Genomic DNA, 72,089 nt, shown 5'->3' with positions numbered 1-72,089 from the left:
GAACTGAGGTATCACCTCTGTGGATGAAGGAGTCATTTCAGATGTCCTGCCCATGCAGGACTCCTGTCCAGAGCATTGGCAGACCTAACTACTAACTGACTGTAACTGCAAGTGAGATTCCAAGCAAAACCAGCAGAAGAACCACTCATCTGAGCTCAATCAGTGCACAGAATTATGAGATAAGAATACACTTTTTTTTTAAGCCAGTAAGTTTGACTGATTTATTACACAGCAATTGGCAACTTGAAATATCCCATTCAAAAATATTTCAGGAAACAAAATTTTCCACCCTCTAATGCTGAGGGTGGAAAAAATAGTGCCTCTGTTTATCATGACACTGTTGAACCTGTCCTGGACTTAATTTACACTTGGCAACCACGTGACCAGACTGAACTGTGTGTGTGTCATGGACTGGCACAGGAACTGGCGCGTGTCACAGGACGGTTGTTTGGTAGCTTCTCTCCAGTGTCTTCCTAAGTGGTATTATAGACCTAAAAAAAGGACTTTACATTTTTTCTTGCTGATCTTCTTCGTCTTGTCTGTTTTGATTCATCATTCCATCCTGATGAGATTTTTTAGAACAAATTTTATTTATTTACTTTTTCAATTAATTTATATTGATTGGAGGGTAATTACTTTACAATATTGTGATGGTTTTTGCCATACATCAACATGAATCGACCGCAGGTATACATGTATCCCCCCATCCTGAAGCCCCCTGCCACCTCCCTTTCCACCCTATTCCTCTGGTTTGTCCCAGAGCACCAGGTTTGGGTTCCCTGCTTCATATTTGAACTCACCCTGGTCATCTATTTTATACATGGTAATGTACATGTTTCAATACTGTTCTCTCAAATCATACCACGCCTTCTCCCACAGTCCAAAAGTCTGTTCTTTACATCTGAGTCTCCTTTGCTGCCCTGCATGTAAGCTCATTGGTACCATCTTTCTAAATTTCGTATATATGTGTTAATATACAGTATTTGTCTTTCTCTTTCTGACTTATTTTACTCTGTATGATAGGCTCCAGGTTCATCCACCTCTTTAGAACTGACTCAAATGTGTTCCTTTTCATAGCTGAGAAACAGTCCATTGTGTGTATGTACTGCAACTTTCTTATCCATTCATCTGGACATCTAGGTTTTTCCATGTCCTAGCTGTTGTAAACAGTGTTGCAATGAACATTGGGGTACATGTGTCTCTTTCAATTCTGGTTTCCTGGGGGTGTATGCCCAGCAGTGGGATTGCTGGGTCATATGGCAGTTCTATTCCCAGTTTTTTTAAAGAATCTCCATACTGTTCTCCATGGTGGCTGTACCAGTTTGCATGCCCACCAACAGTGTAAGAGGTTTCCCTTTTCCCCACACCCTCTCCAGCCTCTATTGTTTGTGGACTTTTTGATGATGGCCAGTCTGACCAGCATGAGATGATAGCTCATTGTGGTTTTGATTTGCATTTCTCTAATAATGAGTGAAGTTGAGCATCTTTTCATGTGTTTATTAGCCATCTGTACGTTTTCTTTAGGGAAATGTCAGTTTGGGTCTTTTGTCTACTTTTTGAGTCTTTTGCCCACTTTTTGATTGGATTGTAGAACAAATATTAGTTCTATTATCTATTACAATAATTATCCCTTGTATCCTCTGCAATTTGACAAACACGTCATACATATTTTATCAAAATTATTGAGAAATCAATGAATAGGACCAGGCAATATCAATCAATTTTCAAGGCACCAAAGATCTTCTGAGCAGATTCATGTACATTAATTGAAAACACTTTTAGGAAATGGACATTTCAGCTAAAAAATCTCTTCAAATCAGTCATCCAGTGTAATAATTATCCCTAGTGTCCTCTGCAAGTTAACACATGCCATACATATTTTAGGCAAGTCATTGATAAAATGGTTGGCTAGGACGGGGCAAACTCAGGGTCTCTTGGCAGGGCGTGAATGTCCTCCTGCTCAGTACGTTTGTTCTGTTGATTGAGGAGCACTTTTAGGAAATGATCAATCCAGCTACAGGTCTGTCTAATCTGTTGTCCACCAAGCTGCTTTTCTTTCAATTCACAATGACATTGCAGACCCTGTGCCTCATTAAGTCAAGAGATATCTGGCTTCTAGCCTTTTCCTGAATTTTCTGGGTAAAACTTTCTGATTTAGTCTAGCATTACTGGCTGCTGTTAATCAACTCATGTGGGCTCCTAATGGACACCACTTTATTTCCTCCATGTCATGAGCAATCTGTTTTAGAATTTGAAGAGCACAAGTTTTGTTGTCAAACACCTGGTTTGAAATCCTTGCCGGGGTCCAGCCCCGGTGGATCCAGGGAATTCGAAGGGTGGACGGAGTCGGCGAGGAAAACTTATTTATTTATTAATATAAGATTAGATTAGGAAGAAATAGTGCAGTAGGAAGATTAAGTGGAGAGAAGAGGCTGATTAACTTGGGTTACGTGGAAAACCAATAAAGTTCCAGACAAGGAGCTTGCATCATCTACGTTAGGCCGCCAGCGCCCGTTTGAATATCGGAGAGTGCCCCGCCTTGGGCTCTCTCTCTTACAGATCTTAGAAGCCGGGACAAGTAAGTAGACACAGTGAGCCTCCACGCCCCAGATGGGAATTCAGCCTGAAATTAGAGTAAAGAGGAGATACGGGAGAAACCAGTCCAGCGACTGGCTCTCCTTCTATTGTCCTTCAAGGCCTTTTATACTTTTGATTATACATAGAGATCAATGGGTAATACAAAATTATGTAGTGTTAGCAGCCCAGACTCTTTCTGTATATCTTGTTGTATACAAAAAGTCTCAGGTGATTTACATTACCTTCTGGCCAAGAGGCTTGTTAACACTTTTTGGCTCTCTTCCTTAATGAATGTTAATTTCATTTCCCCTAAGTGTTTTTCTTTAATCTGCGTCTCCTTAAAGCGCTAAAGTTACATCTCTATAGAACAAAGGCGCAGTGGTTTATAACAAAGAAGGTACTTAACTCAAAGATCTAATGTTGCTAATACTAGGTCTACTACTTGTTTTTCTATATACCAACTAATCTAAAAATAAAGGATATGAAAATTTGGCAGCAAGTATTGGCTCAACAAATGAAACCTTTAATCAGTCCTATTCTAATGATTTTGACTCCTCGGAAGCCCCTACATGCCTAGGATGTTTCAAGCTTCCTGTGCCTCCTGCAGTCAGGAGGCCTCAAACAATCACATGCGCAGCTGTATGAGTCCTGCAGGCAGGCTAAAAAGCCATCAGAGGGGTTTTTGGATTGAAACACTCTTTCAAATGCAGAAAACTAAAGCCCTGAATTGACTTTTTCCAGAGAATATCAGAAGAGTGGAAAAGCAGGCAGATTCTTATTTTTGGGGGGTGGATGCTCAGGAAATTCCAGGGGGAAAACCTGAGGTCTGATTAGCCTTGCCATCAGAGCTCTGCCGCATGACCTTGTCACGGGTGGAATTCCTCACTCTGGCTCCCGGCAAATCGTGGCTCTTTTCGCTGTGAACTAAGGCAAGTTAGGACTTCCCTGATGGCTCAGTGGGTAAGGAACCTGCCTGCAATGCAGGAGTCACCAGAGACTTGGGTTCGATCCATGGGTTGGGAAGATCCCCTGGAGGAGAAAATGGCGACCCCGTTCAGTACGCTCGCCTGAAAAATACCCCATGGATAGAGGAGCCTGGCAAGTTACAGTCCACAGGGTCAAAAGAGTCAGACACAGCTGAGTGACTCAGCACAAGCACACACAAGCGAAGCAAGTGACTCACTTTCTCTGAGCCTCAGTTTCCTCATCTGAGAAGAAGAATACTTTCTTCATGGTTTTGGTGTGATTATTTCATTAAAATGAAATAGTATGTCAAAAGCAGACAACATTATGCCTGGCATGTACTGAGTCAACACATGTTGAGTTTCATGATTGTTAGTTGTTTTTTTTTTTTAATTGTAATGATAAGTGACTCAATCTGTAGTTTCTAAAACTGACCTCTTTCTGTTTTCTGAAAAGTTGAATAACACATGCTTATCCCTAGTCTTATGGCACTGTGTTGAAGAATATAATAAAAATAAAGATAGTGCTGCTTTCTGTCTGCCATCTGTTAACTTAAACCATCTGCCCAAAGCTGTGGGCCTATCCCTTTCTTTGTTCTTCTTGCTCAAAACATTGATTAAAATGTCGCCCCATCCCTTTGCCCAACTTGAACCCTTTTCAGCCTCAACATGCTTCTCAAGGCTTAACTCTTGTGGGGCTCCGTCTGCTGTCACACAGACCCGCTGGGTCCATTCTTTGTCCCTGCCTTCTTTCAGAGGTCTGTCATCACCTCTAAGACCAGAACTTGAGATCATTTAGGTCTTCCAGAATGGAGTAGAAAACCAGTCAACAGCAAGAAATCATGTGATCTAGGGTTAGGGAGCAGGACTTGGAGAAATTGGGGAGCATCCTAGTCATGGGGAAACTAGAGCACCCAGAAGGGAAATGAAACAGGATAATAGTAACAAGGATCTGGTTACCAAGTAGTGGAACCAGGCACCAGGCCAACACAGTGAGACACTAGGGAGTACAAACCCACCTCTAATTCTGTGGTACCAGATCTTGGGTTTGAGTTGATTCTATAATCAGGTGGCTCAGCAGTGGTGGGTTACTGGGCTACCCCAGCAGAGAGCCAGGCAACGTACTAAGATACCCTGCAAGAGAATTTCCAAGATTCCTGATGCTTGCCCACCCCATTTGGTTCTCCCAGCTGGTCCTTCTTCTTACACATTTCTGAGTCTTTTGTGAGATGAGCTTATTGCAAGGTCAGTCAGAAATCTATCAGATGCCTTTCTTTCAGCAGAATGACAGTATTTAACTATAACTGGGTGGGATCCAGGTCACTGATGATTCTCTGAGTGCTCAAAATATCAATTCAAGGCTAGGACAGATCTGATAAGAATGGACAGTGATAGGTTACACTTCACAGGGCAGTCATTTTTAATCCACTTTAATAACCCAAGGGAATAGTACTGGTTGTAATTCTGTGGTTGTCTGTACCATCAAGGTGCCCTTAAATGTCACTCAAACGCCATCTAAGACTTCTGCCATTTTTAAATCTTTTACTTATTTTTTAAGGTCAGAATTTTAATTTAATTTTTAATATAACTTTATTTATTTTAATTGGAGGCTAATTACTTTACAATATTGTATTGGTTTTATCATACATTGACATGAATCCGCCATGGGTATACATGTGTTCCCCATCCTGAACCCCACCTCCCACCTCCCTCCCCATCCCAGTGCACTTTTAAAACTAAAAATATTTTAAAAAATTTAAGAAAATAACCCCATCACAATCCCACCTTTTGGAGAAAATCTGTTAGAATTTGGAGGGCATCTGATCTAGTTTTTTTCTGCCCTCCTGTGCCCCTCATCCACCCCCTTTCTTATCGTCCTCTTTCTCTCTTTGGACCTCAAGGGCAGAGAGTCGAGTCATTTATACTTTTCAGTCATGGCACATTGTCAACACTAGCATGTCCTTGGCTTTGCTTCTGTTTTATTATTTTACCCATTTCTCCTGAATTGTTACTCTCACTGCCCCCTCCTACCACTAGTGGCCATTCTAAAAATGCTTTATTCTTATATTTGCATGCATCTTTGAAGAATATATTGTATTTATGTATTTTCAATTTACATAGATGGTGCTTGCTATAGGTCTTGTTCTGTTTCTTTTTATCATTCACTGTTTGTATGATCTATTTATAGTGCAAATGTCCATCTGGCTCATTGCTGCTTACAGCTGCATGATGTTTGATAGTATACATTCACCCCGTTTTATTTATCTATTTCTCTAGTGATGGACCTTCAACTTGTTTCTAACATCCTGCTGCCAAAAACAATACAATAAACATCTCCATGTATATACCCCTATGCATCTGATTATCAGAAATATTTAGACAGGAGAGAGATTGCTGAATCATAGGGATACACATATTTAGTATCACTAAGTACTTTCAGATTGTTCTTCAAATGGTCATAACATTCTGTTTTGTTGAGAAATGATTTGCATTCCATAAAATTCACTCTTTTATGGGGTATAATTCAGTGGGTTTTAGATTATTCAGAGTGGTACATCTAATTCTAAAACAGTTTCAGTTCCTCCACGAGAGACCTGGTAACTATTAGCAGTCACTCCCCATTTCCCCTCTTCCCAGCCCCTGTCAGCTGTGGGCTGAAAAATCTACTTCCTGCCTTGATAGATTTGCCTCCTCTGGACATTGCACACAAATGGAATCATTCTATATGTGGCCTTCTGTGTCTAGTTTCTCTCACTTAGCAAATTGTTTCCAATGTGTATCCATGTTGTGACATGTATCAGTATTTCATTCCTTTTGCATTGCTGAATAATATTATATTGTATGGAGATAGCACATTTAATTTGTCTATTCATCAGATGATGGACATTTGGGTTGCTTTCTGGCCATTAAGGATTATGCTTCCTTTGAATATGTGTTTATAAGTTTTTGTGTGGCCATACATTTTCAATTCTCTTGAATATGGACTTGGGAGTGAATTCCTGGGTCTTTTATTAACTTTGCTTAGTTACTGAGGACTGTCCCAAAGCAGCTGTACCATTCCATGTTTCTACTAGCATTATATGAAGGGTCTATTTTATGTACATCCTCACCAATACTTGTTATTATCAGCCCTTTTTTACTAAGCCAGCAAAGTGGGTGGCTTATCATTGTGGTTTTGATTTGCGTCTCCTAGTGGCTAATTATTTTGAACATCTTTCTATGTGCTTATAGGTCATTTATGTGTCTTCTTTGGACGAATGTCTGTTTAAACTTTTTGCCCTTATAATTTGCTTATTTGTCCTTTTATTGTTGAATTGAAATAGTTTTTTTAAATACTATGTATAAAAGTTCCTTATAAGATATATGGTGGCAAGTGTTTTTATCCATTCTGTAGATTGTCCTTCCACTTTACTGCATCCTTGAAGCACAGAAATTAATTTGATGAAGTCTAATTTGTCATTTTTTGCTGTTGATTATGTTTTTGACATAAACCACTGTCAAATCCAAAGTCACAAAGTTTTATGCCTATGTTTTCTTTCAAGATTTTTATAGTTTTAGCTCTTACATTTAGAGACTTTGATCCATTGTGAATTAATTTTTGTATATCTTATAAGGTGTGCTGTGCTGTGCTTAGTCGCTCAGTCATGTCTGACCCTCTGCTATCCCATGGACTGTAGCCTGCCAGGCTTCTTTGTCAATGGGGATTATCTGGGAAAGAATACTGGAGAGGGTTCCCATATCCTTCTCCAGGGATCTTCCAGGGATTGAACCCACGTCTCCTGCATTGCGGGCAGATTCTTTACCATCTGAGCTACCAGGGAAGCCCAAGAGTACTGGAGTGGGTAGCTTATTCCTTCTCCAGGGGATCTTCTGACCCAGGAATCGAACCGGGGTCTCCTGCATTGCAGGTGAATTCTTTACCAGCTGAGCTACCAGGGAAGCCCATCTTATAAGCAAGCTATTGATCCACATATATCTTTTGCATGTGGATGTCCAGGATATCCAGTTGTTCCAGCACCACTTGTTGAGAAGACCATTCTTTTCCCCATTGAATTATCTAGGTACCCTGGCTGAAAATCAGTTGACTGTGAATGTGAAGGTTTATTTCTGGACTCTCAGTTTGAGTCCAATATTTTATGTCTGTCTTTATCCACACTTTGATTCCTGCAGCTTTGTACTCCGTTGTAAAACTGGGAATTGTGAGTTCTCCAACTTTGTTCCTTTTCAAGATTGCCTTGGGAGTGTTTGAGAATGTTAACCATCTGTATTAATTTTCTATGGCTACTGTTATATATTAGCACCAACTTAATGACTTTAAACAATAGAATTTTTTTATCTTACAGTTCTGTAGGTCACAAATCCCACATGGATTCACCAAAATCAAGGTGTTGAAAACTTTGTGTTCCTCCCTGGATGCTTCAAAGGAGAATCTTATTTTTTTGTCTTTTCTAGCTTCTAGCGACCATCTTCTTTCCTTGGCTCACGATATGGTTCTCTGTCTTCAAAGCCAGTGGTGGCAGGCTAGTCCTTCTCTGTTCTCTCACACATACTCTCTTCAGGGGGAGGTGTACCTCCCTCCCACAGTGATGTTTTCTTGTTTTCAGAATACAAGGCTTGTGCTTCTTTTGTTACATTTATTTTGGGTACTATTGTAAATGGAATTGTTTTTATAGTTTTGTTCTCAGATGGTTTGTTGCTAGTGCATAGAAATTAATTTTTGTTTTCTTGATCTATCCTGCAACCTGGCTGAACTCTCTTATTATATCTAATGACATTTTTGTGAAATCTTTAGAATATCCTACATGAAATATCATATCATCTTGAAATAGAAGTGGTTTTACTTTGTGTTTAACAGTCTACATGTCTTTTATTGCTTTTTCTTGCCTAAATGCTATGACCCCCAATAAAATGTTGAATAGATATACCAGAGTGGACATCCTTGTCTTGTTCCTGATCTTTGGGTGGGGCGTGGGGGTGGGGAGACTGTAGTCTTTCACCATCAAATGTCATGCTGCTTTGTGGTTTTGGTTTTTTTTTTCTTATAGATGCCCTTTATCCCACTAAAGAAGTTCCCTTCTATTACTACTTTGTTGAGTGTTTTTCTAATAAAAGTGTTTTGAATTTTTGTCAAATGATTTTTCTACTTTTATTAAGATGACAATATATCCTCCCATGTTTTTCTCTAGAAGCTTTATAGTTTTAGCTTTTATTTTGAAGCCTGTGATCCATCTTGAATTATTTTTTTATGCATTGGGTTACCTTGATGTAGGAATCAAGGTTTCCTTTTTTTCCTAGTTGTTCAGTACCATTTGCTGAAAACAGTTTCCTTTTTCTATTGGACTGCATGTTCTTTATTGAAAATCAATTTACTGCATAAGCGTGGGTCAAAGTCTGAATTCTCTGTTCTGTTCCATTTTTCTACTTGTCCCTCCTTATGCCAATAGCATGCTCTCTTTATAGAAAGCTTTATAGAAAGTCTTCAAATGATCTAGTATAAGTCCTCTAACTTTGTTCCTTTTTTTTCAAGTTTGCTTTGGCTCTTTTAGTTCCTTGTGAAAGTGAAGTCGCTCAGTCATGTCCAACTCTTTGTGACCCCATGGACTGTAGCCTACCAGGCTCCTCCCTCCATGGGATTCTCCAGGCAAGAATTCTGGAGTGGGTTGCCCTTCGCTTCTCCAGGGGATCTTCCCGACCCAGGGATTGAACTCAGGTCTCCAGCATTGCAGGCAGACACTTTAACCTCTGCACCACCAGGGAAGCCCTAGTTCCTTTACTTGATAGTTCCTTTACTTTTGCATATATCTTTTAGAACCAGCTTGTCAATTTCTACCAAAAAACATGCTGAAACTTTGATGGGAATCACATTACATATGTAAATCATTTTTATTTTGATGGATTTTCTTATAAATTTGGTAGCTCTATTAGGCAACTAAGTGATTTGGTTAGTTCTTAATTGAATCTAGACTCTGTAATTCCTGAACTAAGCATGGCCCTGTGCAAGTGGCTTGCACCCAAGTGCATGAAAAGAATTGTCATATCTAAGTTAGTCACATGACTTGGATTATTTGTCAGCAAATTTATACTCCTGGAGATTTTTCTTCGTCAGCTTTTTAGATGGGACTTCCTAGGTGGCACTAGTGGTAAAAATCCTGCCTGCCAATGCAGGAGACATAAGAGATGTAGGTTGGATCCCTGGGTCGGGAAGATCCCCTGGAGGCAGACATGGCAACCCACTCCAGTGTTCTTGCCTGGAGAATCCCATGGACAGAGGAGCCTGGCGGGCTATACTCCATAGGGTTGCAAAGAGTTGGACACAACTGAAGCAACTTAAGAAAGCAGATATACAGCTGAATCTGTAAATGTGAAATGATAATAGAATTAGCTGACACTTATGAAGAAGAAAGTAAATTCTAGGCTCTGTGTTAAAATGTTTCACAGGCATTTTCTTAATACTTTCAACAATACATAGAAAGCAAGTGCTAGTATCACTCCTATTTTATGGACAGAGAGGCTGAGCTTTAGAGGGTCACATAGCCATTCTGCAGTGGAATTCAGTCTGGTTGTCTGTAGAGCCTGGCCTCTTGAGAACTAGTCACCAGCCTGTGATTGCAGACTCCCTTTGTGGCATTGTTCCAAAGGCCAGTGGCTCAGCCACAGAACCTCTACTCCCTGTGCTTGACTCCAGGCCAAGAACAGGCTCCTAGGTGGTCTTGTACGTGCATGGTCCTCTTTTCTCCTTGATCCACAGAGGTCTTTTTGGCTATAATTTTATCATCTATTAAGTGAGTGAAAGTTGCTTGGTCTGACTCTTTGTGACCCCATGGACTATACAGACTGTGGAGTTCTCCAGGCCAGAATACTAGAGTGGGTAGCTGTTCCCTTCTCCAGGGGATCTTCCCAAGCCAGGGATCGAACCCAGGTCTCCCACATTGCAGGTGGATTCTTTACCAGCTGAGCCACAAGAGAAGCCCGCTATCTATTAAGATAGAATCCAGTTCTCAGTATATCACCAGATGAGATCTGCTAGCTAAGGGCCATGAAAATCTCCTTTGGTACAGGTAATTTCATTTACGCAAAAGTTGGGAAGTATTGTACCACTTTTTTTTTTATTAGCTTTTATCTTCCAAGGTCTGAAGTCATTGGGCAAAAAGTATAAACAAATAAACAATAAATAGGAAGCATCAAGCGCCACTACTCCAAGTGAAGCAGCTTAGGAATTTTTAGGTTTTCACTTACCTTAGTCTGTTATGGTGATTTCCTCGCATAGGACTGCATAGATGTTAAATATTTGGATGTCTTTTCACACTGTGTTTCAGCTTTTAAAGTGTAAGCATTCTATGGAGTATGTATTTTTTGGTGTAACAGTAGTCACTAAAGATCTTTTCTAAAATCCAGGTAAATTCAAGACTTCCTGTCTTTCTAAAAATGATTTCACTCCTGGAGATGGCAACTTTTAATAATAGTAGGCAAATGCATTTTCCTTTTGGTATAAAAATGTAAATATTTTGTGAAAAGCTTAAAGAAGGCTCTGATACAAGGGTACAGAACTGAGATAAACTTGTTCTACAAAATCCCCATGTCTCTCTGAGATATCAGAGTAAATCCCTTGTTTTCAGTCTTCACAGATTCCACATTGATATTAACTGGAGTTGAAGGACAGTCTCACTAGAAATGTGAAATATGAATGGATATTTGATGATATTAATAAATTATTGATAATTATTCTTGTGTGATAATGGTATTCTGTTTTTTTTTAAAAAAGAATCCTTATCTTTTATATATTTATATTAAATATCCATGAATACCATTATATTTCATGTCTGGGATTTGCTTCAAAAAATAACATTATCCAGGCAAAAAAATTTGCCTGGTGGGCCATGGTCCATGGAGCCTCAGAGAATTGGACATGACTAAACACATTTTAAGTGCTTCCCATGTGGCGCTAGTAGTAAAGAAATCACCAGCCAGTGCAGGAGACATGAGAGATGTGGGTTCAGTCTCTGGGTCAGGAAGATCCCCTGGAGCAGAAAATGGCAACCCACTCCATTATTCTTGCTTGGAGAATTCCAAGGACAAAGGAGCCTGGCGGGCTATAGTCCATGGGGTTGCAAAGAAATGAAGAGGACTGAAGTGACTTAGCACCTACGCAGGAGGAAGAGGCTGCAGTATGTCCAGGCTCTGAGGCACCAGGGGGTGTGCTAGAGCCCAGGATGGTTTTAGTAACCCAGGAAAATGTTTTAGTGTCTTCTAACAGGGCTTAAAGCTCAACAATCAGAAAACGAAGATCATGGCATCTGGTCCCATCACTTCATGGGAAATAGATGGAAACAGTGTCAGATTATATTTTGGGGGGCTCCAAAATCACTGCAGATGGTGACTGCAGCCATGAAATTAAAAGACGCTTACTCCTTGGAAGAAAAATTATGACCAACCTAGACAGCATATTCAAAAGCAGAGACATTACTTTGCCAACAAAGGTCCATCTAGTCAAGGCTATGGTTTTTCCAGTGGTCATGTATGGATGTGAGAGTTGGACTGTGAAGAAAGCTGAGTGCTGAAGAATTGATGCTTTTTCACTGTGGTATTGGAGAAGACTCTTGAGAGTCCCTTGGACTGCAAGGAGATCCAACCAGTCCATTCTGAAGGTGATCAGCCCTGGGATTTCTTTGGAAGGAATGATGCTGAAGCTGAAACTCCAGTACTTTGGCCACCTCATGCGAAGAGTTGACTCATTGGAAAAGACTCTGCTGCTGGGAGGGATTGGGGGCAGGAGAAGAAGGGAACAACAGAGGATGAGATGGCTGGATGGCATCACTGACTCGATGGACGTGAGTCTGAGTGAACTCCGGGAGTTGGTGATGGACAGGGAGGCCTGGCGTGCTGCGATTCATGGGGTTGCAAAGAGTCGGACATGACTGAGCGATGGAACTGAACTGAACTGAACTGAACAGGACTGGAAAAGGTCAGTTTTCATTCCAATCCCAAAGAAAGGCAATGCCAAAGAATGCTCAAACTACCACACAATTGCAGTCATCTCATACGCTAGTAAAGTAATGCTCAAAATTCTCCAAGCCAGGCTTCAGCAATACATGAACTGTGAACTTCCAGATGTTCAAGCTGGTTTTAGAAAAGGCAGAGGAACCAGAGATCAAATTGCTAACATCCACTGGATCATCGAAAAAGCAAGAGAGTTCCATAAAAACTTCTATTTCTGCTTTATTGACTATGCCAAAGCCTTTGACTGTGTGGATCACAATAAACTGTGGAAAATTCTGAGAGAGATGGGAATACCAGACCACCTGACCTGCCTCTTGAGAAACCTGTATGCAGGTCAGGAAGCAACAGTTAGAACTGGACATGGAACAACAGACTGGATCCAAATAGGAAAAGGAGTACGTCAAGGCTGTATATTGTCACCCTGGTTATTTAACTTATATGCAGAGTACATCATGAGAAACACTGGACTGGAAGAAACACAAGCTGGAATCAAGATTTCCGGGAATAATATCAATAACCTCAGATGTGCAGATGTCACCACTCATGTGGCAGAAAGTGAAGAAGAACTAAAGTGCCTCTTGATGAAAATGAAAGAGGAGAGTGAAAAAGTTGGCTTAAAGCTCAACATTCAGAAAACGAAGATCATGGCATCTGGTCCCATCACTTCATGGGAAATAGATGGGGAAACAGTGGAAACAATGGCTGACTTTATTTTTGGGGGCTCCAGAATCACTGCAGATGGTGATTGCAGCCATGAAATTAAAAGACGCTTACTCCTTGGAAGAAAAGTTATGGCCAACCAAGATAGCATATTGAAAAGCAGAGATATTACTTTGCCAACAAAGGTCCGTCTAGTCAAGGTTATGGTTTTTCCAGTGGTCATGTAGAGATGTGAGAGTTGGACAGTGAAGAAAGCTGAGCGCCGAAGAATTGATGCTTTTGATTTGTGGTGTTGGAGAAGACTCTTGAGAGTCCCTTGGACTGCAAGGAGATCCAACCAGTCCATCATGAAAGAGACCAGGCCTGGATGTTCATTGGATGGACCACTGCTGAAGCTGAAACTCCAATACTTTGGCCACCTCATGCGAAGAGTTGACTCACTGGAAAAGAACCTGATGCTGGGAGGGATTGGGGACAGGAGCAGAAGGGGACAACAGAGAATGAGATGCCTGGATGGCATCACCGACTCGATGGACATGAGTTTGAGTGAACTCCGGGAGTTGGTGATGGACAGGGAGGCCTGGCATGCTGCATGGGGTTGCAAAGAGTCAGACATGACTGAGCAACTGAACCAGTGCTATCATATAACATTATTTAAGAAAATAAATTTCTTCCCACGAAGGCAAACATTCCTAAAGTCCTCAAAAGACATAATGTATCTATGGGGTGTCAGACTCTGCTTGGACACCATGTGTATCCTCACAGAATTCCGTGATTTTTTTCATCTAATTCAGTTCATTTAATCATGTTCAGTTTTATGGGGGCCTTCTTTTATTAGCCTCAAGACTACCTCTCTTAATAAGAGCTACTGTGTTTCCAGCAAGAAGAAAGAGATTGGGGCTTGATGGATCAGTCTATCTACTTACCTATCTACTTGTCTTCCTATCTATCTATCTATCTATCTATCTATCTATCTATCATTTATCTATCATCAATTATGTACTATTTATTTTTATAGAGACTTAGAGAGCCAGGAAGCCTGATCAGGACTACCATGGTTTTTCTCCACACACTGTGATAAATAAACATGTTATCTCAGAAAACTTAAATTCTCAGTTTGAGAAATTATATACAACTTGACCTACAACATCTTTTTGTGGGTGATGTTTAGTAGGTTAATTCCATTTAACTTCATTTATTAAGACGTCTTTGACAAATTGCCTGAGATTGAATTAACACGGACTTTGCTAGGTTCTATACTGGAAACTTTTATAAAAATGTTTAGCAACAACTTGTCCCAAACCCTTATCAGTGATTTTCAACTTGTGTTCTGAAGATCCCCCGCCGCATAGACAGGGTTTCTTTCCAGACACCCCTCAGTGGCTGCACTAGGGGAGTAAGATGATATCACAGGCAGGATCAAACTTACTTCCTCTTCCCGGACCTCTTTCTATTTATAGCGCCTGGTTGACTTTTGGATACCACATTAAGATTTTATTTGAACAATAGGTTCTGAGGCTAAATAAAACTTGTAAACCATTCTCTATAACAGGAAGCTGTAATTCTTTATCCATGACCACATTTTTGAGCACTGACATACTTTTAAAAAAGGCACGTGTGTGTGTGTAAGCAATTTAAAAGTAATAATACTTAAAGATTGGGTTTTTAAATGTGATGCTTTTGCTCCAGTTTTTCCTTTCAACAGCTGAGTATTAACTCTGGCTGTTGATGGTTAGAAAAGTCCTATAACCTTTGGCATTCTGAGACCTCAACTAGTTAGGGACTCGTAGAGAAATTCTACCTTTGATAATAAACATGTCTACTAAGTTTTGCGATCGACAAGAAAGAGAGAAGGGGAAATGTTGCCATTCTAGTTCCTTAAATAATTACTTTTTTAAAAGATTTTTTTGATGTGGATTATTTTTAAAGTCTTTATTGAATTTGTCACAATATTGTTTCTGGTTTATGTTTTCATGGGTGGGTTTTTTTTTTTTTTTTTGGCCAAGAGGCATGTGGGATCTTAGGTCTCCAATTAGGGATGGAACCCCTACATTGGAGGGCAAAGTCTTATCCACTGGACAGCCAATGAAGTCCCAAGAATCTGTTTTTTAAAGATAAGTATTTGGCTCTTACTGACTTCTGAAACATGGATGTTCTCTTGGATAAGAACCTGACCTGGGCAAACTGGGAAAGACAGACGATTTGAGATTTGAGTGCACGCACCTGGAACAAGAGAGCTTCTTTTTTCCATAAAGAAAAAAAATCTTTCTGTGGTTGATTTCCATAAGCGCACATTTCCTCTTCATAATTCCAGTCATTAATCACCAAGCAGTGTTTAATGAGCACCTGTGGGGATCATAGATTCCACTGTCCAACCTGAAAACTCAAATTTGAGGTCACCTCTTGATTTGGGGTAAGAAGTACAATGTACCCACGGGGTCTGGTCCTGACTCATCTGGCATCTCTGTTTTTGACAGAACTGGGATCAAGGCACATGACTTCAGTGTCTTCTCTTACGTGTCTGTCTGTTCTTGAATCTAGGGTCTCTAACCTTCGCACTGAAGACATCTGGGTATGAATGGGTACTGCAGGGGAGAGCTATCCTGTGCATGGTAGGAAGTTCAGCAGCATCTCTAACTTCTACCCACTAGATGCCAATAACACTCCTACTCCAGCTGTGACAACCAGAACTGTCCCCAGACATGGCCAAATGTCCCTTTGCAGGGGTGATAGGTGAGAGTGAGGAGTAAACTGTCCCTTTCTGAGAGCCACTTCCCTCTAACCCCTGAGGACCCCAAGTCTGAGAATCCTACCAGGAATTACTTGGACACCACTAGACATGTTTCTCAAGGAAACCCATGTACTTTAACCAAGCCAATGTTCTCCACACTGGCTACACCCATTCATAATCACCAAGATGTTTACCAAGTTGTTTTTTTAGAAGTTCCCCAGAGACCTTTGTTTGTAGATAGGTCAGACAACCTCTGAACTAACTGGGCTTCACAATCTTATTACTCATAAAAACTCCAAACAAACATGTCACTCTAAATTTATTTCAAATAGGAAATACCAGTAGTTTCAGAGCAAGAAGAAGTTCCATATGTCGGTCTATTACTGTCTATTAAAGCCCCCTGGAGACATTTCACATACGCTTTTTGTTGTTCTGTTATCATTACAAAACAGTTGAGAAACTGGATAGTCTGGGAATTCTGAGCTTTATAACAGTTTGACTGAAGTGTATCACTTGCTGTAGAAGAATTTCTCATGCTTGTAATTCACAGACACTTTTTTTTACACTTTTAATTTTATATTGGAGTATGGTCGATTGACAGTGCAGTGACGGTTTCATTTCAGATGGACAGAAAAGGGACTCAGCCATACATGCACATGGATCCATTCTCCCCCAAACTCCCCTCTCATTCAGACTGCCTCATAACATTGAGCAGAGTTCCCTAATTCACCGACTCTTGACTACAGTGACAGGGAGGAGCCTGACCAAGAGGAAATTCCTAGAATGTACAATGCTGGGATGGTCAGGAAGATCAAGACTTGGCAAGACTAAGGGTGGCCTAGGAAGGGTCACCCTTAGTCACCTCTGATAATGTTCTTCAGCAGATGAAAAATCTGGGGCTACCTCTTCCCTTTGTAGTGTTTTTGGGATTAAAATCAAACCGTGGCAGTCTTTATAACTTAGGATCCAGAAGAATGTTGCCCAGGCTGTGTGCAAATTCTGGCAGCTGCCAATCCTGCTTCTGGCAAGCCAGGAGGAGCTGGTCAAACTTTCTGTGCAGTTATTAATCTGATATGTATAGGATGCATTCAATGATGTTCAACTTTCCATGGGACCTTAGGCGACTCAGCTTCCCTAAGATTTTGTTTTCTTATTTGAAAGATGAGCAGCTTGATATTTACCCCAGATGGTCACTAGGAGGATTCAATTAGATAATGTGTGTGAAGATGCTTTGTGAAAGGTAAAGCCCAGTAGGTAGCCAACTGTAGACCCAGACCTGAGCACGCTATTACATGATTGCATTCAGTTCGTATTTCTCTGGTTTTTCCTCTGGCTGCTCTGCCTCCAAGTCTGGGTTCAAATCTGGGTGGTGGATTTCAATGAGAAGAAAATAGACGAGGCCTCCAGCAGCAGCACCAACCAAGGGGCCCACTACAGGGATCCACCAGAAGTTATTCCCAGCTCTGAAAGCAAACAAAGAAATAAGTGACACATCACTTGGCCTTCCTTCTAGGATCACTGCCAGTTACTCACTAACCAGCTAGTTGTTCTCCTTCCCATGGCTCTTTTTCAATCAGCAAGAGCTAAGTAGGATGGCACTCATGGTAGCTTGGTAACCAGTATCCTTTCACTGGCCTGACCCTCTTGAGTTGGATGTGCCGGGCTTAAAGGGAGGAGCAGGTTCCCTGCCTGGCCTTACTGGTAAGCAAGGTCATTTGCATCCTATGATTGAGGGGATGCCAGAAAAATGTCTGTGTTAATTGCTTAAAGGTACTATTTAGTAGGATACTGATTTCAGTTGACCAATTCCATTGTTCTATTAATACCTGTGAGAGAAATGTCCCATTTATTTCCCTTTCAGAAAACATAGCCCCTGAACCCGTGGCAACAGTTGAGGGCATCTAGGGCAAGTTCAGGTCAATTATTCAGGAGTGGCCTTTCCTTCATACTGAAGTGGCGAGTCCTGGGGATTGTGAATGGAAGGGGGATGTGGAGAGATTCCTGGACGTGATTGGTGGATGAGGGCAATCACAAGATAAACAGTCAGGATACATTTGTCAATGAATGAATTAAAAACTCAAAGGTAGATATATGAATTAAATACTAAATATAATTTAATTCCATACTTATATTTTGAGGTCACAGCTTACTCAGATGTATTTTCTGATAAGAATTCCCTCTCCCCTCCAGAAGTTCTCAGTGTCAGTACACTCTATTGGAGGTCTAGTTCTGGGAGAAATCAGGTGTCTCTGTGAATTGTCACCCATCTCTTTCGGGGACAGAAAATCCATTCAGATAATTCAGTAGAAAGGACCATGAGTGCTCTGAAGCAAGTAAAACTATATAGTATAGTTGTGTAGTTGCTTAAGGATATGTGCATTTGAGATAAAACTTTTTAAAAGGAGGATAATTATGAACAAAAAGTTCAGGGTAATGCAGAGGAGGTGGAGGAAACAAGAGGAGCACAACTCTGCATAGGAATTTCACAGTGTTTTATTTGGGGGGCATATTCATGGCTGCTATTTACAATTTTATTTTTAATAACTGTATGTATTTCCGTGGAACTGTTTGCTTCTAACTTTTATTAGAATAATAAAGGAAATATTATATTATTTAATATAATATCTTTAATAAAACTATTTAAAAATAATAAAGAGGGGCCTATTCTAGAATCCATGAGACCTAGTTCTAATCTCAGGAGTGTCCTGGGTTTAGAGCACTTAGCACATTGCTCTGTGTGTGTGTGTGTGTGTGTGTGTGTGTGTGTGTGTGTGTGTGCGCGCGCGCGCGCGTGTGTGCCCAGTTGTGTCCGACTCTTTATGACTCTACAGACTGTAGTCGCCAGGCTCCTCTGTCCATGGGATTCTCTGCTCCAGTGGAGTGGGCTACCGTTTTCTCCTCCAGAGGATCTTTCCAACCCAAGCATCAAAACCAAGTCTCCCATGTTTCCTGCACTGGCAGACAGGTTCTTTACCACTGAGCCACCTGGGATCTCAGGATTACAGAAGGCCTTTGAGCAAGCCTCGCCATCTCTGAGCTTCATACTTCCATCTATACCGCGGTCCTGTCCTAATCCGTATCGTGCAAGCACTCTCTTAGTTCCTGAATCTTAGATCATAAATGCAGGCTCCAGGGAAGAGCGCTGAGACTGAGCACAGTGGCCACCAGATGGCACTCTTGCTGTGCAGGAAAGAGGACGTTGCACTCACTCTTCTCACAGACCCTTATCCTGTGCCTCCACATTTTCTATGAAAAGAATTTGCTGTGAGAGGCACCTTCTCTTCAGCACATGCTGCTGTTTAATCAGTCGTGTCCGACTCTGCGAGGCCCCTGGGATGTAGCCCACCAGCCTCCTCTGTCCATGGGATTTCCCAGGCAAGAATACTGGAGTGGGTTGCAGTTACCTTCTCCAGGGGATCTTCCTGACCCAGGGATCGAACTCATATCTCCTGCTTGGCAGGCGGATTCTTTACCACTGAGCCACTGGGGAAGCTCTCTTCAGCACATGGAGTGAGTTTAACCACCTTATTTGGTCCATCACTTCCTTTTTTTCCAGCACTGATTTGTGGTGAATCTCTCACTGTCATTTAACAGATTAGGGGCCAAGATACCTGCCAGCATGCATGTCCTTCTTTCACTGTCTGGACCCTCTTGAACTGGATATTTTGTGCTAAGGTCACAAGGCTTAAATGGAGGAGATTTGATGTGGCTTCCTGCCTGGCCTTACAGGTAAACAAGGTCATTGGGGTGCTATGATTTGAGGGGATACCATAAAACTGTCTCAGTTGCATAAGGTACTATCATCAAGGATTCATTTCTTTGGCTAAGTTATTTTTAAAATTAACAATACCCCTGAGATCCTTCACCTATTAAGCTATTAACACTTTAATGTGAATTAGTGAAGACCACGTGCTTACATCCTAATGTGTGTGTGTGTGTGTGTGTGTGTGTGAGTTGCTCAGTCTTGTCTGACTCTTTGCAACCCCATGGACTGTAGCCCACTAGGCTCCTCTGTCCATGGGATTCTCCAGACAAGAATACCAGAGAGTGTTCCCATTTTCTTCTCCAGAGTATCCTTTTGACCCAGGGATCAGACCCAGGTCTCCTGCATTGCAGGCAGTTTCTTTACCATCTAAGCCACCAAGGAAGCCCAAGAATACTGGAGTGGGTAGCCATTCCTTTCTCCAGGGGATCTTCCTGACCCAGGGATGGAACCCCGGTCTCCCTCATTGCAGGCAGATTCTTTACCATCAGAGCCATCAGAGAAGCCCTTTTACATCCTAGTACTTAAGGGAAAGCAAGAGTAAGCTGGGATCTGTCTTACCCTTGTCAGACCCTGGGGAACCTCCTCCCCTCTCATCCTCACTTCTTGCCATACAGGGGCAAATGAGGGTCTGAGAATAAGGCAGTCTAGGTTTCATCTGAGATCCTGGATGTGGATTCAAACTAGGAAATCTCCTGAGATGCTTGTCTTGGGTGGAAAACCCTGAAAGGACGGAACTCTAGGGACCCTTCAGAGTCCTGTTACCGCTCAAAGATTTTCTTTTGAACTTTTGGTAGAGGATTATCAGCCAGCCTAGCTATCTCATAACTGGTATCTGCCCCTTCTACTCCTTTTTGATTTCTTTTATATAATGATGTCAGATTAATTTTTGGTAAATTGAAGTTCTAAACACATCAAACTTTTGCCCTAAATCCTTTGCTTCTCCCTATAATCTATAGAAAAGAGAGGAACAAAAATCCCAGAGTCTTGTTCTAGAAATCTAGTCCTCTATGATCTGAAACGATTGCCCTTCCAAGTTTCTTCATACAGCCTTCCAACTAGACTAGATCATGTGTCATTTTGATATGCTGTCTTTAGATACAAATGCCTCTCTGCTTGAAATAGCCTCTCTGTCCCTGGCTGAACATGTCCAAATACTATAAAATGCCCCTACTTCTACTCCCATAGTTCCTAAATCTGAAGCTGCAAATCTTCTCTCAACTCCTGGCGTTAGTCATTTGACAGCTTCAACCTGTGTAAGAGGCTATGCTCACCCTCTGAAACAGAACATAAACGAAGCAGTGAAGGGCAGCAACAGTAAAGGGCATCTTTAGCACTGGGCCTTGAATAAGGAATTAGGAAGCTGCATGGATGAATGAATGCATGCATGAGGGGGAAAGTCCTGATCCTAAGGGATGCGGTGCTCAGAGTTTGGCATTAGGTGATTTCAGCATCACAGATGTGGGCTCCTAGCTATTTGGCTGATAATCCTCTACCAAAAGTTCAACAAAGCAAAGAGAACAAGCAAGACCTGTTTTAGAACCACCATCACGCTTAGAGTTTTGGGTGAATCACCAAGCACGGCTCAAAGCGAGGCCAGATCACTCTGGCACATCTTTGTTTTAGGGGTCTATGTGAAGCTCACAGAGATGTCTTGGTGGTGAGGTGAGGACAGTAGTCTCCTGGAGTGAACCTCAGGCAATTGGAATTAAAGGAAACTCATGGGTTAATTCTGGGCTTTGGAAATAAGGAGACCTTTAACATGTTCTCAGTGGTCCATTGAAAGAATACGAAGGATCCCTCCTAGCTGTGAACATTTTTTTCCACCTTTTCATGCTCTAGTATGGTCATTCTGGAACAGAGCTCCTCAACTGTGGCACTCAGCATTTTTGTTTGTGGGGATCTGTCCTACGTACTGTAAGATGCTTAGCAGTATCCTCCGTTGGACTCTACCCACTAGATACTGGTGACAAGTTCTGCCCCCACCATGCCCAGCTGTGACAACCCAAAGTGTCAACATGCATTGCCAAACATCCTTGGGGGCAAAATTGCCACTGGCTGAGAACCACTACTCTAGAAAATTCATTGTATTGTTTGTTCCTTAAAGATAGGGTATGTTGGGGACTTTCCTGATAGTCCAGTGGTTAACAATCTGCCTGGTAATGCAGGGGACATGTGTTCAATCCCTGGTCAGGGAACTAAGATCCCAAATGCCACGGAGCAACTACGCCTGCATACCACAATGGGAGAGTCTGTGCACCGCAACAAAGTATTCTGCATGACGTGGTGAAAATCCCATGTGCCGCAACTGAGACCCGACACCACAAAAGAAACAAAAAAGACAGGGAATGCTGCTTGATTCTTGTTGTCTCCTTCATCTCCTAGAACATATGTGGCACAGAACATTTACCCATCCTTTTGTTCAGTGGCGCTCACTGAGGTTTCTATGTGCTGGACCCTATTTCAGTCACTGCAGACAAAGCGGTGAACACGCGGTTAAGGCCCCTGTCCTCACAACGCTTCCTCTGTAGTGGCTCCAGTGCTGCCAGTGGTGGTGATTAGAATAGGGCCCATGATTGCTCTCTGTCTGTCTCTGTCTCCCTCCCCCTTCTCTCTCTCTGATTTGCACACACACACATATCATAAATCACCAGTGATACGTTCCACTTAGGACGAGGGTGCTCTTACCCTCACCCTCCCATCTGCGCTCTCTTGGATCTCCAGGTCGAAGCCCAGTCCTCCCCATTGAGGCGCAGCATGAATCTTCCTTCCTCTTCCCCGACCATTTTGTTACTTACGTGAACACCTCAAACCCCCAGCCTGCCAAAGCGGTGAAAAGTCTGGGACTCAGGTCTCGAGCTGGATTCATGGCACAGCCACTGTTCATTCCCAGAGAGGAGGCGATGGTGACAATCAGGAAGCCAATGACAACAGGCTCTAGGCCTCTGGGGACTGCCAAGTTTCTCGAGTCAAAAAAGGCAAAGATGACAATGAGGAGGAACATGGTGGCTGCTACCTGGGTAAGGAGAAAATGTACGAGGGGTTCAGCTTATGTTCTTCCCACTGGCCCACCTCAAAATGCACCCCCTACTGTTAAAAACCAAACCTAGTAATAAGCAACATAACACTGGCTGAGCACTGTGTCAGAGCCTTTTCTTCTTATTGGCAGTCCTAGACATGAGTGCTAATATCTCTCTCCTTTACAGACTAGTTACCTGCCTGAGGTGACACAGTCAGTGGCAATCAGGTGTGGATGCAGAGAGTTTAACTCTAGAGACTGTATCTCAACTGCACTGACCTGTTAAGCTACTACCAGGTAAATAGAGGGCAAGCTGCAGGCTGGAGAAATGAACAAAGGGGCTCATTCAAATTGGTGAGAAAAACGATATGAGACGTCAGTAGATACATGGGCAAAGGAAATGCAAAGACAGTTCATAAAAGAAAAAGAGATTTGAAAAACAAATAAGTGGGGAAAACTGATTTGTAATGAAAAAAATGCAAGCAATACCAAATATTAGGGAAATGATATCAGTTCTCTCAGGCTTTCCTGGTTGAACTAATCATGTTTTATACTTTTGAAAGGCAATTTAACAATGATTTAGCAATATGTATTTTAAAAAGCCCATAAATGTGTGCACTCAATTGGACCCAGTTGCATATTTGAGAACTACACCTTGGAAATAATCTAAAAGATGGAAAAATCATAAAATGAATATGCAAATACATATTTAAGCATTATTTATAGTACTGGAAAACTGGATTCCACATCAACAGGGCAAAAGCAATTGTGTAGTGCCCATTCTATAGTCTATTATACAGCCACTAAAAACAATAAATATGAAATCTGTATGTACAATGTGATGATTAATATTTACCTCAGTTAACATGAAATATTGTTCTAGGTTAACATGAAAATGAACAGGTATGTTTTCAGAAAAAAAAATTAGAAAACAAAAACTATGTGGTAACATTTAAAAAAAAAATGGAGGCTTCCCTCGTGGCTCAGTTGGTAAAGAATCTGCCTGCAATGCAGGAGACTCGGGTTTGATTTCTGGGTCATGAAGATCCACTGGAGAAGGAAATGACAACCCACTCCAGTATCCTTGCCTGGAGAATCCCCGTGGACAGAGGAGCCTGGCGGGCTACAGTCTATGGGATCACAAAAGTCAGACACGACTGAGCAACTAAGCACACACATGTGGTAAAATTTAAAAATACTTACATTAGGTAAAAAATTATATGTGTATTATGTTTTATACTTGAAAATAACATAAAAGACAAGTTGTAAGGGATTACACAGTGATAGCAGGTATCTTGAAGTGGTGTGGTATAGTGGGTGTTTCTCCCAGACTCTACTTTAAAATTTCTAAACTATTATTTGGAAATTGTATTACTATTTTACTTTAACAACTAAATGACAGCCACTATTTACCAGATACTTATTATGTGCCAGGTACTTCATTGCTTTGTCTCATTAGAACCTCACACTAATCTGTGAGATAAATCCTATTTATTCACAATTTACAGTTGAGGAAAGGAGGATGGAAAGAGGTTAAGAAACTTGCCCAGGGGCATAGAGCTTCTAAGCAGAAGAATCAGGATGAGACTCAGACAACTGATTTAAGACCAGAATAGTTGTGCTATTGGCCACAGGACAAATGCTCGGATGCCCCTTGTTTAACTGTCAAAAAGGAGAGACACTTCTAGCTGCCTAGAGAGTCTAGATAACCCTATACATATAGGGAGACACCGAGGACCCTCAGCCCGCCTACCACACTCCACAGTTCTTGAACTGATAACAAAACGCCTTTTCTCCAGATCTGTGCATTTACGGGGTTGCAAATAGTCAGACACGACTGAGTCACTGAACTGAACTGAACTGATACGTTTACATGATGCGGGCAAATGAGACAGTTTCGCAAAGCAAACCCCATTTGCCCATACAGGGTTGAAATGTCCACTCCTCCACTTTTCTCTGAACTTCAACTGATGTGAAACAAGGGTACTTTTTAAAGAGGAAGCAGGAAACTCAGTGGTTCAACTTTGGCAAGCACAAGAATTTGTCAGCAAAGCTAGGGTTATGCTTAGGGACCTCCAACTTTAGAAACACAGACTTTCCTTTCTGATAGGCCTGTAATGTTCCTATGCATCCTCCTTATTAGATTATGTCTTTTCACTGAAGTTGGGTCTTGTTGCATATACACTTACTTGTTCTGCAAATGCATTCACCAGAGACAGATACGGAGCTGGGTATGTCGCGAAAATGTGTGCTGTTGCGTTTTCTCCCACGATGAGCAGTTTTCCACCAGCAAAAGACATAAATGCATCTATGGGAGACAGAGCTCTGGCACGTTAGTGTCCTCTGGGCAGAAGAGAGGGAGACTTATGCCAGGTCTTGTGCTGAGCAAGTACAGACAAATAGCCAGCTTCAGTTTGGCAGATCCATATCATTTGCCTCTTTTCGTCTCATAGTATGGTAGTTTTAGAGATGCCCAGAGAGCTCCCGCGGAGAAGGCGATGGCACCCCACTCCAGTACTCTTGCCTGGAAAATCCCATGGATGGAGGAGCCTTGTAGGCTGAAGTCCTTGGGATCGCTAAGAGTCGGACACGACTGAGCAACTTCACTTTCACTTTTCACTTTCATGCATTGGAGAAGGAAATGGCAACCCACTCCAGTGTTCTTGCCTGGGGATTGCCAGGGACAGGGGAGCCTGGTGGTCTGCCGTCTATGGGGTCGCACAGAGTCGGGACATGACTGAAGCGACTTAGCAGCAGCAGAGAGCTCCCAGGGTGATGGGTCAGAGAAAGAGAGCCCTGGCTGCCCTGGATGGTTCTCTCCACACTTGAGCCAAATCCTTATTCAGTGGGTCTCGGGAATCAGTTTTCTCTGAGGGGAATTGTTGGAATTTGCAAGATTGACTAAAAGCCAAAGTGAAGCTTAGACCTGCTCTAGGCAGAATCCATGATTCCCAGAGGGTTCTCAGTAACCCCTAATAGCAGTCCAGCATTTGAGGCATCAAGTACAGTGAAGACGCCCTTAGAGCAAGAGACACAGCAGACCCTGACATAGCCAGTGTGGTCTAGGTTGTCCCAGACCCCCAGGCCTCTCCTGACCCAGCCGCTGACTCTCCAGTTTCTGGTCTCATCGTGAGTTTCTCCTTTAGTTTTCTTACACTCGAATTCTTAGGATAGTCTGCAGGAAGAGGTGCCTTTCCACAGGCACCTCTATTAGGCTTGGCTCATAAATTCTACTTTCCTAATTGTTCCAGTTTGAGAGTTATAAGGTATTGAGATTTACTTTGGGTTAGATAGGAGGAACTACCGTAACGGTTGATTTTATGGAACCCCAGGATTTTTTAGCTTGAAGGGGTTCTGAGGTCATCTAGTTCATTCTCTCATTTTCCAGAGGAGGAAACTGAGACCAATAAGGTCAGATGACTTATTGAAGCGACTCAGCTACTTAATTCATATGGAACTAAAGTCTGGGTCTTCCATTGTCAGAACTTTGATTCCCCCAGGACTGCTGCCAAATGGAAGCCCTGGCTATTGGACAAAAGGGAGATGGGGGGTTCCCTACCCACCCTGTTTCTCTGCTGTTCCTTCCCTCAAAGGCTTTGCTCCAAATTCCTTCTCTAAATATTTACTCATCATTCCCTTTGAGAGAAGTCAATGGTTTCTCTCCCAGCCAATTCAGAAAAAGCTATGGAGAAGCCAGTGGCCTGTTGCTTGCTTTGGCATTGTTTACATTGTAGTACTGGTTGGCTCTAAAGACAGAATTCCTTTATGTTCTCCCCTTCATTGAAGTTGTGATCATTTTCATTAAGAGGCTTCATGAATGTGCCTGAGAATAATGTTGGCCCCATTAACTAGAACTTAGGACCCTTAGAAGGGCTTCCCTGCTGGCTCAGATGGCAAAGAATCCACCTGCAATACAGGAAACCCGGATTCAGTCCCTGGGCTGGGAAGATCCCCTGGAGAAAGGAATGGCAGCCCACTCCAGTATTCTTGCCTGGAGAATCCCATGGACAGAGGAGCCTGGCAGGTTACAGTCCATGGAGTCGCAAAGAGTTGGACACGACTGAGCAGCCAACACTTTCACTTTCATTCAGGACACTTAGAACTGCCTGTCAAGTGTATGACAGACTGTGTCCTGTTCTATCTCACCTCTTCCTTCCAAGTAATCCTGAATTTCAGCTTACACTCAGATCTCCATAATCTCTGGACTGAGGGCCCCTACTCACCATAGTAAACGCCGAAGAGGGTTGCAGCCCCTGCAAAGGCTCCCAAGAACTGGGCCCCCACATAAAAGGGGAATTTGAACCACTTCATCCGTCCAAAAAGACACATTGCAAAAGAAACAGCTGGGTTGATGTGGCCACCTGCAAAGAAGACAAGGTGATTAAGAAAGTCAGAGGGCAGGCCAGGGAGAACTGTTGTGAAGAAAAGCTTGTCTAGGGACTGCAGGCAGAACTCAGTCTTCTAGGTAAGGAACCATATGTGAGGACACTGAGGGGTGTGTGTGTGAGAGTGGGGAGGAAGAGAGGACTGTTAATCCTCATGGCATCATTAGATGCTTTTCAGGAAGTTTAGCTTTCTCAAATTTATAAAGAAACTTGTACTCAAGTGGCTTATTTTCCGTCTCTGTCTATTTATATGTCTATCATTCTATCTATCTATCATCTCTCTCTACTGGGCTTTTAGTTCGGTTTAGTCGCTCAGTCATGTCTGACTCTTTGCAACCCCATGGACTGCAGCACACCAGGCCTCCCTGTCCATCACCAACTCCCAGAGCTTGCTCAAACTCGTATCCATCGAGTCAGTGATGCCATCCAACCATTTCATCCTCTGTCGTCTCCTTCTCCTGCTGCCTTCAATCTTTCCCAGCATCAGGATCTTTTCAAATGATTCAGTTCTTCCCATCAGGTGGCCAAAGTATTGGAGTTTCAGCTTCAGCATCAGTCCTTCCAATGAATATTCAGGACTGATTTCCTTTAGGATGCACTGGTTGGATCTCCTGGCTGTCACTCTCAAGAGTCTTCTCCAGCACCACAGCTCAAAAGCATCAGTTCTTCAGTGCTTAGCTTTCTTTATAGTCCAACTCTCACATCCATACATGACTACTGGAAAAAACATACCCTTGACTAGATGGACCTTTGTTGTCAAAGTAATGTCTCTGCTTTTTAATAAATGTCTAGGTTAGTCATAGCTTTTCTTCCCAGCGTCTTTTAATTTCATGGCTGCAGTCACCATCTGCAGTGATTTTGGAGCCCAAGAAAATGAAGTCTGTCATTGTTTCCCCATCTATTGCCATGAAGTGATGGGACCGGATGCCATAATCTTAGTTTTCTGAATGTTGAGGTTTAAGCCAACTTTTTCATTCTCCTCTTTCACTTTCATCAAGAGGCTCTTTAGTTCTTCTTTGCTTTCTGCCATAAGGGTGGTGTGTCATCTGCATATCTGAGGTTATTGATATTTCTCCCAGCAATCTTGATTCCAGCTGTGCTTCTTCCAGCCCAGCGTTTCTCATGATGTACTCTGTATAGAAGTTAAATAAGCAGGGTAACAATATACAGCCTTGACGTACTCCTTTTCCTATTTGGAACCAGTCTGCTTTTCCATGTTTGGTTCTAACTGTCACTTCTTGACCTGCATACAGATTTCTCAGGAGGCAGGTAAGGGGGTCTGGTACTCCCATCTCTTTCAGAACGTTCCACAGTTTGTTCTACTGGGCTTTGCCTATCCATAAATCAATAACCCCAAAGAGATTGATATAAACTGTTAGCTTCAGTATATTTTAAAGTCAATGTGTTTATATAATATACTTAGCAGATTTAATTCTATATCTAGTAATTCCTAAGTCCATGTCCAGAGGATATAGCAATAATATTAGGACTGAAAAAGAGACATATCTTTAATGGCCCTCCCTTGGTGGGCTGTGCCTCTCACTGAGGTAAGGGGCTCAGTTTATTTTGAAGTGGTCACAACATCTGAATGGATTCTCTGTAGTTTCTCTGCATAGACAATGTATATCTCACACACAGAAATGGAATAACATTTCCTTTGCTCCAACCTAAACTCTGACTGAAGAAATCATCCTTTTTGATTCTTATCCATTTGCAAGTTCAGGCAGAGGGCTTGTTCTGGGGGTAGGCTACTGCTATCCCCGGCTAACTTTGCTGTAGCAGCAACAACCACACATATTGAACACTTGCCAGATGCTGTCATATGGGTAATTACATGCACGTGATCCTCCTAAGAAACCAGTGAGATGGGTCCTACTCCAGTTCACTGGTGGGGAAACTGAGAGGTAACAGTTTATGGTCACATGGCTAATAAGTGGTAGGTCTCAGATTCAAATCCAAGCTTATTTGAACTCCAGGGCCTGTGTTCTATGTTTTGACTTTTCTAGGTTTTCTTTACCAAGTTCATAAAGGTTTTTTCTGCCTTAGAAGGCAGGTGAAAAAATTTCAAAAGTCGTCTTTGAACATATGGGCTTGATTCCTAGGGATGAAGGAAACACATGTGGAGAGTACAGAAGACATTTAGTGTGTGTGTTGGGGGGATTAGAGTGACTGTCCGTGTAACCACACTGAAATGTGGCCCTCTGGGTTATGGAAATAGCTGTAAACAAAGCAGTGATAGTGATGATGATGATGACACGTTGCCATTTGACTCCACACAGAACCTATGGATAAGCTTGTTTTTGGAAGCCTCCCTCCTCTCATTGCCTCCAGGAAGAAAGTTGTACTTTTCCTGAATCTCTAAGCCAAGGTGGGCTTGGGAGGGATTCTGACTGCTGGCTAAACTATGAGGGCCCTGTCTTCACCTGACTGCCCCTCAGGGGCTCATATGAACAAGAAAATGTCAATACATCAAAGCGCAGGTGACTTCCTGAAGACTTACACACGCATCACCTGTTTTGTTTTGCTTTTAAATCTAAGACAGTCATAATTCTGGAGACTGGCAAGAGTACAGCTTACTAGGAAGCTGGAAACAGGGCTTAAAGGAGGGGACCACACAGGGCAGGGGAAAAGTTCCTGGAGCCAGCCCTGTTTCTCTTTTCCAGAGGCTAGTTGGAGGGTAACCGCCACCCAGACAGCCTGGAGGGAGCCAGTGTGAAAGGACCCGGGGACATAAGAAATCACCTCCACTCAAAAATATCTCCCCTCAGATGAGTCCGCCAATGGGAGAGTTATTATTTAGCAAGCTCCTTTTCCAAAATAAAACTTGCTGTAGGTTTAAAGCATAAAAGATTTGTGCTTTTAGTCTCTCAAAAGCACTCTGAGGCCAGAACTATTATTCACCTTGACCTTCACATACCAAAAGGCACTTAGTAGGTGTTCAAGATATGAAAGTTGGAGATATAAATATCCATAGGTCTTTATTGAGATAGCTCAGGCTATAAACATCGACAGAGGGAAAGCTGTTTGAGGGTCAGAGAGGGTGTGTCTGGGAAGGCACTTTGCAAAGCAATGAGAGTTTCTCTTTGCAGAGATGCGTGATCACTCGGCTCACCCTTACCTGAAGGACAAAACAGAGCAGCACTGTGGAAGAAACAGGAGTGTTAGAGTTGGAGAGGGCCATGGGTGGGTGGAGCTGAAGCCCAGGAGGAGGCCTGAGATGAAAGTCTTACATGAGCAAGGTGATCTGGTTCAGGGTTCTGTCCTAGACGAGTCCCCTTTTCCCTGCCACCCACAGACAACTCTATGATGGAGATAATCCTACTATTTGAGCTCTCATTAAGCAATCTTGCTTTTTTCTGGAGATTTTTATTGCCTATAAAATGCTGCATCAGAAACAGCTGCCCTAGTCTAGGCACAAGTCAGCAGAGCAATTGCTGAGTGTGGGGTGGTGCATAATCAAGGCATTGCAAGTTCTGATTGGCCAGACTGGATTGCCAGACTCCTGGCAAGCTCACAACGGAGCAGGGTAGGTGACTCCTGTGCAGAGAAGTAACGCTTTATGTTCCAAAACCAGAGGTCAGCTGACCTTCCCAGTCTGGACCACAAAGTGGGCTCCCCTTTATGTTTATGCCTAATATACATTGGTTATTTTTGGAATTCCCAAAGAGGGCCTCACAAGTGTCCACAAACCAGTATGTTGGTTGCAGCCACTATGAGAGAATCACTCCCCCACCCCCAATCTTCCTCTCCTATTCCCGGGCTGTTAAAGCCAATACTGAGTCTGCACTGATGTCATCAATGGGCCAGGGTGTGATCTGTGCCTGTTTCCCCATTTCCCTGGGAGCCTGAATAGCGCTTAGTTCCAAACAGAGATGGGAAATAAGCTCCCTTTCTCCAGCTCAATACTGCCATCCCAGGTGGCTCAGGGGCAAAGAATCCACCTGCCCATGCAGAAGACATGGGTTCAATCCCTGGATCAGGAAGATCCTGTGGAGAAGGAAATGGCAACCCACTCCATATTCTTGCTTGGAGAATTCCATGGACAGAGGAGCCTGGCGGGCTATAGCCCATCGAGTTGCAAAGAGTTGGGCACGATCTAGCGACTAAACAACAGCAATGGCTGCCTTCTATTAGCCAGGCTCAGAAACTGGTCTCCTTGGATTTGGGGATCTCACGATCTCTCTGAAACAATTTGGACAGCTCCCAAGCCTTGCTCAGAAACAGCGCTTCGTGAAAACCGTCCCCTTACTCCTCTGAGCATAGGGGCTTGACCAACCCCAGACTAAAGGCCAGATAGGAAGACCTCACACCATCTTTCACCCCCTCCTCTCCTTCCTGCTGGTCTCTGCCCCTTTTCCTCCCATGATAACTCCAAATATATCAATATATGCAAACAGACATTGACTGCGGTGGTGGTGAAGTGTCAGCTACATTGGTAAGGTCTGGGACCAATTTATCCAAGTAAATATTTGATTATATTCAATTCAGGGAGTTATGTAGGTGAAATACTGCAAAACCACATCTCCACCTTTAAAAAGTAGCTGAGAATATGCCTACATTTATATTGCATGGTTTGTGGAAACCATACTTGTCTGAATGTAGTTGGAAGGGTATGGGGGGAGGCAATAGAGCATTCTGCATGCTTGTTTGAAGCCAAGAAGGTATTCTGTCTCTGTTATCAATGCCTGTACTGTCATCAAGCCTTGGCCCATTCGGGATGGCCCCTTGGTTATTTTTGCATCTCGGGTAGGCAGTAGAGTGCAGGGATCACAGCAAAGGCTCGGCGTGAGTTTGAACAGAAACACTGCTCCTACCTAACAAACCACATACATGGGAATCTGTAACCTGGACTGCCTCAGGATCTGAATGCCCATATGATATGGAAAGGCTGCTGCTGCTGCTGCTGCTGCTAAGTCGCTTCAGTCATGTCCTACTCTGTGTGACGCTATAGACGGCAGCCCACCAGCAAATGACTGTTCTGTGTACCTAGTCCCCTTAGGCTCTGAGTGGGTCTGGGGAGTCATTCTTCAGTGCTACAATGGCAGTGCTTGTCACCAGTCCAGCCAACTCACCTGAAGGATCCTCCCCTGGGCCGTCCTGCCCTGTACTGGACCTGTACAGCCCTGTCTAAACTGCCTTTCCCATGATAGATCATTGGAAGTGTTGTTTAGCAATGGGGACCTGTGCTTTGCTGTCTCAGGGACCTGGGCCAAATCTTTGATTTGCCTTTTTACCGGCTGTGAGATGTCTGGCAATTAATTTAACCCCTTGGGGACTTCCCAGATGACACAGTGGTAAAGAATCCACCGCCATTGCAGGACACACAGAGACACAGGTTCGATCCCTGGGTCGAGAAGATCCCCTGGAGTAGGAAATGGCAACCCATTCCAGTATTCTTGTCTGGGGAATCCCATGGACAGAGGAGCCTGGTGGGCTATATATAGTCCATGGGGTCGCAAAGACATGACTGAGCGCAAACCCAAAGGAAAAAGCAAAAATCTTCAGGCCTCCAGTTTTCTCTGTAGAATGGACAATAATACCTGCCTCAGAGTGCTGCTGTAGAAGAGAGAGGAGATGATACAGAGGAGAGAGGAGATAAATTGTATACAGCACCCCATACAGTGCCCAGCACACTGGGGTCCCCATCTTCCCTTATCCCCAGCAGTCTTACCTTAGTGTTCTGAGTCCCCAAGACAAGGCTGCTAAGGATTCCGCAACCCTTTGGGAAGTGGGTAGTTTTCACAGTTCCTTCTTAAGGTCCCAGGCTGCATTAAATCTCATTTCATTTTGCTTCTCAGAACCTCGAGAATTGCTTTTAATTAGTCTACCACTCGCGGCAGGGTTGGACCAAGACCTCCTGATCAGCCCTGCACCTCCATGAAAGCACCAGCTACTTTGCAAATGGCCCAGGGCTCTCTGTGATTGCTCTGATAAAGGTCTAGGGAATTGCCTCTGTTGGAGTGATCTTCACGGGCCATTCGCAGAATATATGGGAAGTGGTTTTCAAGTGTAAGATGGAGCTTATAAAAGAATGTATTGACAAGTGCAGAATACAATTCAGTGGCCAGATTTAGGAATCAGTTCTGAGTTCCAACCCTCATCTCTGTCTCTTGCTACAGGTTGCCAAAGCGGCAAGTCACTTAGCATTTATTTACTGGCCATTTAAAATTGGTCATTTATATAAAAAATAGAATCAAAGACATATTCTTGCAGGACTGCTGAGGTCTAAAACAGTTAAGGTATGTAAAGCACCTGGAACAGTGGTAGTACACTGGGATGGCTGAGTTAGTAGTCGTCGTCATAGTTTCTGGTACTTACCAGAGACACCTGCACTCACATAAATGGCCATTCCAACTGCCATTGAAAATCCAGTATTGATAGTGATGATTCCTCCAAAGTGTCCTCGACTGAGAACGGCTTGGGCAACAGAACCACATCCAAGGACCTGGAATGAGAGGAAACTCAGTAAGTGAGTGAAGATGGCCACCATCAAAGACAATGGGAAGTCACAGTAACAGGAAGCATTTTTCTTTTTTTTTTTAACCATTTATTATTATTTTTTACTTTACAATATTTGTATTTTTGTACTTTACAATATTGTATTTTTACAATATTTGTATTTTTCAAGCACATTCGCAAACCAGGCTGCAGCAGGCCTCGTATAAATCAGCTTATAATCTTCCAACTGTGCACAGATAGCAAAATGCTGGTCCCGAGGCTACATCTGGATGATGGATGAGTTTTGTTAGGCCGTCACAGTGTTAAAATTTGTAATGAATCTATAAATTGGGTAATTTGGTAATCATTTCATTATATATAAATATCTAATCATTATGTTATAAAACTAAAACTATGGACTTCATTGGTGGCTCAGACAGTAAAGCGTCTGCCTACAATGCAGGAGACCCTGGTTCAATCTCTGGGTCGGGAAGATCTCCTGGAGAAAGAAATGGTAACCCACTCCAGTATTCTTGCCTGGAAAATCCCATGGACCGAGAAGCCTGGTGGGCTACAGGCCATGGGGTCGCAAAGAGTCGGACACGACTGAGTGGCTTCACTTTCACTTTCTTTCACTTTTCTTTGTCAATTATACTTCAAAAAGAAAGGGCGAGAGGAAGGGAGGGTAGAAGGTGGGGAAAGAAAGGAACATTTGGTGAGGGAGGGTTATTGGGAAAGATGAAACAGTTGCATAAATTTCAACAGGACAACACACGACCATTGGCCATCCTCATGCTGTGGTTTAAAGAGCCAGTGTTGTCCTGAAGTTATGTCTGGGGCTGGAGGATCATTAGATCATTGCTCCTAGATGTCAAGTAGCCAAATTTTTTCTAGAATACAGATCCCAGTTTGGGTTTCTTAACTAAAGAAGAGCACCAACTGGAGGGAGGACTCAGCATCAAGTAATGGATATGATTTGAGGGTTTGTGAAGCAAGTTTTCAGAAACAAATGTATTCAAGGAACAAGAGACAAAGAATAGGAAGGCTTCTTATCAGGATGAGAATAACCAACTACGGTGTCTCTTCACCAAAGGATGAGAAGGGAAGTCTGAACCTGAAATGAGAGAGGATGCACTTCAACCATTTCCTGATTGTGATGAATTAATTCTAAATAGCTCCCTTGGGGCTCATTTGTGAAGTCCTTTAAAGAAATATGATTTACAAACAAGGGATGTTTAACACATATAGAATGGTTTTGTTTTACTCCTCCCTGAAGGCAGAGAAATTACCTAGATGATCTTTTAATATCCCCTCCAGTCCCTGATTCTAAGATATATCGACTTAGCTCTAACTGTTAGACAGTAGGGAGAAGGACCTGACATCTGGAGGGATGCACCAGGGCTGCACATCACAGGCATGGGGCTATCTTTGATGTTAATCACAGATCTGGCTCCAGACCCTATGCTGAGAGCCAAGTTAAGCTGTAGCAGGAACATGGTTCCCATTCCCTTTTTAAGAAACGAAATATTCCCGAGTCCATCTCACAGCCTAACAATTCCACCTAGACTTGACATTATTTTTTCTAGAATCCTTATCTGTTATAATAAATATCAGAATTAAAACCACACTGCTGTCTTTCTTTTCAATTTAAGATCAATTAAATGCCCCAAGTACAACTTCCAAGCTAACTGTCATTTAGGCAGCCTCTTCTCAAAAGAGGAAAAAAACAAAACATTCCTGACAGCTTAGAAGACCTGATTTAGACAACCAGGGGTAAGGAGAGACACACTCAAACACGGGCCAGTCCTGAGCTATTACCTTTTTCCAAGTAAACGTCTTCCCTCTTTCATGGTGTGATGTTCATGGACTTGTGATATTCTACAGGGGGTGTAAAGCTTTAAAAGGTCTGAGTGGACCTGGGGAGGCTTCTGTTCTGTCAGACTTCATTGTGATTAGTACTGTCCTCTTCCACCCTAGATGCTGAAATTGCTTTTTTGTTCTTTTCTAGGGAGGATAACTGATGGCATCACTGACTCAATGGCCATGAGTTTGAGCACGCTCCAGGAGTTGGTGATGGACAGGGAAGCCTGGCATGCTGCAGCCCATGGGGGTCACAAAGAGTCAGACACGACTGAGCAACTGAACAAAACTGACCTGATGCTGTGCACTGCAGGAAATGAGCACAAGGAGAAATAAGCAAGGTAAGCACTTCAGTTTGCCTAGTCAGAAATTGCTGTTCAGAAGATTTCAGCCCATGTTGACATCATTTCTTCCTGGTTTTATAGCCTGAAAATTAATGAGGCAGACAAGTAATTGCCTGCTAGGATCTTTTCTTGCCTGCTTCCTCTGTCCTGCATTCAGAGCAGCAGGGAAGTAGACCTTGGATATCCTGACGTTATCATACTCTGATCACGAGGGAATTGGTCACTTACCCTTGTTTGCTTCTTCTGTAACTTTCTTCTTTAAAAAAATGAGAGAACTGTCATTTATAGTATTGCTGATAGAATTTCCAACATGATTCCAAGCTCTCACCATTAAGAACTGCCTTATTGTTCCCCTTCTTAGACACAGAAAGAGCCATGCTGTCTCAATTTTTTTGGTCTTCACTATCAAGTAATCTTTTTTGCACTCATCACTCTTTCATAGTCTTCTCACTAAACCTAATCTTTTCTCTCTGTAATTCATTTGTACTGTCCCTACTGAACAATTTGTGTTCAGTTGTTTTCCAAGTGCCTGATCCTGATTTCCTTATCTAGAAAACAATCTCTTAGATTCCTTTGCATACCAACAGGCAATAGTATGCTCAGTTCAGTTCAGTTGCTCAGTCGTGTTTGACTGTTTGTGACCCCATGAATCACGGCACACCAGGCCTCCCTGTCCATCACCAACTCGTTGAGTTTACCCAAACCCACGTCCATCAAGTCGGTGATGCCATCCAGGCATTTCATCCTCTGTCGTCCCCTTCTCCTCCTTCCCTCAATCCCTCCCAGCATCAGGGTCTTTTCCAGTGAGTCAACTCTTCGCATGAGGTGGCCAAAGTATGGGAGTTTCAGCTTTGGCATCAGTCCTTCCAGTGAATACCCAGGACTGATCTCATTCAGAATGGACTGATTGGATCTCCTTGCAGCCCAAGGGACTCTCAAGAGTCTTCTCCAACACCACAGTGCAAAAACATCAATTCTTTGGGACTCAGCCTTCTTCATAGTCCAACTCTCACATCCATACATGACCACTGGAAAAACCATAGCCCTAACTAGATGGACCTTTGTTGGCAAAGTAATGTCTCTGCTTTTGAATATGCTACCTAGGTTGGTCATAACTTTCCTTCCAAGGAGTAAGCGTCTTTTAATTTCATGGCTGCAGCCACCATCTGCAGTGATTTTGGAGCCCAAAAAAATAAAGTGTGACACTGTTTCCACTGTTTCCCCATCTATTTCCCATGAAGTGATGGGACCAGATGCCATGATCTTCGTTTTCTGAATGTTGAGCTTTAAGCTAACTTTTTCACTCTCCTCTTTCACTTTCATCAAGAGGCTCTTTAGCTCCTCTTCACTTTCTGCCATAAGGGTGGTGTCATCTGCATATCTGAGGTTATTGATATTTCTCCCGGCAATCTTGATTCCAGCTTGTGCTTCTTCCAGCCCAGCATTTCTCATGATGTATTCTGCATAGAAGTTAAATAAGCAGGGTGATAATATACAGCCTTGACGTACTCCTTTTCCTATTTGGAACCAATCTGTTCCATGTCCAGTTCTAACTGTTGCTTCCTGACCTGCATATAGGTTTCTTAAGAGGCAGGTCAGGTGGTCTGGTATTCCTATCTCTTTCAGAATTTTCCACAGTTTATTGTGATCCACACAGTCAAAGGCTTTGGCATAGTCAATAAAGCAGAAATAGATGTTTTTCTGGAACTCTCTTGCTTTTCCCATGACCCAGCGGATGTTGGCAATTTGATCTCTGGTTCCTCTGCCTTTTCTAAAACCAGCTTGAACATCAGGAAGTTAACGGTTCACGTATTGCTGAAGCCTCGCTTGGAGAATTTTGAGCATTACTTTACTAGCTTGTGAGATGAGTGCAATTGTGCAGTAGTTTGAACGTTCTTTGGCATTGCCTTTCTTCGGGATTGGAATGAAAACTGACCTTTTCCAGTCCTGTGGCCACTGCTGAGTTTTCCAAATTTGCTGGCATATTGAGTGCAGCACTTTCACAGCATCATCTTTCAGGATCTGAAAGAACTCTACTGGAATGCCATCACCTCCACTAGCTTTGTTTGTAGTGATGCTTTCTAAGGCCCACTTGACTTCACATTCCAGGTTGTCTGGCTCTAGGTGAGTGATCACACCATCGTGATTATCTTGGTTGTGAAGATCTTTCTGTACAGTTCTTCTGTGTATTCTTGCCACCTCTTCTTAATATCTTCTGCTTCTGTTAGGTCCATACCATTTCTGTCCTTTATTGAGCCCATCTTTGCATGAAATGTTGCCTTGGTATCTCTAATTTTCTTGAAGAGATCTCTAGTCTTTCCCATTCTGTTGTTTTCCTGTATTTCTTTGCATTCATCACTGAGGAAGGCTTTCTTACCTCTCCTTGCTATTCTTTGGAACTCTGCATTCAGATACTTATATCTTTCCTTTTCTCCTTTGCTTTTCACTTCTTTTTTTTTCACAGGCATTTGTAAGCCCTCCTCAGACAGCCATTTTCCTTTTTCACATTTCTTTTCCATGGGGATGGTCTTGATCCCTGTCTCCTGTACAATGTCACAAACCTCCATCCATAGTTCATCAGGCACTCTATCTATCAGATCTAGGCCCTTAAATCTATTTCTCACTTCCACTGTATAGTCATAAGAGATTTAATTTAGGTCATACCTGAATGGTCTAGCGGTTTTCCCTACTTTCTTCAATTTAAGTCTAAATTTGGCATAAAGAGTTCATGATCTGAATCACAGTCAGCTCCTGGTCTTGTTTTTGCAGACTGTATAGAGCTTCTCCATCTTTGGCTGCAAAGAATATAATCAGTCTGATTTCGGTGTTGACCATCTGGTGATGTCCATGTGTAGAGTCTTCTCTTGTGTTGTTGGAAGAGGGTGTTTGCTATGACCAGTGCGTTCTCTTGGCAAAACTCTGTTAGCCTTTGCCCTGCTTCATTCCGTACTCGAAGGCCAAACTTGCCTGTTACTCCGGGTGTTTCTTGACTTCCTACTTTTGCATTCCAGTCCCCTATAATGAAAAGGCCATCTTTTTTGGGTGTTAGCTCTAAAAGGTCTTGTAGGTCTTCATAGAACCATTCAACTTCAGCTTCTTCAGCATTACTGGTTGGGGCATAGGCTTGGATTACCGTGATATTGAATGGTTTGCTTTGGAGATGAACAGAGATCATTCTGTCATTTTTGAGATTGCATCCAAGTACTGCATTTTGGACTCTTTTGTTGACCATGATGGCTACTGCATTTCTTCTAAGGGATTCCTGCCCATAGTAGTAGATATAATGGTCATCTGAGGTGAATTCACCCATTCCAGCCCATTTTAGTTCGCTGATTCCTAGAATGTCGATGTTCACTCTTGCCATCTCTTGTTTGACCACTTCCAATTTGCCCTGATTCATGGACCTAACATTCCAGGTTCCTATGCAATATTGCTCTTTACAGCATTGGACCTTGCTTCTATCACCAGTCACATCCACAGCTGGGTATTGTTTTTGCTTTGGCCCCATCCCTTCATTCTTTTGGAGTTATTTCTCCACTGATCTTCAGTAACATATTGGGCACTTACTGACCTGGGGAGTTCCTCTTTCAGTATCCTATCATTTTGCCTTTTCATACTGTTCATGGGGTTCTCAAGGCAAGAATACTGCAGTGGTTTGCCATTCCCTTCTCCAGTGGACCACGTTCTGTCAGTATGCTCGTCTGTTCTGTTTCCTCGGGTGATGTGTTTCCCAAGTCCACCACCACTCCTTCTGTGCCTGCCGTCACACTCTCTTCTACCTTCATGCCAGGATCCAGCACCTACTTTCTCCAGAAGACTTAGAAAATCGCAAAACCATGTAGGCGAGGGAGGGTGTTATAAAGCCATAGATCTAGTCTTCACTGTGCTGCCCCAAATCCTCTATGAAATTCTCCCAACTGTTTCACCAAACCTTCTCTTCTCTCATTAGCCCAAGGCACCCAATTCCCTTTCTGAAAATAATACCTCTTTTTACTTGACTCAGCACCTGTTAAGTAGCCTTGAAGATCAATGGCAATTCAGAACATCACATAAACATTGCATTCCAGTTATTCAGTGCTATGTAACTATTCCCAAACTTAGTGGTTTAAAATGGCAGTGTTTATTTTGCTTGTGAATCTGTCATTTGGGCAAAGTTTGGTAGAGCATCTTATCTCTGCTCCAGTTGGTATCAGATGTGATGATTCAAAACTTGAAGGACTGGAATTATCTGAAAGCTTACCTAGTCACATGCCTAGAGGTTGATGTCGGCAGGCAACTGATGCCTCATCTGGGATGGTGGCCAATACATCTCCTACACACGGCCTCTGTGTGGCTTAGCCAGGTTCCAGGGGGTGAGCACGGTATAGCCTCCAGAGCCTGCACTCTTAAACCCTGCATTATGCTACCTCTCAGCCATGACTGTGTTGCTTCTGAATTCAATAGCACACAAACTACAACATCCTAAATGACCATTGACCTGGCCCATGTTGGTTGCCTTTAGCGACAGGGAGCTTATTACCACATCAGGTAGCTTGTTCTATATATTTTTGGTGTTCCAGTGGTTGGGGAGCCCTTCCTTACATGAAGTTGTAGTCTTTTATCCTGTAACTTCTGTTCATTAGCTCCTGGCTTAGTCTTGGGGCCTCAGAGAAGAAGCACCTTTTACACACCAGGCGTTCCACTAAGCGGAGGGAGCGAAAGTCCTCCCTGAATTTTTCCTGCTGAGAGTTTGTCCCTTCATCTTGGATCCTTAGGGCTCCTCAGATCCCAGTGAGTCTCACCTTGGGTGCGCTCAAGGTTGTCAGCACCTCTCTTAAAACACAGAGCCCACGAATGGGCACAATTCTCCCTTTTTTTTTTCCCTTATTTTTTTTAAGCCTTTAAAAATGTTTTTTATTTAAGGCTGAAATCCTGTGCAAATTCTCAGAGAATTCTCTAATTCTCTAAATTCTCTCTTAGAGAGAATATGAGGAATATATAAAAATATAAAGAAAAAAACCAATCACAATGCCTTTATCTGTGAACAGACATTATAAAACTTTGGTTTATTTCTCCCCAGTAATTTTAAAAATATTTATTTGTTTAAGTATAATTGACCTACAACACTGTCAACAACAAAAACTGACCTACAATGTCAGTTCCAGGTATACAACACAATGATTCATTGTTTTCAAACATTACCATGATCTGTGCAAGTCTGATTGCCATCTGTCACTATACAAATTTATTGTAATATTACTGACTATGTTCCCCATGCTGTACTTTTCATTCCTGTGACTCATTTATTTGATAATGTGAACTTTGTACCTCTTTAATTTCCCTCACCTATTTCACTCATCCCTCCACTGCCCTCCCCTTTGGCAATCACTTGTTTGCTCTCTATATCCTTGAGTCTGTTTCTGTTTGTTATGTTTGTTCATTTATTTTGATTCTATATTCTCTGTTTGACTTATTTTACCTAGCATAATACCCTTGAGGTCCACCCATATTGCCACAAATTGCACGATTTCATTCTTTTCTTATGGTGGTGTCGTATTCCATCGCACAGACATACCATATCTTCTTTATTCATTAATCTATTGATGGACTGTTAGGTTGTTCCTATATTTTGGCTGTTGTAATTAGTACTGCAGTGAACATAGGGGTGCACATAACTTTTCAAATTAGTGTTTATTTTCTTTGGATAAATACCCAGGAATGAAATTGCTGGATTATGTGGTAGTTCTATTTTTAATTTTTTGGGAAACCCCCATCCAGTTTTGTGGCTGTACCAATTTACATTCCCATGAATAGTGCGTGAAGGTCCCCTTTTCTCCACATCCTTGCCAACACTTGTTATTTGCTGTCTTTTTGATGATAGCTATTCTCACAGGTGTGAGGTGACACCTCGCTGTGGTTTTGATTTTCATTTCCCTGGTGATTAGTGATGTTGAATATCTTTTCATGTGTATGCTAACCATGTCTTCTTTGGAAAAATGTCTCTTCAGGTCCTATACACATTTTTAAATTTTTATTTATTCTTTATTGAAGGATAATTGCTTTACAGAATTTTGTTGTTTTCTGTCAAACCTCACTGCACATTTGTTTTTCAATGTTAAGCTGTATGAGTTCTTTGCCTATTTGGGATATTAACCCCCTATCAAATATATTGTTTTCAAATATTTTCTAATTTGTAGGCAATCCTCCCTTGTTTGTACATCATATCATATTATGCCATCATATTATGACATGGTAATTAATTACATACCTTCTGTTCATTGCTTCTATTGCCATCTAGTGGGTCACTTAACCACAGGATGTAATTCAACTATTCACATATTAATGCCTGGTTTTCCCAATTTTATAAGACTCAGGATCATGTCATGAACTTCTTTGACTTTGCAACAGCATCTAGTATATTGGAAGTAATTAAATAACCAGATCCTAGTTGTTATTTCCAATTATGACACTCGGTATCTGTGTAAATGAACATGTTACTTCTCAGTCTCAGCTTGCTCATCTATTAAAAAATAACACCTGCTTGCCTTGTTTCATAAGATTTTTCAGCAAAGTTTCAAATGGGGCAACCTTAATAAAGGCACTATTTAAACAACAAAGGACAATAATAGGTGAAGGATATTTCTGCCTTTAGTATAAACTCAAAAGCAAAACCCCAGTTCAAGGTGAATTCAGGCAAAGGGACTCATGGACTTATCCCCCAACTCACTGCTGCTGCTAAGCCACTTCAGTCGTGTCCGACTCTGTGCGACCCAATAGATGGCAGCCCACCTGGCTCCCCCGTCCCTGGGATTCTCTAGGCAAGAACACTGGAGTGGGTTGCCATTTCCTTCTCCAATGCATGAAAGTGAAAAGTGAAAATGAAGTCGCTCAGTCGTGTCCAGCTGTTTGCAACCCTGGACTACAGCCTGCCAGGCTCCTCCATCCATAGGATTTTCCAGGCAAGGGTACTGGAGTAGGGTGCCATTGCCTAACTCACTGCCTGGCAGTAAAAATGGGAGAGAAAACACATCTATAACCGAAATTATAAATAGCTGTTATTTCATTCCAAACATGAGATCAAAATTTGTGGAAAGAAGAGAAGTGGGAAAATGACAAGAACTTCAAGGTGTTCTGCATATTTGTGATTACTCTCCAAAGTGAGGTCATTTCATAGCTGACAAGATTTTAGTGCTTTTGGTAGTAAAGCAAGACTAGAAAAGAGGAGGGGGTAATTACCGTAGCTATCAGGATCTGTGCATGCAGGAGTGGGAGAAAGCATTTCATTGGAAAAGGAAGAGAGACATTTGAAAGGCAGAATTACTACAAAAGATTGACTGGTGAGTGAGGTACCCTCAGTCATTCTCAGTCACCAAAGCCACATGTTCTGGAATTTTTTTGGTACTCTTTCCTCTTCTCTCTCTTCACCCATGGTCAATTATTTCCAGTTATCTCTTCTGTGGGTTCTGACCTGTGTTCCCATTTCCAGTATCTCCCCACTCAGCTATTGTGCCAGATGAAGCACAACTTGCACACTGTCCCATACCCATTGCTCAGGAAGTACTAGCACCAACCCCTCAGCCTGGCTCTCAGGGCTCTCTGGTGCCATGCCTCCTGATTCCCAGCCCAGTGTTCTCCCCAGAATAAATCTCCCCATCAGCCAGGCTGGCAACCCACTCACTTTGAGTCCTTCGAACTTGACGCTCATTTTCACCTTTGCACACCTACTCATGCCATCCCTTCAAGCACAATATCTTTTCTGCATTTTCACCAGCCCATATCAGCCTATTCTTAACACTGAGCTAAAATGCTACCTTTTCTGTAGGGCTTTCTCTGGCAACTGAAGCCCCCAAAGACCTCTCCTGCTTATTTCATCATGTCTTTACAATGTCGTTTTATGTTATCCCCACCTTGCCTTGTGGCACTCCACCAAGACCATAATGCCCACCAGGTCACTTGTGCTTCTTTATATTCTGTGCTCAGACAGTATTTATAAAAGATATTAAAATATCTAAGCATAAATGGGAAACAAAATCCTGCCTAAAATATCTTTTCTTTCTTTTTAAACATATGTATTTATTTGGCTGGGTTGGGTCTTAGTTGCGGCACGTGGGGTCTTCATTTTATCATGTAAGGTCTTTTGTTGTGGCACAAGGACTCTCTAGTGGCAGCACGTGGGCACTGGAGCATGCAGGCTCAGTAGTTGCAGGTGCATGAGCTTAGTTACTTTGTGGCATGTGGGATCTTAGTTCCCTGACCAGGGATCAAACCCGAGTCCCACATCACAAGGTATGTTCTTAACCACTGGACCACCAGAGAATCTCCAAAATGCCTTTTCAAGAGAAAAAGTTAGTTTGGGGGCACGATGTAAAAAGTGGGAGGTGTAATTTCTGAGGCATACCTCTTGAGACTGTTGGAAAGTTCCCAACTGAGCCATGAATCCTATGACAGGCCGACTGCTGGACACAATGTGAAATCTCACGTGATTAAGTGATTACCATAAACTGAAATGCTGGTGATGAGGACAAAGATTCATGAGTCCACAGATTGTGTTTCATATGACCCTTCTCAAATTTCCTTTGTATCTACTATTTCCTTCAAAGTGCTAACCAAGATATTCCTAGCACAGATGTCTGGCAAAACCAATACAATATTGTAAAGTAATTAGCCTCCAATTAAAATAAATAAATTTAAATTTAAAAAAAAGTAAATGACCACTCATCAAACCAAAAGTAGGACTATGTAAAGGAAACATGGTGTCTAGAATACAAAATTTTAGAAGGTGCTCAAGCTTAGGTGCAGACCCTGCACTTGGATGAGCCTCCGAGTACCGCCTTAGATTTTCCACCCTTGACAAGTGCACTGCCCAGAGCCAACACTCAAAAAAGGTCCTGGACGACAGAAGAAAACTTGTGGCGATACAAACGTCCTGTATCTTAACTGGATCGATGTCAGTATCCTGGTTGTCATTTTGTCCTGTTGTTCATAAACTATTATTGGGTTGGCCAAATCTTTCCACAAGGTGTTATGGAAAAACTCGAAGGAACTTTTTCACTAACCCAGTACTATCAGGTTCAATAAAGGGAAAGGGCATGTGGGCTTTCTTTGTGCTGTTTCTTACACCTGAAATTATTACTTCAAAAGTTTAATTAAAATTTTAAATGTTCTTCAATTTATAAAAAAAAAAAAAAAGAAAACACAGTGCCTAACAGACACTTAAAATATTTGCTTGATATATAAAAGCTAAGCCCTTTCAGAAAAGCAGTTAGTAAAGGTTGATGATTCCTTAGTAAAATGTTGGCAAATGCATGTACTCTGGGGCCAGGGATTACTGGGGAATTTTGTAGTTAACACAAGTGATTTGTGATTCCCTGTGCACATCAACATTGTCCAAAGAAGGAAAAAATTAACATGTCTTATATCTTCAAGGTGTTTTGCCTATTTGTTATTATTCTCCAAAGATGGGTCATTTCACAGATGGCAAGGCTTTAGTGTTTGGATGTCTGGTGGTTAGGACTTGGTGCTTTCTCTGCTGGGGCTCAGGTTTAATCCCTGGTTGGGGAACTAAGATCCTGCAAGCTACACGACGTGGCCAAAAGAACAAAAACAAAAACACAACAACAAAGAAAAAAAGAAGAAGAAAAGAGAAGGGGTGAATACTATTGTTATCAGGGTCTTTGCAGGGCAGGAGTAGGAGAAAGGATTTCAGTGGAAAAGGAAAAAAGACACTTGAAAGCCAGAATTCCTACAAAAGATTGATTGGTGAGTGAAGTAACCCCAGTCATTCCCAGTCATCCAGGTCATACCTTCTAGAATCTTGTGTTTCAGTATTTTAAGAATTAATGGATACTAAAAAATAGTTTCTATCCTATAGAGTTCCTGAAAATATTCAAAGTTGAAAGAAACTCCTTGGGAAACATTGTCATGGAATTTGTAGTAAAGGCTGAATGAAACATTGACTATCTTTACTCATCTGTTTAGCGTTATGTGAGTAAAAGAATACAAATACCAGCTACCATCTATTTGATGTGTGCTTTGTGCCAATTCTATGCTAAGGGCTGTAATACAGGTACAGTATTATTTCATCATCATCCCATTAACTTAGGATCCCTCTGAAAGGGAAGTATTATTATCTCCATTTTATTGATGGGGAAATTGGAGTTGGGAAAGGCCAAGCAATTTTCCCAGTGTTACATCATAAAAGGAAAGGAGACAGAACCAGGGTTTGATTGCAGGCCTGTCTTACTCAGAGGACTGTACTCCTAACCATTACATATTGGACAGAGCAAAAGGTCATCAGAAGCAAGCAAGGTCCCCAAGAATTCACAGAAAGTTTCAGGGAGGACACTGGGTTTTCCACAGGAGGTACAATGGGGATACCAGTTTTCCTATCTGCATACTGAGAATAAAGACTGTCTGGGAATGTGGAAGGGTTTGGAGGCAGCAGTCATCTATTACCAAACCACCCATTAGTAAAGGCCTCCCTGGAGACCAGATACAGTCTGAGGAGAAAGTACTGAGGTTGAAGCTCATTTGGAAGCCTCCTCATAGAGCCTGCTCTTTGTGACAGGACGAGTGGCTTTTCTGGTGACAACATATGTGGTCACTGTGGTTCAGAAAAACACCAACACTTGTGCTTTATTGCTGAAGCTTCCCATGACCTGGAGAAAATTCCTTTTCAGCCCCATTTCCCTTCCTTTCTCAGAGATCAATGAGACATGTTGGTGATTAAGTGCAACTTTTTCAGTTCATGCACAACCTATTTTTTTGATTCCTGTGTGCTTGATTTTTAACTCCCCTTGCAGAGAGAGCTTCCACTAGACCGAGTGCTCACCAGGGAAGATTAGACCCGAAGGCAGGGTGAAACCTTTCCCTCTCTTGTGTTCTCTTGCTGGTTTCTTTCCTCACAGCGTCTCCCTGTCTTGCAGTCGTCAGCTGGAGACACACTCCTCCCCCTGATGCTGACCAAGCCTGTCCACTCCTGGCTGAAAGAACGGTGGGGTGGGCCTTTCCCACACTTACAGGCCACACCCATGAGCCATGTGGATATCTTGTAGCGCTGGCCGACATTTAGGGCACTTATTTAGCATTCAAACCTATCACAACGACAAGACTCAAGAAGTCAAACAATTCCACCTCTCTGTCCGGGCCCCGCGTGCCCCTTTAATACATTTTACTGAATCAGAACCAAAGAACTAAGCCAGGTGATCATTCCAAAGTGCTCTAGTACCTTCAAAGCACACCTGGCTAGTGTTTTATTGTGCTTTTAAATACTTGTCTAGGAAGCCAATACCCTCCTTTAACCCAGTGGTGCCAGTTTGTGCCCACTGTGGGCAGCCGCAGTGTGATGCAAGAACAGGGATTGTGTATGACTGTTCACCTTATATTGCTGCAGATCTTCCTGGAAATAGGTAAGGAATATATTTTGAATGAAAAATATTCTTCAGTAGGTAATTTGTTATAAAATGATATAAATATTCATAGAATAGAAGTCAGCATTAAAAGAACATATCTGTGGCAACACATATTTTAAGTAAACTGATTTGTTTTGTGTATAGGTGGGTGAGTGTAGGTGTTTTTATCAGATATGTATGCATACACTCCATATATATATGATATAAATATCTCATTTAATCCCAATAAAAACCTAAGGAGGGAAAAAACTGAAACCTTAGGCCAAAGAAATTAAGTAATTTACCCAAGGACTTACAGTGAAAATATCTTTTTGAATCCCAAATTAACATTTCCATCCAAAGTTGATGTTCCTTCACTTACATGAACAGTCCTCAACTGTACCTGAGCTAAATAAGTCATTTGTCCAGATTTGTATTTCACAAGTCTGTCTTTCAAAAAACCAAATTGCTGTGTAGCAAAGGGAGCCCAGCCTGGTGATCTGTGATGACCTGGAGGGATGGGAGTGGGGAGGGAGGAGAGGGAGGGAGGGCATGTATGTATAATTATGGCTGATTTGCATTGCTGTATGGCAGAAATCAGCACAACATGGTAAAAATTTTAAATATATATATATTTAAATTTAAAAATAGAAAAAATGAAATGCAAAAAACTAAAAATCAAACTGTAGGAAACAAAGATCTCCAAGTCTACAAATACCTCTCATTGAGATTTGGTATTCACTTTTATTCATCCAGTCCTCTCTGTTCATGTACCTTTAAAAATTTAAGTGCCATGCATGCTGCCAGGTGTAGGAGGGATGCGAAAAACCAGACACAGGGCCTCTCAAAGCTCACAGAGCAGTAGGAGAGGTAGGAGCTGGGAACTGCTGAAAATCAGGAAAACTGTATGAGGTTTTATGTTACAAGCTTGTTACTCATGAATGGTGTAAGTATTTATGCCTAGTGAAAGTGCACATGGGATGTAGTTTTGTAAACATTACTAACTAGATGACAGAAATTTTGACATTTAAGTCTCTGTAAATTTTTGAATTACTTGATTAATACCCCAAATTATTGAGCCACCTGACATTAAATCTGAGATATATTAATATATCATATGCATGTATAACAGATTGGTCTCATGAAGAACTTGACTATGATAATATAAGATCAAGATTTATCTTCTGATATTGCCAGAAATAAAATGACTTTTATACTATTGCCTCAACCAATTTTGCCAGAATGAAAGGATGAAGCCAAAGCAAAAACAATACCCAGCTGTGGATGTGACTGGTGATAGAAGCAAGGTCCAATGCTGTAAAGAGCAATATTGCATAGGAACCTGGAATGTCAGGTCCATGAATCAAGGCAAATTGGAAGTGGTCAAACAAGAGATGGCAAGAGTGAACATCGACATTCTAGGAATCAGTGAACTAAAATGGGCTGGAATGGGTGAATTTACCTCAGATGACCATTATATCTACTACTGTGGGCAGGAATCCCTCAGAAGAAATGCAGTAGCCATCATGGTCAACAAAAGAGTCCAAAATGCAGTACTTGGATGCAATCTCAAAAATGACAGAATGATCTCTGTTCATCTCCAAGGCAAACCATTCAATATCACGGTAATCCAAGCCTATGCCCCAACCAGTAACGCTGAAGAAGCTGAAGTTGAATGGTTCTATGAAGACCTACAAGACCTTTTAGAACTAACACCCAAAAAAGATGTCCCTTTCATTATAGGGGACTGGAATGCAAAAGTAGGAAGTCAAGAAACACCTGGAGTAACAGGCAAATTTGGCCTTGGAATGCAGAATGAAGCAGAGCAAAGACTAATAGAGTTTTGCCAAGAAAATGCACTGGTCATAGCAAACACCCTCTTCCAACAACACAAGAGAAGACTCTACACATGGACATCACCAGATGGTCAACACCGAAATCAGACTGATTATATTCTTTGCAGCCAAAGATGGAGAAGCTTTATACAGTCAGCAAAAACAAGACCAGGAGCTGACTGTGGCTCAGATCATGAATTCCTTATTACCAAATTCAGACTCAAATTGAAGAAAGTAGGGAAAACCGCTAGACCATTCAGGTATGACCTAAATCAAATCCCTTATGATTATACAGTGGAAGTGAGAAATAGATTTAAGGGCCTAGATCTGATAGATAGAGTGCCTGATGAACTATGGATGGAGGTTCGTGACATTGTACAGGAGACAGGGATCAAGACCATCCCCATGGAAAAGAAATGAAAAAGCAAAATGGCTGTCTGGGGAGGCCTTACAAATAGCTGTGAAAAGAAGAGAGGCGAAAAGCAAAGGAGAAAAGGAAAGATATAAGCATCTGAATGCAGAGTTCCAGAGAACAGCAAGAAGAGATAAGAAAGCCTTCTTCACTGATAAATGCAAAGAAATAGAGGAAAAGAACAGAATGAGAAAGACTAGGGATCTCTTCAAGAAAATTAGAGATACCAAGGGAACATTTCATGCAAAAATGGGCTTGATAAAGGACAGAAATGATATAGACCTGACAGAAGCAGAAGATATTAAGAAGAGGTGGCAAGAATACACAGAAGAACTGTACAGAAAAGATCTTCACAACCAAGATAATCACGATGGTGTGATCACTCACCTAGAGCCAAACATCCTGGAATGTGAAGTCAAGTGGGCCTTAGAAAGCATCGCTACGAACAAAGCTAGTGGAGGTGATGGCATTCCAGTTGAGCTGTTTCAAATCCTGAAAGATGATGCTGTGAAAGCTCTGCACTCAATATGCCAGCAAATTTGGAAAACTCAGCAGTGGCCACAGAACTGGAAAAGGTCAGTTTTCATTCCAATCCCAAAGAAAGGCAATGCCAAAGAATGCTCAAACTACCGCACAATTGCACTCATCTCACACGCTAGCAAAGTAATGCTCAAAATTCTCCAAGCCAGGCTTCAGCAATACGTGAACTGTGAACTTCCTGATGTTCTAGCTGGTTTTAGAAAAGGCAGAGGAACCAGAGATCAAATTGCCAACATCCACTGGATCATGGGAAAAGCAAGAGAGTTCCAGAAAAACATCTATTTCTGCTTTATTGACTATGCCAAAGCCTTTGACTGTGTGGATCACAATAAACTGTGGAAAATTCTGAAAGAGATGGGAATACCAGACCACCTGACCTGCCTCTTGAAAAATCTGTATGCAGATCAGGAAGCAGTAGTTAGAACTGGACATGGAAAAACAGACTGGTTCCAAATAGAAAAGGAGTACGTCAAGGCTGTATATTATCACCCTGCTTATTTAACTTCTATGCAGATTACATCATGAGAAACCCTGGACTGGAAGAAACACAAACTGGAATCAAGATTGCCGGGGGAAATATCAATAACCTCAGATATGCAGATGACACCACCCTTATGGCAGAAAGTGAAGAGGAACTAAAAAGCCTCTTGATGAAAGTGAAAGTGGAGAGTGAAAACATTGGCCTAAAGCTCAACATTCAGAAAACGAAGATCATGGCATCTGGTCCCATCACTTCATGGGAAATAGATGGGGAAACAGTGGAAACAGTGTCACACTTTATTTTTTGGGGGCTCCAAAATCACTGCAGATGGTGACTGCAGCCATGAAATTAAAAGACGCTTACTCCTTGGAGGAAAAGTTATGACCAACTTAGACAGTATATTCAAAAGCAGAGACATTACTTTGCCAACAAAGGTCTGTCTAGTCAAGGCTATGGTTTTTCCTGTGGTCATGTATGGATGTGAAAGTTGGACTATGAAGAAGGCTGAGCGCTGAAGAATTGATGCTTTTGCACTGTGGTGTTGGAGAAGACTCTTGAGAGTCCCTTGGACTGCACGGAGATCCAAATAGTCCATTCTGAAGGAGATCAGCCCTGGGATTTCTTTGGAAGGAATGATGCTAAAGCTGAAACTCCAGTACTTTGGCCACCTCATGTGAAGAGTTGACTCATTGGAAAAGACTCTGCTGCTGGGAGCGATTGGGAGCAGGAGGAGAAAGGGACGACAGAGGATGAGATGGCTGGATGGCATCACTGACTCGATGGATGTGAGTCTGAGTGAACTCCAGGAGTTGGTGATGGACAGGGAGGCCTGGCGTGCTGCAATTCATGGGGTTGCAAAGAGTCAGACACGACTGAGCAACTGAACGGAACTGAACTGAGGATGTGGAAGAGAAAAGGAACACAGTCTTGCATGTAGGACTTCGATTTCAATTAGTCAGTCCTCTTCTAAACAGATAATATCAGACAGCAGGCTTAGACCCTCAACAGTCTCTCCATCTGTGCTTTTCTGATGAGAATATTTTGTCTTTGTAGAATGTGGTTCAGGACACCTTCAGAGCAGAGTCACAGACTAGTGGGCCATGGTTGAAGACTGCCTTTAAGTAGGATTGACTCAAAGATGTGTTTTGTTTGGCCCACATGGTGATTTTTAGAAATTGCTGCCAGTATTTAAAAATAGAAAAATTACACATAGAACTCTGGATTTCTGATCATTCTTGCAAAACTGTAATATTTGATGAAGCTTTACCTCATTCCTGCTTACACACAGTGGAGATGGTCTGAATGGCAAACAAAATGCCCTCTAAGACATGGTGTACACTGCCCACTTCCTCCCTAACTCCACCAGGCCCATTTCATTCAGATATCTTACCTGTCTGGTTTCAATAAGCTCTGGGGCTATTGAGTACCATCTTAAATCCTAGGAAGATAAACCCACTTAGATTTGGGGGCTTGTAACTCTCTGGCCCCACAGACACTATGGTGTTAGCAAACCTGGCCTGAGATACAAGACAGCCTCCTATTTCCTGGAGGAAGGATCTGTGGCCACCTTCAAATGAATGACTAACTATGGGTAAAACTTTATCTAAGTAGGTTAAGTAACAGGAAGACCCGAAAACACAGTCCTATTCTTGAAAAGAAAGTCATTTTGGGGGCTTGCCAGAGTGTCTCCTCTCCCTGTAAGCATTCTGTCTTTTGTCCCTGGAGAGGAAAAAGAATAAATCCCCACCTGTCTGGACCCTGGTCTCGGCAAACCTTGGTGCTCCAGCCTGTGCTGTAGGTGTCTGTTACCAGAAGTCCCACATCCTACTCCATCTGTCTATATAATAATATACCTATTTATTTTATGTGACTTTGTCTATTGGAACATGTAATAATAATAGTAACAACAACAGAAACAAATACTTCTTATTGAGTATAATAGCATATATTAGCCCATTAATTCTCATAAGGACCCAATGAGTCCAGCTCCTCTTATTGTCTCCACTTTACATATAAGGAAACAAAGATTAGAGAGGTTAAGAGGTCAAGAGAATTTCTCACTTTCACAGAGGCAGCAAGTGATAAGGTCCAGGTTTGATTGTCCTTTATTTTGGCCACTGGATGGGTGAATGAGCAAGCATTTACAGCATGTATACAACGGACAAAGTGTCTCATTTCTATTACTTCCATAATAGAAGCACCAATACTTTGGCCACCTGATGCAAAGAACTGACTCATTGGAAAAGACCCTGATGCTGGGAAAGATTGAAGGTCAAAGGAGAAGGGGGCAGCAGAGGATGAGATGGTTAGATAGCATCACTGACTCAATGGACATGAGTTTGAGCAAACTGGGGGATAGTGAAGGACAGGGAAGCCTGGCATGCTACAGTCCATGGGGTTGCAAAGAGTTGTACATATTGACTGAACAACATTCCTCTCAATATTAAATCCCCATTTAAAAAGTGGAAAACTGGGTGACTTAACAAAAAATCCTATTGCTAACAAGTGGCAGAATCTGAATCTGGAGACAGCTTCTCTGATTTCCAGTCCTGTGTTTCTCCTGTGACAACTGCTGCTATCTCCTTGGGGTTACTTGGTTTCTTTATTAGAACAGAATGTCTCTTTATGCACAGCTTTCCAGTTGGTTAGATTTCCAATTGGAAAATAAAACTTTCTCACTCATAACAAAAATAGCCACAAAGAACTTAGACTGAAATCTGGACATTCTGGTTAAAAATGAAGTATTGGGTGGCATGTAACCTGAGATAATACCAGAACACAATCAATCACAATCAGTCACCTCTAAGAATCAGTTGTACTTCAAAAGAGATGATATTAAGACAGGCTCATAAAAAGAGAGGAATCTGAGATTTGAGAACCAAGTGAATGGGCAAATGGCCAATCTTACAGCTCTCTAAGTAGAAGAGTACCCAGAACCAACACAGTTCTCAGAAATGAGAGGCGGCGAAACTCCACTATTTCCACTGAGCTGGAAAGAATAGTGATCTCCTTTTCTGATCGGCACCCAGTCACTCATTCCCTCAGCTCACCCCAAATAATGCCAGAATAAGAGTCAGAATAAGAAACTAATGAATAATTTGTTAAGGTGTGTGTGTGTTCATATCAGGATAAGTATGGGGCTGAGTGTGCTGGGTATGGACGGGAGGTTGCTGAGGACAATTCTCACTTCATTCAGAGTGGTCCAGCAATGTCAAGTATATTTCAGGTCACTCTCAGTCTGGAAGATCCTTGAAGATGGAAGGGTTTAGAGCCCTGATTTGTTTCTCAGTTTCATTCCAGAGCTTGCAGTTCCTAACATATGTTCCATGGATCAGCAGTTCCATGAGACGCTCCTCACAAAATGGGGGTTGTCACCAAGTTAGTCTGGGGACAGCTGTATGTTCTAGTCCCCTCTTAGAGATTAACAGTGAAGGTTAAAGGCTCCAATAATTCCTACAGTTGAGAAAACTGCTTAGCTTGGTTTATCCCAGTGTTTCCAAAGTGTATTTGGGGAGGACAGCATTTTCTTTCACGTAGTTCTTGCATGCATTTTACAGAACTAGTGTTCTTCAGAACAGTTTGAGCAACTCCCTAAATCACTTGGAAGAGATAAATTCCGCTGAGTGAGCTCTTTTATGGGGAGCAGAGAAGTGAAGAAAATATTCATGGACATGTAGAAAATTTTCAGTTATAAAGGGCATATGATAAAATATGAGAATTAGTGTCCTTCTCACTCCAGATTTCATATTTTATTCTCTACAGGTAACCAATAACAATATTTTCTGGTATATCCTGTTAAATGTGTGTACATTTTATACAAATGGGAATATTTTCTACCTGCTTTTTCATTTTAAAAGTTTAGTGAGTCTTTCTATATCAGCATATGAATATTGGCCTCATTATTTTTAACAGCTGCATAAGAGTCCATTACAGCAATACACTCCAGTTTCTTTAAAATACCTGTTGATAGAGGCATAGGGTTTAGGGGGAGGTTTCCTGCAAAGAAAGAAATTAAGCCATGTAGACTTATTCTAGGATGAGGACTAAGCCCTCAGATCCTTTTTGGTCTTGATTGACTGTCCTGGTCGTGTAGCTTAGAGTGTATCAGCCCATCTATCAAGATGGCTAGGGGGTGGGGTGCACATTTTGCTGGCATATTTACTTTTAAAGCATTTGCTTTGCTTTGCAGGGTCAGTGCACATAGCAATCCTACCTCAGACATGAAATAAGGAGCCCACTAGATGCATAAAGTCACTGCTGGGTGCTTTTACATATTGATTGATTCCATGGCTTGTGATCTCATTTCTATGAGGCTTCCCCCCCTCATAATCCTCACATTATGAGTCCTCTGCATCACAAGGGTGATAAATAAGGAGGAGACAGCTTCTGCTCTCATCCCACATTCTCCTTTCTTGTCAAGTAATGAGAACATGTTGCAACAAACTTTGTCACTAAAAACTAAGCAGCTGCACGTCTGGAAAGTAAAAAACAAAAATACTTCCTTTTCAAAACCCAGCAATCCCACTGCTGGACATACACACCGAGGAAACCAGAATTGGAGAGACACATGTACCTCAATGTTCATCGCAGCACTGTTTGTAATAGCCAGGACATGGAAGCAACCTAGATGTCCATCAGCAGACAAATGGATAAGAAAGCTGTGGTACATATACACAATGGAGTATTACTCAGCCATTAAAAAGAATACATTTGAATCTGTTCTAATGAGGTGTATGAAACTGGAGCCTATTATACAGAGTGAAGTAAGCCAGAAAGAAAAACACCAATACAGTATACTAACACATATATATGGAATTTAGAAAGATGGTAATGATAACCCTGTATGCAAGACAGCCAAAGAGACACAGATGTATAGAACAGACTTTTGGACTCTGTGGGAGAGGGAAAGGGTTGGATAATTTGGGAGAATAGCATTGAAACATGTATACTATCATGTAAGAAATGAATCGCCAGTCTAGGTTCAATACAGGATACAGGATGCTTGGGGCTGGTGCACTGGGATGACCCAGAGAGATGATACAGGGAGAGAGGTGGGAGGGGGATTCAGAATTGGGAACTCATGTACACCCGTGGTGGATTCATGTCAATGTATGGCAAAACCAATACAGCATTGTAAAGTAAAAAAAAAAAAAAGTAATGAAAATAGCAAGTTTTCTGGGACAAAATTAAAACTCAGGGATCACAGAGCTTATTTTTGGCAGAATCAAATATGGTTTTATGAGTCTGCAGCCCTTAGATGAATGACTCAGAACAGACTTTTCTCCCCAGGTCCTTTGGAACTCTGGAATTTCCCAAGTTAGTCTGGCCCTTCATGTTCACTGCTGATAAGGGGAAGACTGCAGGAAAGCCCTTCTTCAGCTGATACTGACTCAGAGTCTAAGGATTTGAAGAGATTCAGCCTCATTTGGAGAAAGCATAGGGTTTCCCTCTGACCTGTCTCTTGAGATATCTGTATGCAGGTCAGGAAGCAACAGTTAGAACTGGACATGGAACAACAGACTGGTTCCAAACAGGGAAAGGAGTACGTCAAGGCTGTATATTGTCACTCTGCTTATTTAACTTATATGCCAAGTACATCATGAGAAACGTTGGACTGGATGAAGCACAAGATGTAATCAAGATTGCTGGGGGAAATATCAATAATCTCAGATATGCAGATGACACCACCCTTATGGCAGAAAGCAAAGAACTAAAGAGTCTCTTGATGAAAGTGAAAGAGGAGAATCAAAAAGTTGGCTTAAAGCTCAACAGTCAGAAAACTAAGATCATGGCATCTGGTCCCATCACTTCATGGCAAATATATGGGGAAACAATGGAAACAGTGACAGACTTTATTTTGGGGGGCTTCAAAATCACTGCAGATGGTGATTGCAGCCATGAAATTAAAAGACGCTTACTTCTTAGAAGAAAAGCTATGACCAACCTACACTCCATATTAAAAAGCAGAGACACTACTTTGTCAACAAACGTCCATCTAGTCAAAGCTATGGTTTTTCCAGTAGTCCTGTATGGATGTGAGAGTTGGACTATAAAGAAAGCTGAGCGGCGAAGAATTGATGCTTTTGAACTGTGGTGTTGGAGAAGACTCTTGAGAGTCCCTTGGACTGCAAGGAGATCCAACCAGTCCATCCTAAAGGAAATCAGTCCTGAATATTCATTGGAAGGACTGATGCTGAAGCTGAAACTCCAATACTTTGGCCACATAATGTGAAGAACTGACTTATTTGAAAAGACCCTGATTCTGGGCAAGATTGAAGACAGGAGGAAAAGGGGACGACAGAGAATGAGGTGGTTGGATGGCATCACCGACTCAATGGACATGAATTTGAGTAAACTCCAGTAGTTGGTGATGGACAGGGAGGCCTGGGGTGCTGCAGTCCATTGGGCTATGAAGAGTCGGACACTGAGCAAAGTCCATGGGTTGCAAAGAGTCGGACACTGAGCGACTGAGCTGAACTGAACTGAACTGGTAGGGTTTCCTAGTCACTCACGGTCACATATTCCAGGTGGGAGAAAGGGAGCAGAGAGCTCTTCACCACTGCACCCACACTCATCAGTCTTCTCCTTTTCAGTTTTCCACCTTATGGTAATCATTTCTGGTTGGTGATATACCTGGGCAACCTAGCAGAAGCAAATGCACACCTGTTCTGGAAGAGCAGTGCCATAATTTGGGCCCTAAAGATTTCCCACACGGAAGAATAAACCTTCCTAAAGAGCTTACAGTACAAATCCATGAAACACTAAAGGAGATGATCCTCTGTGAATGAAGCAGTGCATAAAATAAGCAGGAGGATTCCCAACTCCAAAACTTGAGATGATGGGAATAAAGATGGACAGGGAGGCCTGGCGTGCTGCGATTCATGGGGTTGCGAAGAGTCAGACACGACTGAGCGACTGAACTGAACTGAACTGTAAATATGTTAGGCTTCAGTTAAACAGATTAAAAAAATAAACACCTAAGGAGAGAAAATAAAAGCAATTAAGCACAAGAACCAAATAGAATTTCTAGAAATGAAAACATATTAAGGAAACTGAAGACGTAATAAACATATTAAAAGAAGCCTAGATATAACTGAATAGGGAATTAATGAAACAGCAGATTTGAGAGCACTACACAAAATTCATCATGGAGAGGTTTAGATGGATTTGTGAAAGTGGTTGGGAGAGGTAATGAAAAAAGTGAGAGCATCAAGCATATATACAAGTATAATAGAAATTCTGAAAGAAAAAAATAGAGTCTGGAGGAGAGAAAAGATAATAAGGCTGAGAATTTTCCAGCATTGGTGAAAATTCCAAATCTTAAAATTGAAGATGAACAATGAATCCTGGGCACTACAAAAAAAAAATAAATTCATTCCTAGTCATATTATAGTAAAGTTTCAGGAAAAGGGGGAAATTTGTAATAGTAGTCAGAGAAATGCAGATTATTAAGGACAAAAATTAGACCAATAATAGACTTGTCAATAGCAATAATAAAGATACTGAGATGATACCTGCAAATTGCTAAACAAAACCAACCATCAACCTAAAACTTATCAGCTAATTTATCATTGAAGCTTCAGGGTGAAATAAAGACATAGTCAGACAAACAAAGACTACCCTTCCTGAAAAATTTCTTTAAGAAACCTTTTTTTTTTTTTTACTGCACAAAGAAGCCAGCATCTGAAAGAAAATAAAGGGTGAATGCAGTAATGATTAACAAATAAACTGGTAATTGATAGTAAATTCAAATAAGTATTCACTATTCAAAACACTAATATTAAGCACAATGAGTATAATATTAGATAATAATGTCATAAGATGGAGTAGTTGATTACAATTAGGCTTTTACAACATTTTTGTGTTGTTCAGAAGGAAAGATGTTAATTCATTTCAAAGTTTGTTAGTGCAATAATACATTTTTTAAAATGTAAGGATAAGTACTTAAACAATAGAAAGAGTAAGCAGAGGAGAAAAGGGAGAAATAAAGAAAACTGATGGGAAAATCAATTCAATGGGATAATGTAAGAAATGTCAAAGCAGAAGCTAAGTGGAAAACATAGAAACCACATTAAAAATTAAAGAACAAAATGCATATATATGTATGATTGAGTCATTTTGCTGCATAGCAGAGATTAGAACATTATAAATCAAAATACTTCAATAAAAAATAAATGAAAATTAAAGGGTATCACCACAGGTACAGCAGAGATTTTTAAAAGCTGGAAGCCAATACTATGAAAAATTATTTCAAAATTACTGCTTTCACTATATAAATTTTGAAAATATTAAAAAAAATTTAAAACTACAGTTGAAAACAGGAATGAAGCACAGTTCTCTGGAAAAAAATAAATTGCCAAAATAGAATTAATAACAAAATGTAAATGAAACATAGCTTTAGAGAAATCTACTTTCAAACATCTCTCTTTCTTTTTCATTTCACATGCTAAGTAATCTTTAATGAACTGGCAATCCTCATTTTATACAAAGTGTTCCATAAAACAAAAAGTGGGAAAAAATTCCAATATATTTCATGAAGTTAATACGCTGCTGGTAATAAAAGTAGACAGGACAATATAATAATTGAAATTATAGTCCAGATCCTTAATGAAACGTTACAAACTAAATGCTGTGATTAGATGGGAATTAATCTCAGGAATGTAAGGATGATTTAACACTAAAAATATTTATCAATGTAATTTTCTTTATCAACAGATAAGAACAGAAACCCATGTGGTTATCTCAATAGATGTAGAAATGTATAATTCAACAATTGTTCCTAATCAGAGTTTTAGTATATGAGAAAGAGATAGGAATTTCCTTTCTCACATCAAGAATGTCTACCCAAAACCAAGGGAAACTATTGTTTAATGGTAAAATATAAGAAGCAGATTTTTAAAAGTTGGGGATAGAACAAGAATGACACAATTATAACTTCTAGTAACATTGAACAAGAAGTTCTGATTATAATAATAAGAAGAAATTAAATATTTAAGGACTAAAAAGAAAGAAAATTAAAAGCTCCCATATTCTCAGAGAAAAAGGTATTATCTATGTCAGTACAGTCCAATAGAACATTTTTCAATGAGTGAAAAGTTCTATTATTATATCTCTGCTGTCTGATATGGTAGTCAATAGTCATATAAGGTTCTTGAGCACATAAAATAGAACTAGGAAGGGTGGAAACTAAATTTCTTATTTTATTTAAGATTCATTTTAATTTAAGTAGCCACATATGGGTAGTGGCACTCAAATTTGACAGCTTTGAACTATACAGAATATCTAAGACAATCTTAGACTTATTTGAATTAATAAGAGAATGACCGAGTTTGCTGAATACAAAATCAGTATATAACACTCAGTATTGTTTCTAAACACTAGTAATAACCAATTAGAAAATATCATTTAAAAGGTACTATTCACAGTAGTGATCATAACCAGAAGATAGCTAGAACTATATCAAACAAAAATAAATGTATGACTAATACCAAGTAAATTATAAAACTTTAGAAAGAAATATGAAAGCAGACCTATGAATGAAGAATTATTTATGGGTGAGCAGATTCACTATTTCAAAATGTCAGTTCTGTCCAGAATACTGTAAACTCAGTGCAATTCCAGTCAAAATCTCTACAGGGTATGTATGGAACTACAGATCCTAAAATTCATGTGGAGGACTAAAAGGCTAAAAATAGCTAAGACAATATTGAAAAAATAACAAGGAAGAAAAATACCAGATAACAAAAATTATTTAGAAAGCAATCATAACAGAAATAGGTGGCAGTGGTATGGGTTTGGACAGAGAGATCAATGGAACTAAATAAAGTCTAGATATACACCACGTTTATGTGGGAACTGGTATATAATAGAGATGGCATTACAAGCAGTAGAGTCAAAATGGTACTGCAACAATTGGTGATCCTTCCAAATAGAGACACCTACTCTACATTCTACCCCAAAATAAATTCTACACAGGGAACTATACTCAGTATTTTATAAAAATCTATAATGGAAAAGAATCGGAAAAATTATATATATATATGTATATAACTGAATCACTGTACTGAAACTAGCACAACATTGTAAATCAACTATACTTCAATAATTTTTTTTAATTCGAATAATTCAAGCACCTAAATGTGAAAAGCAAAATACTAAGCTGTAATTAAAACACAAAATATTTTTCAAGTCTGGTTTTAAATATCAGTATCCTATAACCAATAAGAAAAAGTAGAAAAACAAAGAAAAAATATGCAGAGGATATGAAGAAGCAATTTCCAGAGGAGAAAAATCTCAAAGTTTAGTAAACGTGAGAAGATCAACTGCACTAGAAGTTCATTAAAATTTCTAGTGAACTTTTATTTCCTGTATATCAAATAGACAAAAATAGAAAGTTGAAGCATATCAAGAGTTGACGAGTATATGGAAATGGGAATTCTTATATTACTGCCTATAGTAAAAGTCTGAAACCACTTCGGAGAGCAATGTTAAAATACACGTAAAGGTGAAGATCGACACACCCAAGGCCAAAAAACCCACTTCTAAAAGAGGAACTCGTGTACTAGGAGGCCTGAACAGGATGTCTTTAACAGCAGAGTTGGTAGCAGTGACATGCTGCAAACAACGTTAACAGTTCATGACGCGAATGGATATCCATACTCGCTGTCTGGCACAACAGTTAAAATGAATCACCCACGTCAACATGGCCCCAAATAGATAAATCTCAAAAAATGTCTTCGAGGGAAAAAAATCTCAAATGGTAGAAGGGATAAAAACTATGAAGCCACACATATAAGTTTATGAAACATCCAAAATAGTAACATAGATTGTCATGGGAGGCAATAGTAAAGTGCAAAAGCATGTGTAAGAAGGAAGAGAACCCAGAGAGGTCTGATTCTAAATCCAGCTCCACCACGCGTTTGCCTGTGAGCAAGGTGTTCCATATACTAAGCCTTCATTTCCCCACCTGTAAAATAAGAACGGTTTCCTTATCTCACTAGATTTTTCCAGGATTAAAGTGAGTGTTAATGCCCTTCGGCATCCTTTGACTTCATTGCATAAACTCTATCTGGAGTGAGAGAATCTTCCACTTCAGGCCCCTCTGCACCCGCGTTGAAGGCACAGGGCAAGAGCCCACAGAAGACCTCATGGCTGACTCTTCCACACTTAGAACCCTGGGCTTTCTTAAAGTGACAGAGCACCCACATGCAGAAGTACAGATTCAGAAAAGGCAGAGTACTAGACATATGCTGTAAATAAACAAAAGAAGCAGATAGCGTTGGCGGTGGATCTTCTTTCCCATGTTCTGCTGTGGTAGAAAGAGCATTGGACAGAATTCTGTGAGCGAGCCCATGGGTCTGTTTCCTCATCGGAAAGACACGGGGATCAGACAACAGAGACAACTGCATCCCAGGGTAAGGGCCTATGGATGAGGCTCCTTCCACGGCTCTGGGTAACAAGCCATCCAAGATCAACAGAGGCTCCCGGCTTATTGGCCCGCACATTGACAGCTCTAGCTCTGTGGGGTCCACAGTCCTGGAGGTTGTAGGCCTGGAGTAGGGCGCAGCTTTGCAAAGCTACAAGCTTGAACCAAGCAGAGAGGAGACAGGACAGGGGCATTTCCAGCCAGAGAGGAAGACAGAAGATTTATGAAGTCCCTTAAGGGCCCCTTCCTTTTAGTTCCTTTGTTCTAAGCCACAGATTGGTCTCACAGAGGAGGATCTAGAAAATAGAAATATTAGGGGAAGAACAGAGTGCCATGCACGGCCAACATGTTCATCAGAGCCATGAAGAGATGGCTGAACCACCTTAGAGTTCTGATGTTACAGGGGGGTGAGTGTGATTGTAGGTGGTCAGCCTGGGTGCTCAGTTGCTAAGTCATATCTGACTCTGTGTGACCCCATGGACTGTAGCCCACCAGGCTCCTCTGTCCATGGGATTCTCCAGGCAGGAATACTGGAGTGGGTTGCCGTTTAAGAAGTCTAAAAACTTCATGCTAATAGACCTATGAAATGTTCATGTCATGGTCATGTCTGTCCTATATAATAGTCTTTTGACACTCTACTGTCTAATGTATTTTAGGCTATAAAATTGACAAAGTTCTCTTGGACTTCCACATGAAAGGTGTTAATTCTCACTGAATACTGGTATTGAGTTGGCCAACAATTTCACTTAAGTTTTTGTGAGATATAATAGAAAAACCCAGACGAAATTTTTGGCCAAACAAATATATTAGGAATGACTGAAGTCAAGATATTAAGCCTAGCTCTTATGTTCTTGGGCTGGGTGACCTTGGGTGAACCTCTTGATTGTGTTACATCTGTTTTCCCATCTGGCAAAATGGAGTTCATCATATTTCTCTTTCTCTCTCTCCTTCCCTCCCTCTCCCCCTCCTCTCCATGGAGAGTTACAAAAAATAAGCAACAGCCCAGATGAAAAAACACTCCATGCCTCTTAGAGAAAAAGCAGAGTGGAAACCCAAGGCCCAGTATGTGTAGAAGACAGGACAACTGGGCTCCATGCTGATTCCTAGGACCTATACTTGCATCAGCCTGTGCCTTAGCTTCCCACCAACAAGAAGGGCAAAGGACATCCACCCTTACTCTTACCTCACAGTTGTCCTACCAGTCTCTAGGAACTCCAGATAATGTAGCAGGCCAGGATTGCCCTAAATTACACCCTGCAAAGTGGCCTTAGTTTAAGAACTGGCTAATTTTAAGAACTTTCCTATTTCACACTGAATGCTAACCCTATATTCTTTAGTTTCAACAGCTTCCTAATATGGACCAGACCTATTCCAAGATCTGAGCACACTTTGTAATAATCATTTGAGAGCCCTATAATTTCTGTAACCAGCCTCTGCCCTTTCTGTTTCCCTTCAGGGCACAGATCAAAGGTATTACTTTTAGCAAAAGTGCTTGCATTATTTCATTCTTAGATAGGCTAAAAAGTAGATGTCTAATGGACAGGCTTGACGGGGTGAGGAAAAAAATGTAGGGTCTTTCCCAATATACAAGTAGGTGCCATCCACTTCTAAGTCCAGCCCTGGAAGGATGTCCTTCCACCATAAGGGGAAATATGGCTGCTGGCTGGGCTGTTCACCTTAGCATCTCCAATAGGATGGGCTCTGTATCAAAGAATCCTGGAATGTTTGGAGAGAGAGGAGGGTACACAGAATAGTGAGGAGTGAACATAGATCCTGTGAGAAATAATGAGAGATCTTGGGAAGTTCAGCCTCCTAAAAGAATTATTAATTCAATACACATTGATGGGCTTCTTTTATATATGGGCAGAGTTCTGTAGTCAATTCTAGGGAAAGGTATGAGCACGATGCCCAGGAGGGGACAAAGCAGCTACTTTTAAATACTACAAAGATTCTCAAGTAAGAGCAGAAGGATCAAGGGGAAAGGGAGCTAACATGTAATGAGCTTCCTGTGTCAGGAATTTTACATGTAGTGTATATTTAATGTGCAACCTGAAACCCACACGTCATGGGCCCACATGCAGGGGGCTGAGAAGACTGTTATCTGCCTTCACCTTTACACCCTTCCACCTGAATTGAGTAGTTTTTTCTTCTTGGTGGCCCAACTAACAATCTGGTCTCATCAGGTGCTCATCAATTAAACACATATACACACAGTGTTAACTCAAGGCTCCAGTCTATGGAAATATTAAAGCAGAATCTGATTTACTATCTATCAAGGACACTACCAAAGGAATTCCAGCAATGGGTAGAAGTATGCGGAAAGCGTAGGCTTTATAATTAGAAAGAACCCCAGTTCACTGCAAAACCCACTGGTTTGGGGCAGTTACTTCATCTCTTTGAGCCCTCATTTCTCCAACTGTTTACAAGTGATAAATGTAGGTAAAGAAGCTAACAAACAGTAGATGCTTATTACTTACACCCTATATTTGCAGCTCAGTGCTTCTAAGCCTCTTCTCTGTGATAGGAAAGATGCATTGCAACCTGTCTTCCTCACACCAGTAAAGGCAAAAAGGCCTGCCTATCCCAACGTCTGGACTTCCCTGGTGACTCAGCAGTAAAGAATCCGCCTGTAATGTAGACGATGCAGGTTTGATCCCTGGGTTGGGAAGATCCCCTGGAGAAGGAAATGGCAACCTACTCCAGTATTCTTTCTGGGAAAATCCCATGGAGAGAGGAGCTTCGTGGGCTACAGTCCATGGGGTCACAAGAGTCGGACACTACTTAGTGACTAAATCCCCACCACCATCCATCCCAATGTCTAAAAGGCCAAATTAGAGCTAATTTTTTTAGGTTATGACTTAATTATTTTAATATACAGAGAATTTTTCATGGAGCTTCTCTTCCCTTAATGCTAATAGTAGCCCTTATCAGTCATTTATACCACAGTGTGAATGAGCTTGAGATGCTTCCCTTAAGAGCACTTTTCAAGATTGGGGTGAAAATGGCATCAGACTCCCAGTGTCTGGGTGAAAATTATCTTTACAAATAAAGTGAGTCCTTCATATACACTCTGCCAGTTTTTAGTGCTCCCTTTGCTCCATGCCTTATCAACATGCAAACTTTTTACTAGAGAAAGTAAGACAAAATGCACGTTTTCTAATAAAGCAGAAATAATTACTTTGGATAACCTTTGAGCAAGACCATGTAGATTTATTAAAAACTAAAATTTTAATTCACATGTATATTGAAAAAATACATTTTTGCAGAATTTCCTTGTTTATACATTCCCACAAGCCTCAACAAAATTGATTATTATAATCAGAAAGATTTCATCAGGGTTCATTTTAGAACAGTATAAATAGAAATCAAACATTTCAAGAAATGATTGGCTTTAGCCAGAAGATACAAAATTTAATTTTTCAGCATACAGTGTCAAGATATTATTTCTATAGCTGCCACCTTGAATTGTAGGGGAAGAAACATTACTATTTGTATGAGCAGAAGAGTGAATAGCTAAATTTCACTTTCATTTACTCAATTAGACAGGATGAGATTATGAAATAGATTCTTATGAAGAAATAAAGAGGGTTTTAACTTTTTTTTGGTTACAAAATACACAGATGTTTAGCTCACTTCCTCCTCTATTTTATTTGCAGAGCACTTAGACTTGTAACTGAATTTACTTCACTTCTCTGTATCACAGGTCACCCTGAGGATAAAGTTAAGCTGGGATAACCACCACTCTTCCCTTTGGGAACAAATTGTCAAGGAACATAACCACAGGATTTCTGACTCCCTGAGGGCAATGTTTCAGTAAAGAGTGACTAGAATCAGAAGAATCTTGAACTTTTATTTTCTCTCTTTTTTCCTTCCAACGCCCTTCTCCCCAACACTGCCCTCATCTAACTAAGTCACATAGATGAGAGGGGAGGATGGTCAAGAGGGAGTATAAGAAATTGTCCTAATACCTTGAACATAGTTGAATGAATCATACACAAAGAGGTTTTCAGAAACCAGAAAACATATCGCTCTGTCTCATTTTACACTAGTTCAATTTTTTGAGTCCATATTCATTTCTTAGTCTTGGATTAGTCTCCTGAAATGTTATGTATTTACACAAATCAAAAAATGAGGTGTAATTAGCATATAGCAATATGGTGGTTCAGGTGTATAATATACTAATTCAATATTTGTTTATATAGTAAAATGAGCATCACAATAAGTCTAACTAATTTCTATCTGCATACATAACTATATATTTTTTTCTTATGATGAGAACTTTTAAGATATAATCTTAGCAATTTCCATGTATGTAATATAATACTATTAACTGTAGTCACCATGATGCATATCACCCAAGAACTTTTAGTGTACAAAGTTTATGGATAATCCTCTATAATCTTAAAAATGAAATTATTCATAAATGGAGTAGGGAATCTTTGATCAGATTTTTGTTGTTGTTTTAAAGCGAGTTAAAATCAGTAGCAGCTACTCATGAAAATAATCGCACATTTAACTTTTGCTCACTAATGGTTTGAGCCCAGCTAAAAATTCAGGATACAGAGAATGATGGAACATGCAACAGGATGAAAACCTAGAGCCCATGCCACTTAAGTAAACTTTCCAGACTTTTGTTAATAGCTGTGCTAATCTTCAGGTAAAATCCTCAAAACGTTCTTAGAATACATCCTTCCTTTACATCTGACAATTTTTTTATAACTGTCTAATTTAAACTCTTTAGAGATTAGTTTGAGTTAAACAGAGGAGGAAAATAATAAAATTACAGCTGGACCATTGCACAGTACACTATTTCTACCTAATAAATTAGTGCATTTTTAAATTTAGTAAAAATCAAGTGATCTGACAACACAATTTTTGCCAAGCACTTGTGATAACAAGCTGTCTCTTGGCATCCATATTTATTGATTATTGATAAATCAGCTTAACATTTTTGGGGAAATAAGCAGGGTATAAATCAGTTAAGCAAAGGGAAAATTTTTCTAACAGCTAACTTTAGTCACAAAGTCATTTTAGAGCCCGAGTAAATCTGTAAAATGAAGAAAGTACTTCATGCCCCTCTTCCTCTCTCATCCACTTTTGTGGCTAAATGGAGTGAGTAAGCAGAAACCTAAAATGTTGGCCACTGAGTAGCCAAACAGCCTGGAAGTAACTTGCTGATTGCTGAAAGAAGTGAGTCTAATGACGAACTCAAAACAAAGATAAAAATTTTTATCATGAGCTAGGTTACAATGAGGCATCCTTGGTTCAAAATTCAGGAAATACTCACAATCATTATAAATGTACCCAAGAACTCGGAGAGCGTTTCCCTGGCTAAAGTGTTCTTCAAGACCAATCTCTGCTTCAAGCTTTTTTTCTTTTGTTCCATCTCAGGCTGCATCTTGGGGCTTCTTCAGAGACCGCTCGTTTCACCAACACCTGCTTCTTCTGATCCCGACTTCACTGGCACATAAAAGTTTTTAACAACTGCTCACAGGTTTCTGGTGATGTCTGATTCGGTTATCCAGTCCCAATTAGAACCTGTGGTTTACTCCTCTGGTGGTGAAGTTGTCATTCCGTGGTTGCTGCTGTTTATTTGAAATGGCGAGGTAGAACCTGAAATCCTGAAAACAACCCTTTTTGTGCCTGATGGATTAATCATTACCTTTCTTTTCATGGTACTTTTTTCTCTGTTGGTTTTTTTTTCAAGAGATGAGAAAAGAGATGTATTGGTTGCGTCGTTGCCAAACCACAGTGATGGGCTCCAGTCCAGGAGAGATTTACATGTTGCACAATTGCAAGCTTCTGACTTTTTTTTTTTTTTCTATTTAGAAATGGTTGGTTGAAGTGTAGCTTGAATTGTCAAATCAGGCACATATACATCCAATGTAAACATTCTTCTCTGAAGGCACTTTCATGCACATTATAGAACATGAATAAAATATAGATGTGTTGTTCTGCAAAATTAATCACTCTTTTTCTCTTCCAATAACATTTCAGTGATTTAATTGCAGCTCCCTGATGATGTTGAGAACCACTGCATTTGTTCTAGAGATGAAGAGATTACCGTGTGTGTGCTCAGTGTCTCAGTCACTCTTTGTGACCCCCATGGACTGTAACCCATCAGGCTCTTCTGGAAGAGCACCCAGGAAGAACACCAGAGTGGGTTGCCATTTCCTTCTTCAGGGGCTCTTCTTGATCCAGGAATCCAACCTGCATCTCCTACATTAGCAGGCAGATTCTTCACCACTGAGCCACCTGGGAAGACCTGAAGAAATGAACATACAGGGAGACAATTGCAAGTTTCACATGGCAAGTCTGTAGAACAGAATGGGATCTCCTGTTCGGATCCTGTAGCTGGGATTCATCTACCCAAGATAGCTTGGAATCAAGAATCAGGATGATGGAGAAACCAACTTCTTAAGAAGCATTCTAGTTTGAAAACCAAGTTGCTTTCCTTCATTTACCATGAAATACTTAGGCAAAATCTATAGTAAGTAAACAACAGTAGCTTGAAAGTCTTTACTGCTTAGAGATCACTGAGTCAGAAAGAGCTCAACCTGAGTATATGTCACCCCAATTAAACAAGAAAGGGAGTAAAGATACCTAAACAAGTCTCCTGGGTTATATTTTTTAAGTTTGATGAATAACATCCCTACAGACAGCAAACTGTATTCAAGACTAGCTTCTCATCACATCGAACATTCAAGTCTTGTTTTTCAAAACTAGTTTGAAGAGGTAGAATCCAGTGGTTGTTTCTGAATCCCAAAACAGTCCCATGGAATTAGTACCCATGCTGTGTGCTTCTTCCCAGCTCTGCCACAGAGAAGCCAGCTCTATTTCAGGCCCTCCCCTGTCTTTGCAGGAGGCCCACAGTTATTCCAAGTTAAGGAGGCAGACTGGAAGAGAAGGAAGGGCCCGGAGAAAAGAGCTGCAGATATTTCAAGAACAGAAAACATACCTAGTGTATAATTGAAATCAAGAGTTTAGGTCTAAAGAGATTATAACTTGCCTGAGAACATGCCATTGCCAAAACAGTAATGAAGTATTTGGCTAACTCCTGGTTAAGTTATGGATACCATTGTCTAGAAGAGTTATTTATGACTGCACTATTCCCAAGTACCACTGGATGGACCAGAGAAACAGGACTTTATTGTTGTGTTTACAACTAATACCACACAAGGGTGTTCTTTGCTGTCCTCCCTCACCTAACAAATATTTATGGCGTATTCATTGTGTGCTGTGCCAAGCACTGTACTTAACACAAGCACGTGGAGTTCTTGCCCCTTACAGAGCTCAGAGTCTCATGAGGGAAGCAAGCATAAGTGAAATAATCATACACACAGAAATGTGAAATCACAACAGAGATGTATGCTATGGGGGTAGAGGACATATTTCTATGAGCAAATGTAAGCAGGGAATTTCACCTTGCTAGAGATCTCTGATAGCTTCTTTTAAGGATATCATGTCTGAGCTGAGATCAGAAGGAAGGATAGAGGTTAATCACATGAAGTGGGGAATGTCTTGGGGGGTGAGGATGGGAACAGTATAATGCGTATCCAAGAATGAGAGAAATGACTGGCTCCCAGAGGCAGCAAAGGAGTACAGAGCAAAATGAGCCTAATTCAGGGGACAGACCATACTGAGCCTTGTAAATCATGTTCAAGATAAGAGCAATAATAAGTCACTGAAGTGGTTTAAGCAGGAACAGGACACCATTAGATTTGAGTATTAAAAAAAATTATTTGTTATTTTTGCCAGCACTGGGTTTTTACTGCTACGATTGGGCTTTCTCTAATTGTGGCGAGTGGGGACTCTTTGTTGAGGTGTGGGGTCTTCTCTTTCTGTGGAGCACAGGCTCTAGGCATGTGGGCTCAGTAGTTGCAGCTTGTGGGCTCTAGAATGCAGGCTTAATAGTTGTGGTGCGTGGGCTTAGTTGCTTCATGGCATGTGGAATCTTCCTGGGCCAGGGATTGAACCCATATCTCTTGCACTGGCAGGCAGATTCTTGACCACTGAACCACCAGGGAAGCCCCCAGATTTGAGTTTTTAAAAGATCATCTTAGCTGTGAGTGGAGGGGGGTACTGGAGAGGGCCTAAAAGTGGATATATGTAGACACTGGGGGATATTACAGAATGCCAGGACTAGGTGGTAGCTTAGAACACTTTCTAACACCATACACAAAAATAAACTCAAAATGGATTAAACATCTAAACGTAAGACCAAAAACTATAAAACTCCTAGAGGAGAACATGGGCAAAACACTCTCCAGCATACATCACAACAGGATCCCCTATGACCCACCTCCCAGAATATTGGAAATAAAAGCAAAAATAAACAAATGGGACCTAATTAAACTTAAAAGCTTCCGCACAACAAAGGAAACTATAAGCAAGGTGAAAAGACAGCCTTCAGAATGGGATAAAATAATAGCAAATGAGGCAACTGACAAACAACTAATCTCAAAAATATACAAGCAACTCATGCAGCTCAATTCCAGAAAAATAAATGACCCAATCAAAAAATGGGCCAAAGAACTAAATAGACATTTCTCCAAAGAAGACATACAGATGGCTAACAAACACATGAAAAGATGCTCAACATCACTCATTATCAGAGAAATGCAAATCAAGACCACAGTGTGGTACCATTTCACGCCAGTCAGCATGGCTGCAATCCTAAAGTCTACAAGCAATAAATGCTGGAGAGGGTGTGGAGAAAAGGGAACCCTCTTACACGGTTGGTGGGAATGCAAACTAGTACAGCCGCTATGGAGAACAGTGTGGAGATTCCTTAAAAAACTGGAAATAGAACTGCCTTATGACCCAGCAATCCCACTGCTGGGCATACACACTGAGGAAACCAGAACTGAAAGAGACACATGTACCTCAATGTTCATTGCAGCACTGTTTATAATAGCCAGAACATGGAAGCAACCTAGATGTCCATCAGCTGATGAATGAATAAGAAAGCTATGGTACATATACACAATGGAGTATTACTCAGCCATTAAAGAGAATACATTTGAATCAGTTCTAATGAGGTGGCTGAAACTGGAGCCTATTATACAGAGCGAAGTAAGCCAGAAAAAAAAAAAACACCAATACATTATACTAATGCATATATATGGAATTTAGAAAGATATGCGAGATAGCAAGAGACACAGATATATAGAACAGTCTTTTGGACTCTGGGGGAGAGAGAGAGAGTGGGATGATTTGGGAGAATGGCATTGAAACATGTATAATATCATATATGAAATGAATCACCAGTCCAGGTTCGATGCATGATACTGGATGCTTGGGGCTGGTGCACTGGGACGACCCAGGGGGATGGTATGGGGAGGGAGGAGGGAGGGGGGTTCAGGATGGGGAACACGTGTATGCTTGTGGCAGATTCATGTTGATGTATGGCAAAACCAATACAATATTGTAAAGTAATTAACCTCCAATTAAAATAAATAAATTTATATTTAAAAAAAGAAATGGAAGAGTTCTTTATATCTTAAACTTGGAAGGGCTTTATGGATTGGATATGAAGGATGAGGAAAAGGAACTCAAGTTTAATGGCTATATTCCTGGCTTGTTGGGAAAAGAGGGGCTAAGCACCCAGAGAGGAAATGTTGGAAGAGGACCAGGGCTGCAAGGGAAGGTCATGAATTCTGCTTGTGCAGGTTGAGCCTCAGGGACTCTCTAGTGCTTCTGAGAGGAGATTTCAAGTAGGAAATGGTCTGTATTCAGAAGAAAGGTCTGTGTGTTGATTGAGGTGATAACTGAAGCCTTGAATAAAGATGAGGTTACAGGCTTCCCAGGTGTCACGGTGGCAAAGAATCCCCTGCTAATGCAGGTTTGATCTCTGAATGGAAAAGATTCTGTGGAGAAGGAAATGGCTACTCACTCCAGTACTCTTGCCTGGAGAATCTCATGGACAGAGGAGCCTGGCAGGTAGGCTAGAGTCCACAGGGCCGCAAAGAGCCAGTCACAACTAAGCATGCATGCCATATCTAAAGTAAAATAAAATTGAATACAATTTTTAAAAAAGATAAGATTACCTTAGGAGAGCATTTATTGAAAGCAGAAGTTGAGCTTGTGGTACTAAACATTTCAAATCTTTGTAATTTCTTTCATTTTACCTTCAGAGGACAGTTACCCTTTTCACCTCCATCACCATAAATTCATCCTCAAACCTAATTCACTCACAGTCGCCTTTGCAAAGCACCCTCATGCCAAAGGTCCTGTTGGGTAATGAGGCTGCTTAATTTCTTTCATTTACTCATCCAGAAAAACCTTTTAT

General features: G+C 41.2%; 1 protein-coding gene across 2 annotated transcripts; it reads right to left on the bottom strand.

Annotated features, from left to right (window-relative positions):
* Positions 1 to 16,248: 16,248 nt before the first annotated feature.
* Positions 16,249 to 67,383, bottom strand: AQP9 (aquaporin 9). 2 transcript variants are annotated; one of them, XM_068963813.1, is made up of 6 exons: positions 67,086 to 67,383; positions 33,413 to 33,539; positions 26,933 to 27,070; positions 24,899 to 25,017; positions 22,489 to 22,706; positions 16,249 to 17,390 (listed from the first exon to the last, which is right to left on the bottom strand). In XM_068963813.1, the coding sequence occupies exons 1-6, from the start codon at positions 67,194 to 67,196 to the stop codon at positions 17,216 to 17,218; spliced, it is 888 nt and encodes a 295-aa protein (XP_068819914.1). In that variant the 5' UTR covers positions 67,197 to 67,383; the 3' UTR covers positions 16,249 to 17,215. The 2 variants fall into 2 exon arrangements, with proteins under 2 accessions (XP_068819914.1, XP_068819915.1); XM_068963814.1 differs by lacking the exon at positions 22,489 to 22,706 and having other exon boundaries at positions 17,250 to 17,390.
* Between the last annotated feature and the right edge of the window lie 4,706 nt (positions 67,384 to 72,089).

Source organism: Capricornis sumatraensis, chromosome 2 (assembly GCF_032405125.1).
Source record: "Capricornis sumatraensis isolate serow.1 chromosome 2, serow.2, whole genome shotgun sequence".
In the NCBI taxonomy this organism is placed as follows: Eukaryota; Metazoa; Chordata; class Mammalia; order Artiodactyla; family Bovidae; genus Capricornis; species Capricornis sumatraensis.
Note: the sequence above shows the minus strand (reverse complement) of the source record. Positions and strands in the feature narration are given on the sequence as shown.

Bases quoted from the DNA above. Each gene is read 5' to 3' on its own strand.
- AQP9 (XM_068963813.1), bottom strand. From the start codon at position 67,196: ATGCAGCCTGAGATGGAACAAAAGAAAAAAAGCTTGAAGCAGAGATTG. The intron at 25,018-26,932 runs GTGAGTAGGGGC...TGTCTCCCATAG, and splicing joins CCTCTTCGGCGTTTACTATG to ATGCATTTATGTCTTTTGCT. The intron at 22,707-24,898 runs GTAAGTGTATAT...CTCCTTACCCAG, and splicing joins TGAATGCATTTGCAGAACAA to GTAGCAGCCACCATGTTCCT.